Here is a 72,089-nt window from a genome sequence, read left to right as displayed (position 1 = left end):
GGAATCTGAGACTGTCTGGAAAAGGTCCATTGTGTTTGGATCTCCAAATGTTGAAATGAAGCAGGCCACAACTTCCATGCTGGAAAGGATAGGCTCTAGGATCTGCTCTCTAAGATTGGGGCCAGATGATTCCATGCCCCATGAATCTGCTTGCATTTTTTCTGGCAAGTAAGTCAATGCACCATTTCATTGTGCACATCCACTTCCTCAGGCTGTCCCATATAAGTCCTCCTCTGCTGCAGAACTCATGGGTAACCTCACCCTCCGAAGAGCTGGCACAAACATTTTCTCCTCACCTTGTCTGAAGGCCTGTGACTTCCCATGTCTAGATTCTGTCTCTAACCAAACATCCAGGCTCACAAAAGATTGGTATCGAGCTGAAAGTGTCAGATTGACTGATGGGATGATTCCATCATGGCTCTATTGCACAGCTGCCAGTACCTGGCCAGTGAGAATTCTTGACTATCTTAAAGAGAAAAGCTTATGGAGGAGGGGTTGAAGAAATGCATTCTTACACTTTTTGCTGTTTGTAATTAACAAAGATTTCAAGATGAAATGCAAGTAGATGAGGAATGTTAACCTTAAGATTCATATCTCCGCACTGCTGCTGTCCATGGACTCTGTGATGGCCACTTCAATTAATAGCAATGTCCTCTTCCAGTTGCTACCAGTTATGTGCCATTATTTCCTGCATGAGAGGGCAGTGTGTCAGACAGCATCGTGCAAAAAGTTTTAGTGCCATGGCTGATCAGCTGACAGTGCATACAAGACGTGGAATGTGAGGCTTTGTGGAACGATAAGTTTGTGAGGTGCAATTGTACATATGAATGTCAGAATCAGATTTATTATCACTGACTTATGTAACATGAAATTTGTTGTTTTTCAGCAGCAGTTCAGTGCAAAAGACATAAAATTACTATAAATTACAAATATAAATAAATAGTGCAAAAAAAGGAATAACAAGGTAATTCAGAATCCCGATGAACAGAAATTGGTGACAGTTGATTGAATGACATATATTGTGTTGAGCAGTGTGTGATTAGTAATGTAGTCGCTGGAAGATGATATCTGAAGACATATCCACTGTTCTTGACCACAAGGTCTTTGAAGGTTTTATTTCTGCACTGGGTCAATGTCCCAGGGACTTAGCTTCCTGCATCGACTTCCATGGCCGTCTCCTCTCAGTGCCATTTTAACATCTATCTGGAGGGCTACCTCATGCTCTGAAGGGTAAATGGACCTTTTTCCTCATCTCCACCTTATCCACCAAAACCACCAGTGCTACTAGAAAATTTATGCAATTCTTTTCATCTATGGTCAGTAACAAATTCCAAGAATGATTGATACTAGTGGTTCAAGCATCAAAACACTACCACTTTAAGACAACAAACTGGTTTTAATCAGCTCTGGCTAGCTTGAACTATTGGAAGCTAATCTCCGACAAAATTGATAAATTCACATGGTTCATTGGGACATTTATTATGCTGCTGTATAATATAAGTTAATTAAAAGTGTTTGGGGGGTATGAATAGCAGTAATATCCGCAAATCAAAGTTCCAAGGGTGCCAAGTTATCAGAGTTTTAGGGCATCTTAAGGTTAGGCAAATAGCTTCACCTTTTGATACAGAAACAGTAAGATCAAGGAGTGTTTGAGTCAATGCTGCAATGCCCCATTGTTATGTCACATGACAGAATAAATTGGCTTCTACATATAAATAGATTAGAACTTTTAAATCTTTAAAATACAAAACAATTTGCTTATTACATCACAACTAAGTTGATCTAAATTATTCTGTTACAGGGCCTAGCACCTTTAAAAGTTGACTGGAGGAATAGTGAATGTGGTGAAAAGTGGGAATGACAAAATGGTTAGTGCATTTCAAATGATAATGACTGAAGAAAAGAGTGATGAAAAACTGCTGTTAGAAAGGACTACTAATGCAGTGCAGAAAAGTATCCATTACCAAACCACTGTCATCTAGCATGAAAGATATGATACCGTGAAACAATCTGCAATATAAAACTATATAAACAAATCTATAAATATGATAATTATATTTAGAAACTTCTATATACCAATTGATACTAAATCAAGCTATTCTTTAACAGATGATTGGGGTTGATAATTCTATAGATTTTTAATAATATCTACATAAAATGAATGTGGGATGAATAAGACTAAATAATTTAAGTCAATTAAGATTAATATAATCTATTTATAGCTTAAATAAAGTACGAATCAACTGTCAATGGAAAAACTGAGCTAATGGGTAATAGGAGGTATAATAAATGTAAGCTTCCAAAACACTACAACAAAAATATTAAAAAAGCTTTATTTTTCCTCAAGACTATCAGCTCCATGCTGTGGTATGGTATAACTGCACAGAGATTGCCCAACATTTACATGCCCTCCTCATCTGGATCCACCTACTGTTTGCCAGCTCCTGCTCCACCCCTACCCCTTACTTCTTTATACAGACTACCTCCCCTCTACACTCTCAATCTTGATGCAGGGTCTTGTCCCAAAACGTCAACTATACCTTTGCCTCCACAGATGCTGCCTGACCCACTTAGTTCCTCCAGCAGTTTGTTAATTTTGCACAAGAGCAGAGAGGTTATGGTACAACTATATGAAATATTAGTTCTGCCACAGCTGGAGTACTGTGTACAGTTCTGCTTGTCACACTAATGGGAAGGATGTGATCGCATTGGAGAAGGGGCAGAGGAGACTCACCAGGACGTTAGCTGGTATGGAGCCTTTCAGCTATGAGGAAAGACTGGATAGATTAGGTTCATTTTTTTTTGAAGCAGAGACGCACAAGGGGTGACTTGTGGAGATGTACAAAATTATGAAGTATATTGATAGGGTAGAGGAAGAAACTATCCCTCTTAGCAAAGATGGCTACGACTAGGCCATCATGTTAAAGTAGACAGTTTAAAAGGGATTTGAGGAAGAATATTTTCATGATAGGCTGATTGGAACTCACTGTCTGAAGGTCTGGTGCAAGCAGGTACTCTCACAACAATTAAGGAATATTTAGATGAGCACTTGAAACATCATTACCCAGAAAGCCAAGGGCTGGGAAATGGAATTAGAATGGATATGATCAGCAAAGACATGGTGGGTGGAAGGTCTTGTTTCCATGTTGTACTCTCTATCTCTAGCTCCCAGTCCTACCATTAGGGAGTTTACCCCTATAAAAGCCCAGTAGTAAAACTTGATATAATATTTTCCCATTGGCAGAAATAGTGTTCTTCATCAAATTTAGAGTGCCATTGTACAGAAATCATAATGTTTGGCACATGCAAACTCATTCCCACATACCCTGTTCCTGTTAATGCAAAATGATATAATATCCATCTACTAAGATCATGTAAAATACCTCCAATGACATTATCAAATTGATTAATACACACTCCTGAAAAGTTGGATTATTTTTGGAATAAATAATTTTGAATTTACCAGAGTAGAATGCAAATATAGATTTTATATCCATTGGCTAGGTATTGGTAGAGGTGGTACAAAGCAGCATTGGCATCTGATACCCACCTATTCCTTATATTAAAAAAAAGTAAACATTACAGGAACTTGAATTATATCCATATCCCTATTTAAATTAATAAATAGGCTTGTTGATGACAAATGGAAATTTTCACTCATTTGATTCTTTCCAAAGCAGAGGCACCTGCAATGAACATGGTCAGAGTGAAGATAATAAAGCTAGTTGGGCACATAATCACAAAGAATCTTCAGGCAAATACTCTCAACATTCACTTAATTGGAACAACAGATTTGCTATGTCAGAGTCAATGGGGAACCCAAGACAGCTGGGCTACGAGTGTTGATGGCAGCAGGAGGTCTGAGAATCAAGTCTAGCAGGAACAGAACCAGCAGGAATCCAGGGAGAGTGAGGACTAGAGACAGTAAGGAAGCTGTTTATCTTCTTCTGACTGTCGATCATTGTGCTAAGAGAGCTTTAGTGTTGAAACCCCTTTCAGCTCTAATCCATCTGCATGTACAGTCCTCTGGTGTCTGGAACACAACAAATGAACCAGGGAAGCAAGCTGAAAATTATTTTTAAATTTTTACTTTGAGTCTAATGATTTTACAAAAATCAGCCCATTTAAAAGCATAGATCCAAATGTGCTTATAAATTAACAGTGAGGTTAGTGCTGCTCCTCATTTTCAGGAGAGAGGTAGATGAAATGAAGAACCCAAATAGCCAAATGTTGCTATCAGAGGTGCTCCACTCCTATTTTCCCCAGAAGATACAAAATAAACTCTTACAAATTCCTGCAAGGCTATGCTTTTTCCTAGCTCTGTAATGAGCTCCAATGATATCCTGGTCATGGAGAACCTGTGCTCCTCCAACTTTGGATTCTAAGTCATTCCTGAACTGCACTAGTCCACAACTGGTGCCTATGGCTTCAGTTATCAATGCCCCAAGCTTGTGAATTCCTTCCCTAGAGCTCTCCAGCTTTCTTTTCCTCCTTTCAAACACTCTTCAAAACCTCTTTAATTGCCCTGATACCATATGGAGCTCCATACCAAGTCCTGTACATGGCAGTCCTGTGAAGTCCCCAGGGATGTTTTGCCATGTTAGAAGATACATGAACATGAAGTGCTGTTATTGCGATGGAACGGTTAATAGTGTGGCACAAGCATTCAAATTGATGACAGCCAAGGGGAAAAATATGTAATACAGAAGCACTGTAGGTACTAAACAAATAATTGTTTTAATTGGACATACAATCCATCATTCTTAGGGGGAAAAAACCAGCTGTTCAAAAGGCAAAGAAATTAGCTAATTTTCTGGTCCAAGCTAAGTGAAACTCTAACTGCTTACCACTTTCCCATGTTAGTAAGTAGTTTGAGTACTGAGCAACCTTTGGGCAAATGAATAGATCAAGCAGTTATCAACATCTTGGGAGAGTTGGCTCTGACCAGAAATTGAAATGGAAGAGAAATCTGTATTCTGAATACCTTCTCTAGAAGAACACAACCCTGCATTATGCCCCATCCCTCAAAACCTCTGCACCATTAACATCCGGATATGATGGTTCTTGACTGAAAGGATGCAACAACACTCAGTGTCTAGTGGCGCTCAGGTGAATTAAAACAAGAGATGAGTTTTTGAAAATACTTCTAACCTACTGATGTTGGGTCCAGACAGGGATGACACCCAACTTCTCTCTCATTTTGGGGAGTAGTTAAATTCTCTTCTCTCTTCATTACTCATGTCCATTATTGATGCACTGCCAGTTTCTGCTTTCCTGCAGAAACTGCACTGATGTTCCAAAACATTCTCAAGTATCAAATAATATTTACTTTTTGGGAGAGTTATCACAAAGATCTTCTTTCTCTCACCAATTTGCCGCAACACATTCCAAAATGTTTTGCAGGAAAAGAGCACAGATGCTCAAGATTGTGAAGGGATATTTAGGATACAATTATAACAAATTATCACTTAACATGCTGGATTACCGACTACAGAAGTAAACTGCCAGGAACCAGTTGAGGTTGATCAGACAGATGGTGAGAAGGCAAGGGTGATGTTCTGGAGGGATGAAACTACTGACTTCAAGGGTCTTCCTCATCTGATGCTTGCTTGTTGTCTTGTTAGCATGCATTACTACGAGGTACCAATTTTGTTTTTTGCTTCTTTCTAAATGTTGTCCTTTACTGTGGGATTTCAATGGTGCTTTGAAGTTCCACTATTTTGCTCACATTTTCAGGAAATTTCTAAAAGGTAATAATAACGTGGTCAGCCAATGTTTAATTTTAAAATTTTTTTATCTACATCAACAGTGAATGTGTAACACAAGGTTTTTCGCAATGTTTTGATTTTAAAACCAGTATTAAATAATTTATTTTAACCAATTGACACCACCATTAAACTGCCAGAAAGAAGAATTTCATGAACATGAAACATACATTCACTGATACCACACAGCATTGACAGAAGCCAGTCCGTTATTATCTTCCAGAAAGTGCAAAATCATCCTTCCTTTTCTATAGCTCTAACAATTTTTTTTTGGTCTTCAAATGCTCTTTTGAAAGTTACTTTTGAATCTGCTTTAAAACAATGTATTCATGAGCATAACAATCAAGCCGCCCCTTAACCTTCTATTTTCTAAGGAGAATCATTTTCTGTAAATATTGCTTATTAGCAATTTCTCGACTTCCAGTGTTTGGATGCTCGAAGCAAATAAATGTGGCAATTAACAATTTTTTAATGCACTGCAGTTTAGAAAGTACCTAATGAGAATGGAGTTTACAATCAAACCAAGGAGATTAAAATATAATCTCAAGGAATTGAAAGTGCCCTAATTACCTGGATCAGTGTCTATCCAGTTCATGATTTGTACTGGTATTTTAAAAAGAAACATTATTGGGGCATGGCCATCACTTGCAAGGCTAGCATTACATACACTTCCTGCTCTGATTTTTTTTTAAATAATGGAACAGCTTGCTGGGCCACTTCAGAGGCCAGTAAAGAATCAACCATATTTGGACTGAAGTCTCATACAGGTTAGGCAGGTCAAGGGCATAATTTACCTGCTATGTTTTTACAATATTTCAAGAACTTTGGACTTATTTTTATTGATAGTTTTTGTTTTCCCTAGACTTCTTTGAAAACCAAATTCATATTCTCAAACTGCCATTGTAGGAGTTAAAGTCACATTTTCCGCATTATTAGCTCAGGCCTGTGGACTGATTCCAATACAATAATTGCTACACTGCTGTACGTCACTGAATGGGACATTCATGGCCTAATTTGGGAATACTTCGTACACATTGCAAAAAGAATGTTGATATTCTTTTCTCACAGAAATAGTCTCAAAAACAAAATAATCCCTAAATGAATCCGTAGTATTTAATGGTATGACACAGATTGAGTTCATGCTAATAATTTTTTGAAAATAATTGAATAACGTTTTCATATATAACTTCAATAATTTCTGAAAAACTTTAAGATTCTATTCAAATCTAATCCCATTCTAGTTCCCTCTGATGAAAGATTCAGTCACCATTTGGACATGTTACCAAACATTACTGTCAATGCATTTTTTTTTATATATATAACCAATTTCTCTAGAAATTCACTTTAATGTCCATATCAGTCCCTGTTCCCCCATGATATTAGTCCTTATAATTGGTATGCAATCATAAGAATAATTGAGAAGATAGACCTGACAACCATAATGAAGATAACCTTCTTTCGATGTTGAACTCCAATAAAGATTGATGTCTTACAAAATTTCTTCTTTTAAATGGAGCATGTAATCGGCACATGATTAGTAAAGGCTCTTAAAGATTCACTGTTTCCTGTTCACAACAGGCAAAATAATTATAGGAAGCATGTTTTCCAAAGAGTCTCATCAACCCTATCAGACAAAGTCAGAAGCAGAACACAACAAGAGAAAAATGAATTTAATTAATGTTTTCTAATGTCCGGTTAAGAATTTAACTTTATTTCTACAGGTTTGCAAGAGTCACATACCTATGTTAAAGATAAATTATTTGATTGAAAGATTAATTTTATGCATTACTGTTGACTGAATAATTAGAGCTGATACCAAAAAGGTCACTAAAATATTTGTAACATAAAAAACATTTGCTCAAAAATATTTTAGACAGCCTTGCATAAGGAATAAACATAACTACCAGTGACTCATCATCAAATCTCTGTGGTGTTACCATGGAACCGTACATTGGGATAACAATGCAGCTCACATTGATGTTTGTACTGTGCCTGAAGATTGGTTAGTCGTTAGTTGTAAACCATGAATTTTGACGCTGGGGTCATGGAAAGTGGGTGTGAGTGGGGGAAGAGTCTCAACGCCTAGGACCTGCTTGATGCAATTTTCAGATTGTTTGCTAAATGAGCACATAGCTGCCCACCTGAAACAGGAACAAGTCTCCATCAGATGCAAATTGAATTTTGCCCCAATTTAGGCAAAATTGGTATAGCATTCAATTTAAGATGGTTCAGTTAGACTTATCACACTGTTCCCAAGTCAGGAGATTGCTGTAGCTTTCATACCAAACACCAGAAACTGTTGGGATTACATAAAGCCTTTTATGAATTATCCAGACCGACAAGGTCCGACAGCCCCATGCTCTCCCATAAGAATGGACTAAACATCAAGACCTGGTAAATGGGATTAGTATATATACACAAATGTGATGGTCGGCATGGACATGGTGGGCTGAAAAGCCTGCTTCTGTCCTGTAGGACAACGAAGCTTCTAAGATCTCCAATCCGCAACTGATCTTTGGCTGGTTGGCTTTACTTTAGCCTGTGACTGCTCAGATTTTTGATCCTACCCAAGTACCGGCTGCTGATTCAGTTCATTCTAGGCAGACGACTTGAGGCTGGCATGTAGATGAGGCCCAAAGATCACAATATATTCCATTTTCCAGAAAAGCCCAAGGGTGTTACACACTGGTTCCCATAGCTCAGAGGGAGTTAAAATTGACACCTGCTCCCCACCACCACTCTCTGCTTCCACCCTCCGGACCATTGTTTGATTCAATTTATAATCCTTCCCCTAATTCTATTCCTCTTGGTCTTTTCTCCCAATTGGTACCTTGTCAAAGGCTTTCTAAAAATCCATGCTTATCCATCCCAAAATCCAGCATATCCATTTCATTTCTTCCAGCCACTCAAATTGATCATTTCCCTTAACAGGTTTGTTAAGCCAGTACTTTCTTATATTAAAGAGGCTGATTTTAATTATTTTCTCTTCATCCAGATACTTGGGAGATTGCAATTACTTGACTACAGTCAGATCTGATGATTCTGCCAAGACAATTCAGTGTTCACCCAGTACCTGGGAGTACCTCAAAGCTTGCACTTGTAAAGGACTTCAATGCTTGGAAATAAGACATTATGGTTTGTATAACATTGACTGGAAAATCTCCACACTCTCAAAATCTGATATATGTTCCTTTGTTCCTTTACTTTGTTATTCTTCTCATTAACATATAACAATGTTGCTTTCATTATAATTTACAACATGAACCATTATTCCACATGCCTTTTTATTAATTTCTGCATCTTTGCACCATTGCACAGCTCCCACATAGGGACCAGCTAAATTATGAATACTTCTATTAAAGAATTAAAACATAATTTTGGATAACACTGGTTTTATAAGATCAATATGTGATAGCAACTTACCTAAAAATGACCGCATCAGAACATTGGAAATACATGATTTTGACAGCGATGTTGAAAGCTGTTTAATGTTCTGATATGCAGGTGCGAAGACTGCATGTCTAAAATTGGATTTGCCTTTTGTTGCTGCACTAACACATTGCGTGGTGCTATTGCCAAAATAGTTCTCTCAAGAAGACTGAAATTAACTGCAAACAAGTGTGCAAGAGTGTAGGCGTGTTCCACCCAAAAAGATACGTTAAATCATGGTATGTGTGGGTCCTGACAGGAGCACTCTCAACTTATAGCAGCTATTACCCCTTTGCATTGCAACATTCGGAGATGGGATTAGCCTTAAAGATGCATTCCCCATGGCAGCCACACAAAGCAACGTATATTCTGGCTGCCATGAAGGTTAGAGAAGGTGGAGAGGCCAGGCAAAGACCACCAAGGTTAGAAAACAGAGCAATTACAGCACAATTGAGGCCCTTCGGCCCACAAAGCTGTGCTGAACATATACCTACCCTAGAAGTTACTAGGCTTACCCATAGCCCTCTATTTTAGTCAGCTCCATGTACCTATCTAACCGTCTCTTGAAAGACCCTATCGTATCAGCCTCCACCACCGTTTCCAGCAGCCCATTCCATGCACTCACCACTCTGAGTAAAAAAACTTACCCCTGACATCTGGTCTATACCTACTCCCCAGCACCTTAAACCTATGTCCTATTGTGGCCACCAATTCAGCCCTGAGGAAAAGCCTCTGACTATCTACCCTATCAATACCTCTCATCATCTTATACATCTCAATCAGGTCCCCCCTCATCCTCCGTCTCTCCAAGGAGAAAAGGCTGAGTTCCCTCAACCTGCTTTCATAAGACATGCTCCACATTCCGGGAAGCATCCTTGTAAATCTCCTCTGCACCCTCTCTATGGCTCCACATCTTTCCTGTAGTGAGGCGACCAGAACTGAGAACAATACTCCAAGTGGGGTCTGACCAGGGTCCTATATAGCTGCAACAATACCTCACAGCTCCTAAATTCAATTCCCCGATTGAAGGACAATATACCATATGCCTTCTTAACCACAGAGTCAACCTGCGCCGCCACTTTGAGCGTCCTATGGACTCGGACCCCAAGATCCCTCTGCTCCTCCACACTGCCAAGAGTCCTACCATTAATACTATATTCTGCCAACATATTTGACCTACCAAAATGAACCACTTCACAATTATCTGGGTTCAACTGCATCTGCCACTTCTCAGTCCAACTCTGCATCCTATCTATGTCCTTCTGTAACCCCTGATAGCCCTCCAAACTATCCACAACACTCCCAACCTTTGCGTCATCCTCAAACTTACTAACCCACCCCTCCACTTCCTCATCCAGGTCGTTTATAAAAATCACAAATAGTAAGGGTCCCAGTACAGATCCCTGAGGTACACCACTGGTCACCGACCTCCACTCTGAATATAACCCTTCAACAACCACTCTTTGCCTTCTGTGGGCCAGCCAGTTCTGGATCCACACTGCAATGTCCCCTTGGATCCCATGTCTCCTCACCTTCTCCATAAGCCTCGCATGGGGTACCTTATCAAACGCCTTGCTGAAATCCATATACACTACATCTACTGCTCTCCCTTCATCGATGTGCTTAGTCACATCCTCAAAAAATTCAATCAGGCTCGTAAGGCAGAACCTGCCCTTAACAAAGCCATGCTGACTATTCCTAATCATATTATACCTCTCCAAATGTTCATAAATCCTACCTCTCAGGATCTTCTCCATCAGCTTACCAACCACTGAGGTAAGACTCACTGGTCTATAATTTCCTGGGCTATCCCTACTCCCCTTCTTGAATAAGGGAACAATACCCATAACCCTCCAACCTTCCGGAACCTCTCCTGTCTCCATGGACGACACAAAGATCATCGTCAGAGGCTCCGCAATCTCTTCCCTCGCCTCCCACGGCAACCTGGGGTACATCCCATCCGGTCCTGGCGACTTATCTAACTTGATGCTTTCCAAAAGTTTCAGCACCACCTCTTTTCTAATATCTACATGCTTAAGCTTTTCAGGCCGCTGCAAGTCCCCACTACAATCCCCCAGATCTTTTTCCGTGGTGAATACTGACGTAAAGTATTCATTAAGTACCTCCGCTATTTCCTCAGGATCCATACACACATTCCCACTGCTGCACTTGATAGGCCCTATCCTTTCGCATCTCATCCTCTTACTCTTCACATACTTGTAGAACACCTTGGGGTTTTCCTTAATCCTGCCCGCCAAGGCCTTCTCATGTCCCCTTCTGGCTCTCCTAATCTCTTTCTTAAGTTCCTTCCTTTTAGCTTTGTACTCCTCCAGATCTCTAACATTACCTAGCTCTCTGTACCTTTTGTATGCTTTTCTTTTCCTTTTGACTAGATTTATTATAGCCTTCCTACACCACGGTTCCTGTATCCTATCATGACTCCCTTGTCTCATCGGAACATATCTATGCAGAGCTCCACACAAATATCCCCTGAATATTTGCCACATATCTTCCGTACTTTTCCCAGAGAACATATGTTCCCAATTTAATCTTCCAATTTCCTGCCTGAGAGCCTCATAATTCCCTTTACTCCAAGTAAACACCTTTCTAGCCTGTCTGTTCCTAGCCCTCTCTAGTGCTAACGTAAAGGAGATAGAATTATGATCACTATCACCAAAATGTTCACCCACTGAGAGATCTGACACCTGACCAGGTTCATTACCCAATATCAAATCAAGCACAGCCTCTCCTCTTGTAGGTCTATCTACATATTGTGTCAAGAACCCTTCCTGAACACACCTAACAAACTCCACCCCATCTAAACCCCTCACTGTCTGGAGATGCCAATCGATGTTTGGGAAATTAAAATCCCCCATCACAACAAATCTGTTATTCTCACACCTTTCTAGGATCTGCTTCTCAATAACCCTGTCACTATTGGGCAGCCTATAAAAAACACCCAGCACCGTTATCGACCCCTTCCTGTTCCTAACCTCCACCCACAGAGACTCCATAGACAATCCCTCCACAACGTCCACCTTTTCTGCAGCCATGACACTACCTCTGATCAACAGTGCCACTCCCCCACCTCTCTTGCCTCCCTCCCTGTCCTTCCTGAAACATCTAAAACCCAGCATTTGAATCAACCATTCCAGCCCCGGAGCCATCCAAGTCTCCGTAATGGCCACCACATCATAGCTCCAAGTAGCGATCCAAGCTCTAAGCTCATCCGCCTTGTTCACAACACTCCTTGCGTTAAAATAGACACATCTCAAGCCTGTCTGAACACGTCCCTTCTCTATCACCTGCCTATGGTACTTACTCCTAGCCTTCTCTATTAAAGAGCCAAACACCTCTTCCCCAGTCTCTCCAGTACGGATCCCACCCCCCAACGATTCCAGTTTAAACTCTCCCCAGTAGCCTTAGCAAAACCTCCCCGCCAGTATGTTGGTCCCCCTGGGATTCAAGTGCAACCTGTCCTCTTTGAACAGGTCATACCTGCCCCAAAAGAGGCCCCAATGATCCAGAAAACTGAATCCCTGCTCCTTACTCCAATCCCTCAACCACGCATTTAACGTCCTCCTCATTCTGTTCCTATACCCACTGTCGCTTAGCACAGGCAGTAATCCAGAAATTACTACCTTTGAGGTCCTGCTTCTCAACTTCCTTCCTAATTCTCTATAGTCTCTTTTCAGGACCTCATTCCTTTCCCTACCTATGTTGTTGGTACCAATATATACCACGACCTCTGGCTGTTCTCCCTCCCCCTTCAGGATATCTTGGACGCGATCAGAAACATCCCGGACCCTGGCACCTGGGAGGCAAACTACCTTCCGAGTTTCTTTCCTGCGTCCACAGAATCGCTTGTCTGCCCACCTAACTATAGAGTCCCCTATCACTAGTGCCCTCCTCACTCCTTCCCTACCCATCTGAGCCACAGGGCCAGGTTCTGTGCCAGAGATGCTGCCACTGTTGCTTCCCCCAGGTAGGCTGTCTCCCCCAACAGTACTCAAGCAGGAGTACTTATTGTCAAGGGGTACAGCCACAGGGGTACTCTCTAGTACCTGACTCTTCCCCTTCCCCCTCCAAACTGTAACCCAACTGCCTGATTCCGATGTTCCCGGTGTGACCACCTGCCTATAACTCCTCTATATCACCTCATGATTCTTCTCTATCACCTCCAAGAGGGAAACCAAAGCACTGGTTAATGAGATCTATCCCAAGAGGAATGCCAGAAAATAGTATCACTACCTCACTAGGCAAGTCAAGGTGATATAAATGGTGATGTTTATGCTGATACCTACTCAGATACACAGATCAGGCTTATAAATATACAATGGAAAGGTATCCATTGAGGCAAAAACTATCAAGAAGAGGAGAGTGCAGTGCTTCATCAGGCTGAAGGAGAGTCTTCCTATTCATGGGCAGGAGGGACAACCAAGGCAACCATTAAACCCTTTCTTTGGTTAAATACTCCAAAAGCACTTTTTAAAATTTCAAAGTATACTCTTAATTTTTTTTTGAAACAAGTATCTAATACAGAACATTCAAGTCAACTTTTCAAAACAATTCATGTTATGCCCATTGGTGATGTCACTGCTTACAATCTTAAAACAAGTAATTCATGGGTTTTAAACACAGGTTTCAACAAATTTATGTTCAAGTCAGGAAGCCCATAAACTGTAAAAAGCACTTTTTGCTTGGTTAAATACCATCTGCACACTTCGGGAAGTGTGTGAGCAGTTTCCAGTGATTCTTGAACCTGCTTTGTTAAGTACCTCATTCCTAAACAAGTGCCACCTTAAAAATGGCATTAAATATTGGGTCGTTCTTTTTTGTGTGACTGCCAAACAATAGACATTTTCTGTACCTAGGAGCTCCAATTTATGTAGGGAGAATTTCAAACATATGCTGCATGATGACTGATGTCATTAGGTGTGCGTTTAAAGCTGGGAAACATTGGACATAATAATGTGAATCCCAAATCAGAGAAGCTGATCCAATTTCACAATTGGCACAATTTCACCCTGAAAGGATTTCTGACTCCTTTTGTTCTATGTGATCGTGGATCACGTAGCTCCAGAAAAGAAACAAGCTGTGTGATCCAGTTTCTAAGCAACGGACTTTTTGATGCATCAGGATTGGTAAGCATGTAAAAAAAATAATAGATATATTCAGGAGGTCAGACAGCATCAGAAGTGAATGAAATGCATTTAACCTTTCTTTCTGGTCGATGACATTTCAGAGCTGAAAAATGTTAGAGATTTTAAGTACTGAGGCAGGGAAAGCAAGAAGGGAAGGAAAGAACAAAGGCAGGATCAGTGATGGGTGGAAGGCAAGAATGATTAGATGACAAGTAGGATGATGCAAGGCAAATGGAGTTGGTAATAGGACAACAAACAAAAGATGGGTGCAGAGGAGATAAAAATGGAAATAGAATAATTATAAATTCCTATCCCCGTTTATACCTCCTCTACACTTATAATTTGATTATTTACTTATCCATTTACCATCCCCATTTTAAATATGTTGAAAATATATTTGCCACCAATTGGCCTAGGCCAAACATCTTCCAGCATTCTTGACAAGTTCTTTGTTGCATACATACCATGCATATAATAATTTCCCATCAAGACAACTTTTAGTTTTGTGTGTTCTCCATTTGCCTCTATTAATTGGTCTGTTTTCCACCATCCTAAATGTTCTTTATCATATGTTTCAGGTCACCTTCCACTGCCCCCAATTCCTTCTGCAGCTCCATTCTAACAGCCATTCTGAACAGATAAGATATGAACCTTTGCCATGAGAGGTTCAAAACAGAGATATTGGATGCAGGCACCTTGAGCAAATACAAGGAATGGCCTTATTTTGTTGTTTTTTTTTCTATTTATTACAATTGTTTCAATTATCATGACATTTTAAAGACACTCTAATTTTTAAACAAACATTTATGCTCTTTTTAAATGTGAAAACATTTTGATCCTATTCACTCTTATTTTCTTCTATCAGTCATGGAAAACAGATTAGAAGTCATTCCATTAATATCTTTATTCCTCAAAAAACAAAATGATCTCTACAGTTTACCAGCAATGTAAGACCATGTAAACAATCCTTATAAATTGATGACTAAAATCCAAATAAAGCAGCCACGTAATACACGGTGTCCTAGAGCAGAATTTTTATTGTCCGTTACGGCAGAGGTGAGCCCATCAGTGAATAATGGAATCTTGCTAATGATAGAAAATTGCTTAATTACATCAAAAGTTCTGAGAAAAGTTTCTTGAATTTATCTTTTGTAGGTTGTGATGTTGATTAATGTCAGGTTGGTGTTAGTGCAGGCTGTGCTGAGGTAACATTTTGTGCATGGTTTTAAAGTGCTGGTGGAAAATTAGGAAGGTTGAAAATAAGAGCAATGATTATGGAGGTTCCATTTTAACCACCAAAACAATAAAAATAATAAACTGGTGTCAAATATTTTGGTGTTCAAATCTGAATGTTTCATTTTGAAAGAAAAATGATAGGAGCCTGTAATAAAGTAGTGAAACAAAAATCAACAGGAATGTTGGAAGTGACAAGCTTAACTGTTCTATTTAATTATTTTAGTTTTCAAGAAGTTTTCAGTCTGCAATATCAATTGTTTAAATGAGTGAATATATCCATATGCAGATCCATGTGACCAAAATGAATAAATTGCAGGTGACATCATTTCACCTTTGATGCATTTTGCATTTGTTTCATTTAGCTTCTTTTAACATGTATACGAAGCATGGACCTTTTATGTTAAAAATTTCAATCTCATCTTTTTTTGGTTTAGCAAGAACATTGGGAGAGACAGGAAAAGAAAATTTAAAGTTACAAGAAGGATAATGCAGAGCAGAGTCCAATGCACAGGGTCAAATGAAGAACATAGATGATCTTTATTGTGATGGTAAATTTATGTAGTGTGGTGTGATGTGATACAAATGTGGATATTTCCTGGATTTTACTCCTGGTTTGGGGTTTTGGACATGAGGGAAAATATCAAGAGATCAGCTGCAAGAGGTCAGCGGGGGCTGTAGGATTTTATGGTTATTTTATTTGGAAAATCTTGCAGGGTCTATTGACCTCCGCACCTTGAAACCACAAATGTGCTTCAAGCACACAAACCTTGTGCCAGGAATGCAAATTCAAACAGGGATGAGTGTTTCCAGCAGTTTCTGTTTTTATTCCATATAAAAAAAACATTGTTGTCAATGGCAGCAATCAGAGCCAATATATTTCCACACAAATATACCACTCATGCATATGCATACACAGAGACAAATTTCATTTGGCCTCTCCAGCATGAATAGAGCACACAAGTCCAACAACAAGTTTTTTTTCTTTAAAAAGTTTTCACAGGGATTTAACTGACAGAGTATTAACTGCTTTAGCTGGAAACCTATTATAGAAATTCAGACCTTTACTTGAAAAAGATCATTTAATCTCAAATCTTGCTTGTGGCTTCTTTTGATTTTAATTTGCCTGCCTGCTTCTACTGGAAACCAAAGAGTGCTAAATGTTAGAAAATTGCAAGTATAAGGAAACAGCGGATATTAATTTACAATATCAAATCTTGTGGTTTTCTGATTTTCACTCAAATGATTTTGCAGGCACTAGCTTTCTTAAATTATTTGGAGGTGTGAAAATGTCTCTGGGCACAAAAGCTTGCTAGCTTTTATAGTTAATTAATATGTGGAGTAAAACGCTATAACAAAACTTACAAAAACAAAATATTGCAGTTGCTGGAAGTCAGAATTAAAAATGCTGGAAATGATCAGCAAGTCAGATAGCATTTATGGAGAGAGAAACATTTCAGGTGTGGATTGTTCTTCAGATCAGAGACCATTCTGATGCTCTCCATAAATGCTGTTTGACCTACTGAGTATTTCCAGCATTTTTAATTCTGATGAACAGTCTCTGAAACATTAATTCTGTTTCTCTCTCCACAGATGCTGAGTGATCTGTTGAGCATTTCCAGCATTTGTGCATTTATTCCAGAAATTACAACTTTCTCCTTCCCCCCTTTCAATATGCAACGTTACAAACGGAGACCATTACTCTGCCTTTTAGCATGTTTATACAGATTACGTGTCATTATGGGAAATTATATAACTGGAACAAATTAACAGAAAATCAAAAAAAAGTGCAGATATTGGAAATCTGAAATTAAAACAAGCTCTGATGAAGGGTGGGTTGTGAATGTAACATTTTAAACTGAACACAAGATCACACCAACAAGATTTAGTGGAAGTTATCTTCATGGAACTGCAAACCTCACCAGATGGGCACCAACAATCAAATTACACATTTACTGAGTACACCAAGAACAACTTGGACTGGATTCTATTGTAAGGAATAAACAACATCTCCAATACTGAAATCAGCACCTTAATTTATAAGATGGCTGTAGCACGAAATAGATCTATGACCTCGCACACAGTGTTCCTCTTTCTCAGAGACCAGCAGCTATTTGAAGACATTACGGTATCATTCGTACAAAAGTGTTTTTATTTATGGTCTCTGAGCTCTTTCACAATTTAGAATCACAATCCAGTTACATTCTACAGCTAGCCCTTACACATTTGATTTTGCTTTTCCTTTATTCTGAGGGAAATTACCCTCAAAGTCCAGAAGTTGCACTGCAGCTCTGAAGGTGTAGCAGGGCAGGCTTTCTGCTTGAGTATTTATCCTTTGCCTCAGTTTCAAAATGAGGAGTACAGACTCCGGATCCTGCTGGATTACATGCCAGCAACTGGATTATCAAGCCCGCAGATCCGGTAGGATTTATGAACATCTTACCACTGAGAACAGCGAGGTCCATACATGACATTGTGTCTATAATTCATGAAAATTCTGTTACTGTGAGCATGCAGGAGATATCACTGAATGGGATATCAGCACAACACAGAAAACTATTCAGAGACACAAGAAATTCTTCAGATGCTGGAATCTGGAGCAATACACAAAAAAAGTGCTGGAGAAACTCAGCAGGTCAGGCAGCATCCATGGAGGGAAATAAACAGTTGACGTTTCGGGCCGAGACCCTTCATCAGGACTGGAAAGGAAGAGGGCAGAAGCCAGAATAAGGGGGGGGGGGGGAGGGGAGGAGCACACGCAGGACAGGCGAGATCAGGTAATAGGCAAGTCCAGGTGGGAGGGGGAAGGTAGGTGGGTGGGGGAGGGGATGTAATACGCTGAGAGGTGATAGGTAGAAGAGGCAAAGGGCTGAAGAAGAAGGAATCCTGTAGGAGAGGACAGTGGACCATGGAATAAAAGATGGAGGAGGGGAGGAGAGGAGATGGGCAGGTCATCAAGGCAGGGGAAGGGAGCCATAGGAATAAGGGAAGACAAAGGAGTGGGGGTGGGGAAGTGAAAGAAGGGGTGGGGTTACCAGAAGTTAGAGAAATTGATGTTGAGACTAGAGACTCCCAAGGCGAAATATGAGGTGTTATTCCTCCAACCTGCGTCTGGCTTCAACGTGGCAGTAGAGGAGATCATGGATAGACATGTCAGTATGGGAGTGGGATATAGAATTGAAGTGGGTGGCCACCAAGAGGTCCTGGCTGTTGCAGCAGACAGAGTGAAGGTGCTCAATTATTTAACAGGCTTTCTTTCCCATTCTTGCTCCCACTCCCCAACGCACAATTTTTAGTCTATGATTCTTAGTACAAAACATGTTGCCTGGACAGCTAAGTTGTTAAGTAAGCAGAGCACTAATCATTGGGAAGGTGACAGAACAGTTATTATGTTATACTGTAGTAAATGACTTTTTACAATGAATGTACTTGCTAACGTTTCTAAGTAACTTGGTTTGACTAAAGTTTCATGCCTTTGGCATAGTCTCAAATGAACCTAAGACTCATTCACCATACACATCAGACTATCATAATAACATCTTTTGTGCTTGATTAAAGCATCCCACTACAAATTATTTCCAATGCAATTTTGTCCAAAAATCTATCAGTCTCCATCTAGAATATGATGAGTGACTGAGCCTTGAGAGCCCTCTTGAGCAGAGCATTCCAAAGATAATTATTATCTGGATGAGGAAGTTTATTCTCATTTGAGTCCTGAATGGTTAACCTGTTACTTTGTGATGGTGGAAGGCACATACCTCCAGACTTAAGAACAGCTTCTACCCCACTGTGATAATACTATTGAATGGTTCCCTTATACGACGAAATGGACTATGACCTCACGATCTACCTTGTTGTGACCTTGCACCTTATTGCACTGCACTTTCTCTGTAGCTATGACACTTTACTCTGTACTGTTATTGTTTTCACCTGTACTACATCAATGCACTCTGTACTGATTCAATGTAACTGCACTGTGTAATGAATTGACCTGTATGATCGGTTTGTAAGTCAAGCTTTTCACTGTACCTCGGTACAATACCTTGGTTCTAGATACCCCAGACAAGAAAAGTATCATTCCCTCATCTACACTGCGAAGCCCCATAAGAATTCTGTGTATTTCAATGGAAATCACCTGTCATTCATCTAAAGTTGCTTAATTTCTACCCATATGGCAAATCTGCCATTCCAGAAACCCATTGACAAACTTTCATTCCACTCCCCCTGTAAAAAGTATACTCTTTCTTGGGGAAGCAAGACCTGTACTCAGGTACCTGTATTTCAGGAGCAGTCTCACGAGGGCTCTATATAACTGTAGTAATATATTCTTCATCAATAGTACCTTTGCACTTAGTGCAAACATAATGATCATTTCTTCCTTGAATTAGTTAAACAAGAAATGAAGAAATTAAAGCATGATTGTGAAGAACATTAACAAAGAAGAAAAAAAATCACAGAAATGAATAGGAAAGAAAACAGCATCTATTGTACTTGGAAAAGCAATGGAAACAGATTATGCAAAAGATAGTTCAAAAGATCATACGGTGAACCTTCTGGCTAACATCAAGCTCTTATTCCTCAGCCAAAATAGACGAGGCATTGAATTTTAGTAGTCAGGTTGAACTCTCTCATGGAGTTGAAGTGTAATTGCCAAGGCATTTTAATGACATCCATACATTGATCACAGGAAATCAACTGCCAAATAAAGCAATAACTTGCATTCCTTCATTACTCCTCACACAATGGTTCAATTTGTGTAACAATGTTAAAAGTCAAAAAAGGTATAATGTTCTAAAAAGGAAGTAGAAGGTGAGCGAGGAGTGAAGAATGGAAGCACAGATAAAGGGAGAAGATTTAAAGAATCTCATAAAAGCATCGGGATAAAAAGGGAGAAATTGGGGGGGGGAGGAGTTTGGAATGTTTAACTGCTAATCCTGATTCTATACGAGTTGCAAAGATACCATAATGGCAGTGGCCACTGGACAGCTATATCCATGTCAAGAAAACCCCGAGCAGCATAGATTCAGGCTGCTTCACTCAAGATAGCCCAGCTTCCTAGAGGTTCCTCCACAGAATATACAAGGGACCAGGCACCTACTGTGGAAAGAGAAACTTAACATTTCAGCTTCAGTATCATTTGAATGGTTTTGATGAAGGGTCCTGGATCCAAAATGCTAAGTTTCTCTTTCCAGAGGCTGCCTGACCTGTCGAGTCACTTTCTACTATAGAAATGAGTGAATGAAATTATGCTTATGAATTTTACACTTTAAACTGAACATCTCAATTTAGTGGAAGTTACCTTCTTCAGCTGGTTAGCTTTTAAAAACAAATTTATACCACATACAAAAAGCTCTTCACGACCTTTAAATTGAAAGTTGTCACTTTTGTTTTGCAGGAATTTGCAACTGCCCATTTCAGCAAAGCAAATCCCATGAACGGCAACTAAGTGAATCCAAGATTTATCATTTTTTTTGTGGTGTTGGGTAAGAGAAGATTGCAAACAATGACAGAAGTAGTCCCTTCTTTTTCAGCAGTTTTATATGATCTTTTGCATCATGGTTAGACAGATGGGACCTTGCCTTATTTGGAAGGCACCTGACTGTTCAAATATCTCAAATGGTAGACAATCCAAGAAAGGTAGAACAGCCAACATGAGACAATTAAAATGAACACTTAAAAAGTGAAGGGATATCACAAAACCTTTGCCCATGAGCAAACTTAGAGCATAGATTGTTTCAACGACCACAAAATCTTGCTGGCATTGTAACAATGCATAATTATGTAAAGACGGAATAGCAGTGTCCCTATTTTGAGCATGGCAGCCCTATGTATTCCCAATCCACATAGAATTGCATAAGATTTGGCAAGCAGTTCATTGGCCAGCCACCGAAATAATATAATTGTATTCCTTGTAATTCTATGTTAGTTGAAGCTCAGTAGTGTTTTGTAAAGACTTTACATCAAGATTTCTTTATATTCATTTCATCTGCTGGGACCAGTAGCAGTTTAATCCATAATATTGCCACTATTTTCTATTTTTAAATCAAATGAACAATCTTTCTTTCAAAGTTATTTTACAGAAACACAAGTAGTACATTTGTTTTCAATCCATAATTATTTTAGCTGTTATGCTCTCAGATTCACACATAAAATCTAATCCAGTAAAGCAATTCAGAAGAAACATCAATCTTCTTTCAATGCTTTTCATTTACTGTATGAAAGAACAATAATCAAACTACAATATTTGTTTTGAGAGCAAAGGAAGCCTCAAGCTCAGGCACAACAATATTTGGAGGTGCAAAACTTTTGAGCTATTGAATCTAATGAATTTTAACACAATGCTGCTGTATACTGCTTCTAGCTGCTGCATTGCCATCTAAGATTAGAAAGAAACCGATTACATTGTTTGAGCTAAAAGCACAACCTTCAACACAAACACTTTCACCAAATGACTCATTTTGCCTTGTGCAGCACATTTTGTTACATGCTTCTGTCAAAACAGCAGCAGCAATAGGAGAATGTAAAACTGCAGGCTACTGGCCGAGCTGAGAAAATACACGAAAAAGGTAACTCTCAGATTCATTAAATAAGTGCATTATCAACATTTTAATAGTGCAGGGTTTACACTGTTTTAATTTACCATGTACAAAGTCAAAAACAATCACCGCACAAATAAAAGTCATATTTGATCATATTTAATAATGAATGGCATTTGTCTTTGTGTTTTTTTTAAATAAACGTTATTTCAAGGTGAATTGCAGGTTAAGTTTCCTATTAAAACAATGGTCTCAGACGGAGGCTATTTTTTGCTTTCAAATCAGAAACATCATTGCAACAGAATAATGGCTTTTCACAACACTGAAAGATTTTACCAGGTCGTGTCAGCTAATAACCAATGCAGATGAAATGAATATAAAGAAATCTTGATGTAAAGTCTTTACAAAACACTACTGAGCTTCAACTAACATAGAATTAAAACATTTCCTGAGATTATGCAACATGATCTATTTATCTCATCGCTTTAAAACTGGTTGGGTGTGCAACCCCTTTATAAGCTGTCAACAGCACCACCTCCTGGCTTACTTAACCTGACACTCTAGGCTCTTGTTTGATAGAAAAAAAACTGCATTGTGTAGTGCTACATTTTTTTGTACACAGTACGATTTTATTTCAAAATTACAATTATAGTCAAAAGAAAATAAGCTGCAAGTTCTACAAGCTGCATGATTTTTCTTTCGGTTCCATCTGATGATGCATGGACAATCCTTGAAATGTACAGTGATGTCCAACGTGTCTCTGATTTTGGATCATGTTTGCTCAGCATGTTGTTAGCACAGGCCACTTATGTAGAACCAAGATTTAATAGTGCCTCTGAGGCCCGCATCTGTAATACTTAAAGCCGATCTGCCTGAGCAGGTTTCAGGCTGCACAGTAAGACACTGGAAACCCACGTTAGGTTGTCCTCCTGCCACCTCCTGACCACTTGGGATCATGAACTCTCTCTCTCTCTCTCTCACACACTGAGCTCAGAACCCTTACCAACATGTCCCACCAACTCATCAGCCGCCTGCTCCCACACCCGCACCACCAATCAACAGCCCACACCCTCCTTGGCCTTTTGAAACAGCAACCCACTCCCAACTCCAACCACCCACTGGTCACCAAATTCCCACCTGCTCCAAACACAGATAGCCAATCCCAGTGCCAATCAGCTGCCTGATCCCTACCTAGAACACCAATTTGCAGTCTGCCCACATCTTAATCCCCCTATTGACCTCCCAAATTTGCTCCTGTCCCGGGCCCTGAACTTTTTCTGGCAGCCAAGTTAGACTTTCCCCACCCCCAATAACTTCACCAGGTCCTACTCCCACCATCAACAGAGGGTCAAACCTTCTGCCACCCTCAGGGTCTCTGTTCACTGTGACACCACTCCCCAACTTCTCACTACACCCACTCTCCTTATGACCAAGATCCAGACATACCCTGATATTTTCACACTAATATACTTAATACTGAATTTAACAATTTCAGATAAACATATTTTCCCTTTCAATATATATGGCTATACCTTTTGTTTCAATTTGTTCATTCTTCAGTATTCAACTATTAGTTTATAAAGTAACTGCTATCTTGCCAACTTTGCTCTGAACCCTCACTTACAGTTACTAAGCTCTGTCTGTCCCTCCTTCCTTCTGCAAACTCAGAACATGCTCATCTTCTCACGTTTCCTGTTTTTTTTCTTGACCTGAAACATCAACTGATTTCCTCCAACTGATGCTGCCTGATCCGTTGAATGCTTCCAGTTTTGTTTTTAAATTTCCAGCATCTGCAATTTTTTGCTTGTTATCTAGATTTTATTTATACTTCCACAAGGGGGAAATCAAGCAAATCAAAGACCTTTATAAAATACAAACCTTTTTCAGTAATGCACAATGCCTTGGGCCTCACGTACCATTAAGGTTGCAGCAGCAATTCCTTGAACAATCATTTATTGGCTCACTATCCACAGCACCATTACAAATCTAAACGGGCACCTTCAATTTCTGGGCACATTTTTCAATGTAGATCTAGATTCAATGCAAGCACAAAATGCTTCCACTGTCTGCAGTACGCAATCAGCTCAATAATGAATTCAATTCCTTACGTGGGACCCAAGGACGCAGTAGGATTTAAACTAATTTTTTAAAATGGGCTGTGGGACAATGTAAGCAATTTTATTGAGAAGTGGTAATCATAATAAGGAATAATAGACGTATGATGGTTGATTTGCATAAGTACAGCCCATCATGAGTAGAGCGATTTACCCACCTCACATCAAACACTGACCTACTGAGTTGATCAGGGTGTTAAGCTTGCTTGCTTGAATCAATCCACTCTGGAAAAACTCAAGCTTTCCTCCTGTGCCTAAAATCTCTAAATTCTGTTCAACTCTGTCTGTTTTTACGGGTGACCAGATGGGTTTATGCCAGGTGTTCTGATTTCCTCCCAAAGATGTTCCAGTAAGTATGACAACCAATCTGTTGGAGTATCTCAGCGGGTTGAGCAGCATCTGTGGGAGGAAAGGAATTGTCGACGCTTCAGGTTGAAACCCTGCATCACGACAATTCCTCTCCTCCCACAGATGCCGCAAAACCTGCCAAGTTATTCCAGCAGACTGTCTGTTGCTCCAGATTCAGGCATCTGCAGTCTCTTGTGCCTCCAATGTGTTGGTAGGTTAATTAGCTGCTGTTTGTTGTCCCTTAGTAAGTGACTAAATAAACAAATATGGTATTAATGGGTATATATGAAAAAGTAAGTTGTGGGGGCAAAGAGAAATGAGAAGAGGGGGAATAGGATTGATAGGAGTGTTGTGCTGGGAGTCAGCAAAGACCCAATGGATCAGTGGCCTCCTTCTGTGCCTTAATAAACAAGTTAAATCAAAATAAACAAACTGTTTGTATTACATGTACAATCATCGATGTTATATATTAATCTGTATTAATTTGGAAACTAATAAAAAGATTGAAAAAGAAAATAAACAAACTGTGTGTGTGGATGTGCGAAGGGAACTGTCTTCCTTTGCAAACCAACATTGTGATTTCTTGCTAGTTTTATCAATTATAATAGTATTAAACCTTATTTATTAGAATACTATATTTTGCAACTAAAGTAAAAAAAAACACCTAGAAATACTCATCAGGTCAGACCAAATCTGTGGGAAAAGAAACAGAGTTAACATTTCAAGTTCTGACAAAGGATCTCTGACCTGAAATGTTAACTGTTTCTCTTTCACAGGTGCAGCCCGACCTGAGTGGTTCCAGCAATTTCTTCTTATATTTTAGAGTTCTGTCGTCTGCAGTTCTTTTGATTTTTTTTTACATACTGCAACTACTTTATTCTTATCTTACAATATTAATAATTTTTGCACCTTTGCCATCTTCTTCAACCCTTTGTCACTTCCAGCTATCACTTCCCAGCTTCTTACATCATTCCTACCCTTCCCCTCCCCCACCTGCTGATCATCCCCCCTCACCTGGATCCACCTATCACCTACCTGCTCTTGCTCCACCCCTTTCCCCCACCTTTTTGTACGGGCTATTTCCCCTCCCCCCCCCCAAGTCCTGATGAAGGGTCTCCACCTGAAACGTCGACTGTCTATTGCCCTCCATATATGCTGCCTGCCCACTGAGTTCCTCCAGTGTTTTCTGTTGCTCCGGATTTCCAGCATCTGCAGTCTCTTGTGTCTCCACATCAATAAATGATGTGAGCTTCACACATTTACAGATTTCTTTTGCCTCCCTGTTTTTAATAAGTCAAATCATTGTTGGGATAGAAGTGATCAGAATGTGCTTATATCATTGATCACTGCTTGCCTCAGTTTGCAAAATGGTCTCACAAGAAACACTGCCACGTGATAATATTCTGTTACAATTGACTCATAAAAGTAGGACCAGAATATCTGCTCCCCCCCACCAGCTATGCCTACTCTATCATTCAATAAGTTCATGGCTGACCTTTTACCTCAGCACCACAATCCTGCACCAATTGCATATCCCTTGATTCCTTTAATATCTAAAAAGCTATCCATCTCTGCCTTCAATGTGAAAAACACTGATGCTGGAGGAACTCTGTCGGCCAGGCAGCATCCGCGGAGAAAAGCAGGCGGTCAACGTTTCAGGTCAGGACCCTTCTTCAGGACTGAAGATAGGAAAAGGGGAAGCCCAATATATAGGAGGGAAAAAGCAGAGCAGTGATAGGTGGACAAAAGAGGGGAGCTGGGGTGGGCACAGGGTGGTTATAGGTAGATACAGGTAAGAGATAGTGATAGGCAGGTGTGGGGGAGGTGGGGAGAGCAGATCCACCAGGGGAAGGGTGAAAGGTAAGGAGAGAAAGGTAAAAAAGGGTAGAAAAGAGAGAGAGAGGCTAGGAAAGGGAAGAAAAGAAGAAGCATGGTGAGGGGGGGGGGATGGGGGTGGGGATTACTTAAAGTGGGAGAATTCAATGTTTATGCCGTTAGGCTGCAAGGTTCCAAGATGGAAAATGAGGTGCTGTTCCTCCAGTTTGCACTTGGAATTCTCCTTGCAGTGGAGGAGGCTGAGGATTGACATATCTGTGATAGTGTGGGAGGGGGAGTTGAAGTGACTGGCAACGGGGAGATACAGATCATGATTACGGACGGAGCACAGGTGTTCTGCGAAACAGTCACCTAGTCTTCGTTTGGTCTCACCAATGTAGAGGAGGCCACCCTTGGAGCATCAAACACAGTAGATAATATTAAGGGATGTTCAGGTGAATCTCTGTCTCACCTGAAAGGACTGTTTAGGGCCCTGGATGGAGGTGGTGTAGGGGCAGGTGTTGCACCTATGGCAGGGGCAGTGGAAAGCTCCCAGGGTGGGAGCGGGATGGGTGGGGGAGGGAGGAGTGAACCAGGGAGTCACAGAGAGAGCGGTCCCTGCGAAAGGCAGAAAGGGGTGGGGAGGGAAGATATGCTTGGTAGTGGGGTCCCGTTGGAGATGGCAGAGAATGATATGTTGGATACATAGGCTGGTGGGATGAAATGTGAGGACAAGGGAGAACCTATCCTTTTTGAGTCTGGGAGGGGTGGGGGTGAGATCAGAGTTGCGGGAAATGGCAAAGATATGGGTGCAAGCTCTCTTGACCATAGTCGTGGGGAAGCCATGGTTAGAAAAGAAGTTGGACAGCTCAGATGTCCTGGAGTGGAATGCTCATCATGGGAGCAGATATGGTGGAGACAGAAAAATTGAGGAAAAGGGATCGTATCCTTGCAAGAGAGGGTGGGAGGAACTGTAAACAAGGTAGCTTTAGGCATCAGTGGGTTTGTAGAAGACGTCGGTGCATAAGGAATCTCCTGAGATGGAGATGGAAAGATCGAGGAAGGAGAGAGAGGTGTCAGAGATAGCCCTTGTCCTCACGTTTCATCCCACCAGCCTACGTATCCAATACATCATTCTCTGCCACTTCCACCATTTCCAGCGGGATCTCACTACCAAGTATATCTTCCCCTCCCCACCCCTTTCTGCCTTTCGCAGGGACTGCTCTCTCCACGACTCCCTAGTTCACTCCTCCCCCCTCCCCCCACCCATCCCACTCTGGAAACTTTCCACTGCCCCTGCCATAGATGCAACACCTGCCCTTACACCACCATTATCACCAGCCAGGGACCCAAACGGTCCTTTCAGGTGAGACAGATATACCTGCACCTCCCTTAATATCATCTACTGCATTCGGTGCTCCAAGTGTGGCCTCCTCCACATTGGTGAAACCAAATGCAGACTAGGTGACCATTTCGCAGAACACCTGCGCTCTGTCCGCAACCACAATCTGCATCTCCCTGTTGCCAGTCACTTCAACTCCCCCTCCCACACTATCACAGATATGTCAGTCCTCGGCCTCCTCTACTACCAGGAGAATTCGAAGTGCAAACTGGAGGAACAGCACCTCATTTTCTGTCTTGGAACCTTGCAGCCTAACGACATGAACATTGAATTCTCCCACTTTAAGTAACCCCCACACCCTTCCCAACCCCACCCCCCCCCCCCCCAACCATGCCTCTTCTTTTCTTTCCTAGCCTCTCTCTCTTTTTTCTATCTTTTTTTGTCTTTTCTCTCCTTACCTTTGACCCATGCCCCGGTAGATCTGCTCTCCCCTCCTCCCCCACACCTGCCTATCACTATCTCTTACTTGTATCTACCTATCACCACCCTGAGCCCACCCTGCCTCCCCTCTTTTGTCCACCTATCACTGCTCTGCTTTTCCCTCCTATATATTGGGCTTCCCCTTTTCCTATCTTCAGTCCTAAAGAAGGGCCCTGACCCGAAACGTTGACCGCCTGCTTTTCTCTATGGATGCTGCTGAGTTCCTCCAGCATCATGGTGTTTTTCAGCTAGATTCCAGCATCTGCAGTCCTTTGCTTCTCTGCCTTCAATGTATTCAACAACTGAGCATCCACAGCCCTCTTGGAGAATTGCAAAAGATTCACTACACTTCGCACAAAGAATGTTCTTCTCATCCCTCTCTTGATTGTCTGGCCCTTTTTTTCCCAACCAGAGCAAACATTATCCTTGTATATATTCTGTCAAGCTTGTCATAAGCTGTTACTGCTATTGTCTTTACCTGTACTACATCAATGCACTCTGTACTATCCTGATGTAACTGCACTGTGTAACGAATTGACCTGTACGATTGGTACGCAAGACAAGTTTTTCACTGTACCTCAGTACAAGTGACAATAATCAACCAATACCAATAATGTTATACCTTTCAATCTACGGGTTTTTAAAGTATAGGTCTACAGGGGACGCAATGTCACTGTCTCTCCACTCTGCTCTGGAGCACCTAGACAACAGCAAAACATACGTCAGGCTGCTGTTTATTGATTACAGCTTGGTGTTCAATGCCATCATCCCCTCAGTATTAATCAGCAAGCTTCAAAACTTGGGCCTCTGTACCTCGCTCTGCAATTGGATCCTTGACTTCCTTATCCAGAGACCACAGTCAGTGTGGATTGGTAATAACATCTCCTCGCTGATGATCAACATGGATGTACCTCAAGGATATATGCTTAGCCCATTGCTATCTTCTCTACACTCATGACTGTATGGCTAAACACAGCTCAAATGCCATCTATAAATTTGCAGATGACACCACTGTTCCTGGTAAAATCTCAGATGGTGACAATGGAGGCGTACAGGAGTGAAATGGTTTGGCTGGTTGAGTGGTGTTGCAACAATAACCTCACACACGATGTCAGCAAGGCCAAGTAATTGATTGTGGACTTCAGGAAGTGGAAGTCGGGAGAACACACACCAGTCTTCATTGAGGGGTCAGCAGTGGAAAGGGTGAGCAGCTTCAAGTTCCTGGGCGTCAACATCTCAGAGGATCTATCTTGGGCCCAACACATTGATGCAATCATGAAGGCACACCAGCGGTTCTACTTCATCAGGAGTTGGAGATTTGGTACGTCACAAGACTCTTGCAAATTTCTACAGATGTGTAGTGGAGAGCATTCTGACTGGTTGCATCACCACCTGGTATGTAGGATCCAATGCACAGGACTGAAAGAGGCTGCAGAGGGTTATAGACTTAGCCAGCTCCATCACAGGCACAACCCTCCCTACCATCGCAGACATCTTCAAGAGGCAGTGCCTAAAGAAGGCAGCATCCATCACGAAGGATACTCACCATCTGGAACATGCCCCCTTCTCATTACTACCATCGGGGAGAAGGTACAGGAGCCTGAAGACCCACACCCAATGATTTTGGAACAGCTCCTTCCCCTCCGCCATCGGATTTCTGAATGGTCCATGAACACTACCTCATTATTCCTTTTTTTTTGCACTATTTATTTTGTAATTTTTGTCTTTGCACTGTACTGCTGCCACAAAACAACAAATTTCAAGTCATACAAGTCATGATAATAAACCTGATTCTGAATCAGATCACCTATCATCCCTCTAAACTCAACAGAGCATAGGCTTAGCCTGCTTAATCTCCCCTCATAAGATAAACCTCCCCTCTCAGGAATCAACCTGATGAACCTGCACTGCACTCCTCCCTTCACAAGTGTATCCTTCCTTCAGTTGGAAGACCAGACCTCTGCACAATATTCCAGATGCAGGCTCACCTTATGGTGAAAGCATCCCCTGTACTCAAATGCTCTTGTGAAAAGACCAACATATCACTTGCCTACTGAACCTGCATAACATTTCAATGATTCCTCTCCAAAGACAACCAGGTCCTCTGATCACCAACATCTTGCAAATTCTCACCATTTTCCCACCCAAGTGGGTGCATGATATTCCATCTACCTCGTCCTTTTCCATAGACTCAATCCACCTCTATTGCTCAGAAGTATCTCTGAATTCTCCTCACAGCCCACACAGCCACCTGGTTTTGTATCATCAGCAAGACTGGATATATTGCCTTAATCACCTCATCCAACTCATTGATATAGGTTGTGAACTGTTGGGGCTGCAGCAGTCCACTGGTCACAGCCTCCAACCTAAAAAATGAACCATTCTTAGTCTTTTTTTCTCTGTTCATTAATCAATCCTCATTTCACACCAGTTTATTATCCCCTATCCCACTGTTAAAGGCTATTCAACAGTTCCCTTATATGATAAAATGGAGTCGACCTCACAATCTACCTCGCTATGACCTTAACACCTTATTGTCTACCAGGACTGCACTTTCTCTGTAGCTGTTACACTTTATTCTGTTATTGTTTTACCATGTACTACCTCAATGCACTGTGTAATGAATTCATCTGTATGAATAATATACGAGACAAGTTTTTCACTGTACCTTGGTACGTGACAATAATAAACCAATTCCAATTCTGTATCCCCTAATTTTGTTTAATAAAATATTGTGTGGCACTCTCCAATTCCAATGCATCATGTCACCTGATTTCCTCGTACCTATGCTTTTGGTTTCAAATGTGGTTTCACTTTCATAAATCCACATTGACCCTGCCCAATTCTATTGTTATTTTCTAACATAGACCCATTATGTAACATTGCAAGCAAGAGAAAAAAAATCTATTGTACAAGAGAATGAACCTATATGACTACATATGGCTAGCATGAATTCTGTGGGACTAGAAAATAAATTCACACAAGGCTGTAGTATATTGTGACATTTGGAATATTCTTGACCAAGATTAGTAAAAGAATACCAGTAAATCTGAAAAGAAAAAACACTTGAAGTACAAGATGGTTCATGAGAAGTGTTTTATCCAACTGATGACTGTTCCTTTATGGCACTTTAGATTCACCTTCATGAGACCTGACTGTCTTAGGAACATGACTCAATGTCTAACATAAACAGCATCTTTACTTTCTTTTTCAATCTTTTTATTAGTTTTCAAATTAATACAGATTAATATATAACATCAATATTTGTACATGTAATACAAAGAGATCAGAAGAACAATCATGGCACGGATAATCATAAAAAACGATAAAGTATATTAAAAAAATCCGTAGATCCAACGATCTCTTAGTGAATGAATGTAATATTAAAGAAAGGAAAGAAAAAGATTTATTATAAAATATAAAAGAAAGAAAAAATCCATAAAACAATAAGAAAATTTATAAACAATATATCAAACCAAACTAAGCTAAAGAAAAAAAAATTCAAAAAAAAACAAACAGAAAAAAACTGGACTAAAATTTCTCAGTAGAAACAGAGCAATATTATGTTGTCAACTCCATTGCTCTAAGTTGAAAGGTTATTACAAGGGGATCTATATCATGTGAAAATATTGAATAAAAGGATTCCAAACTTCCTCAAATTTAAGCGAAGGATCAACAGTACCAGTCTTAATTTTTTCCAAGTTTAAACATGATATAGTTTGAGAGAACCACTGAAAAGTAGTAGGGGGTATTGGATCCTTCCATTTAAGCAAAATGGATAGTTTGGAACAGCATCTTTAATGGAGAAATATAGGAAGGAATTTTACAAAAGGATAATCAGATAAAAGTTGACACCAACCAAAAGATCTCAGCACTCACCCCCTCCTACACTGCCCACCATATTTTTCTGTCATCCAGTTCTTGAACAGAAATTTCCTCCATCTAAATATCAGGAAGATTGAAGATTTAAGTCCCTATCTTCTGTCCCCACCAGAAAACTCTATTCACCACTTGCTGACTTCATCCCTCTCCTTTACGACTGAATCACACTGAACCAGACCATTCACAACACCGTTATCCTATCTGATCCTAGAATGAGCTTCTGTCTTGATATCATGACTAGTACCAATATTGCCCATTTCCACTTATAACCTAGCTTCAATCCCACCTACCACCTCTCCCTGACCGTTTTCCATGCAACCACCCCTACAAGTATTCCTGAAGCTGAAATTCTCAACCTCTTGTTTCTAGATTTGTCCATTCCAATCACATCCTGGTTGCTCCCACACCTTGTACCCTAACTCCCAGCAGCTATCAGCTCTACTAATGGCACAATTGCTTGCTAAGAGAGTAGGTTCTCCCTGCAACCGTGTGTGTTTCCTCCAAGTGTTATGGTTTCCTGCCACATCCCAAAGACATGCAGGTTGGTAGGTTAGTTGTCATTGTAAATTACTACTAGTGTGTAGGCGAGTAGTAGAATTACAGCAGAGTTGATGAGGATATGGTGAGAATAAAAACATAGGATTAATGTAGGATTAGTGTAAATGGGTGGTGATGGTTTGCACTGACTCAATGGGCTCTCTGACTCCTGTGCCCCTCACTCTTACCAAGTCCCTTTCATTCAACACCACTATGCTTTTAAAATGCATATTCTTGTTTTCAAATCCCTCCACGGCCTCACCCTCTGCAATCTCCTGCAGTCATTCATCTGATTGCCCCATAACCTCGGTTTTGGCCTCCTGTGCGTCCTTGGCCCCTGCCAGACCCGTATTTTCATTCCTATTTAGGTATATACCCAAACTCTTTCGAAAGTTGAGACCGAATTTGCCTCAACCAGTAAAGCAAGCAGTAGATTCAGAAATGTAACAGTTTGCTGTGCAAAAGTTTCTCCTCATCTCCTCTCTGCTTGTCGCACCAATTCACGTGCATGACATCAATCAACGAACACTTGTTTGATGGGCTTCATATCAAGAGAAAATATGGGAAAGGTTTTCAAAGCAAGCACACACTGAACGAAAATTCTCTTGATTTGTACTGGCACTTGGGGACAATATATTGAATGGAAGCGTATAAAAGTGAAAACATAAAGTGATTTCATTATTCTTGCACTTAAACATAATGAAATATAATAACCCGATCTTACCTGGGTGGTTCGGCAAACTCTTCCAGACTTAAACACTATTGTTGTATCAATCAGCATCATCACTTAAAACTTTTGCACTCACAATTAAACCAAGTCCCTGTCTACTTCATGCGTATACATACCCGTGCACCCACATCGAGTTCCAGGCGGGATTCGAGGGCATTCTTCGTAACGTCGGTGGTGGGCGGGGTTATTTTTTATCTCAGGATGGTCTCGTTACGGCAGGTAAAAGTGAAAGTAAAAAATTTACTACTTCCTCGCCTAATAAAGTCCTTTGGAAATTGCGCGTGGAAAACAAAAGATCTGTGTAATCGCAAGTCTAACTCATGGACTCGGACAGACACCGGGACTCCCGGATCGGACGCTGGTTGACAACTGGGATCCAAAGCAAAATCTGATTAATAGCTGGGCTCCGGGAACGGACTGTGATTGACACCTGCGCTGTGGAATTGGCCCTGGCCACTTGGGCCTTTGAGGTGGTTTCTCATTCCCAAGAACCAGTGTAGGCCAAGATCATTGCCACTTCGTGGCTTGAAGTTTTCCAAATTCACCTGCCGTGGTCGATTCAGGCTAACATAGTAAGTAGGTGACAATTTCATGACTGTCCAAACCAAAAGGTTTCCCCAGAAGTAGTTTTGTATTTTTTTTTCTCTTTCTTTGATATCTTTGTTGAAAGTTTAAAAAAAATGTGCAGCATTACAACTTCGACGTGTATTTACTTGATTGGGTCTCGTGTATCCTCGGGCCCAGATATTAATCTGAGTGTGTTTCTTTATTTGCTTTTAAAACTGTTCTATTTACTGTTTTTTTTAAAAGAAAGGTTAGATTTGTATTCTCTGCCACCAACGTTGTCCTTTTCTCATATCTGGGCCTGTTGTAATCTAATCGATAGAGCTTTGCGTCATCAAGTTCTATTATCATTGAATCACGGGGCTTCAGAGATGATCGGCAAACGAGTATGACCTTGGAATTTTCTCATGCGGCTGTTGATAATGGAAAACGGTTCAGGGTACTATCGCCAACGCCTGTTTGTGTTTCTAATCCTGAACAACACTTGTCTGCAGCTTCCATATTTCATGGATCAAACTGTTTATACATATTTTACATACCATTCACTCTTCATTTTCTCTTGGACCAATACAGCAATTCCCAAATATCTTTTGCTTTTTTTAAAAGAAAGGTTAGATTTGTTTTGTATTTTCTGCCACCAGCGTTGTCCTTACTATGCCTCCTGTTCTGCTTATCACTTGTATTTACAGATGATTTTTTTTCTCTCTCTCCTTTTGTCTTGTTCTCTCTCGTTATTTCTTTTTCATTTGCCTCTAATTCACCCACTTTTCTCTTCCTTTGTTTGTTGTGCTTCTCTCTTTTCATTAATTGGTCAGGAAGACAAGGTCCAAGATATCACAATAACATTGCTGTTTGATTAATGCCCATCAATTACCTATCTTAATCATATATTATGAGCCTTCAAACTAAGCAGGGTTGCCGTGTATATAGAACATTACAGCACTGTACAGGCCCTTCAGCCCACAATGTTGTGCGGACATTTTATCCTGCTCTATCTAACCCTTCCCTCCCACGTAGCCCCCTATTTCTCTATCATTCATGTGTCTATCTAAGAGTCTCTTAAATGTCCCTAATGTGTCTGCCCCCACAACTTCTGCAGGCGCTGTGTTCCATGCACCCACCACTCTCTGTAAAAGAAAAACTTACCCCTGACATCCCCTTTATATCTTCCTCCAATCACCTTAAAATTATGTCCCCTCATGTTAGCCATTGTCGCCCTGGGAAAAAGGTCTCTGACTGTCCACTTGATCTGTGCCTCTTATCATCTTGTACACCTCTATCAAGTCACCTTTCATCCTCCTCTCCAAAGAGAAAAGCCATAGCTCACTCAGCCTACCCTCATAAGACATGTTCTCCAATCCAGGCAACATCCTGGTAAATCTCCTCTGCACCCTCTCTAAAGCTTCCACATCCTTCCTATAATGAGGCAACCAGAATTGAACACAATACTCCAAGTGTGGTCTAACCAGAATTCTATAACATCACCTCGCAGCTCTTGAACTCAATACCCCAACTAATGAAGGCCAACGCTCCATACGCCTTCTTAACAGCCCTATCAACTTACACGGCAACCTTGAGGGATCTACGGACGTGGACCCCAAGATCCCTCTGCTCCTCCACACCGCAAAGAGTCCTGCCATTAACCTTGCATTCTGCCTTCAAATTCGATCTCCCGAAGTGTATCACTTCGCACTTATCCGGGTTGAACTCCATCTGCCACTTCTCAGCCCAGGTCTGCATTCTATCAATATCCTGTTGTTGTCTACAGCAACCTTCTACACTATCCACAACACCAACAACCTTTGTATCATCAGCAAACTTACTAACCCACCCTTCCACATCCTCATCCAAGTCACTTATAAAAATCACAAAGAGCAGGGATCCCAGAACAGATCCCTGCAGAACACTACTGGTCACCAACCAACAGGCAGAATACGTTCCATCTACCACCACCTTCTGTCTTCCACGGGCAAGCCAATTCTGGATCCACACAGCCAAGTTTCCCTGGATCGCATGCCTCCTGACTTTCTGAATAAGGCTTCCACGAGGAATTTTATCAAACGTCTTACTAAAATCCATGTACACAATATCCACTACTCTACCTTCATCAATGTGCTTTGTCACATCCTCAAAGAATTCAATCAGGCTTGTGAGGCACAACCTGCCCCTCACAAAGCCATGCTGACTGTCCCTAATCAGCCTATACTTCTCCAAATGCCCATATGCACATCTATAAACAAGTAAGAAACTAGTAAATTTTTAAAATAATAAGTTTCTGCAAGTCTCCAAAAAGAGAGTAACTAAATTAAATTTTGTCCCTTTGGGGAAGTGAGGAAATGTCAGGGACTTTGAACAAACATGAAACTGAAAGCATCACAATAATAGTAAAAATTCAAAGGCCAAAGAAAGGGAGGAACCAAAAACTGTTACTAGGGATTGAAGGCTGGTAAGTCCAAGGATCATTAGAGGCGGTGGTTCATTGGTTGTGATTTTCATTGGATTGAAAGCAGAAATTATAAGCCAATGAGCCTGATATCTTTGGGTAAATGCTAGAAACATTGTTAAGTCGTGGCAGGAGAATTTGAAAATCATAAGACAATCAAACAGTCATTGTTGTTCATGTTTGACAATTATTTTGAAGATTTCTTTATGATATAACTGACTGGATGGATAAGGATACAGGTGATCCCCGTGTTACAGGGGATTGAGTTGGCAGAAAACAGGCCGTTTCACGATTTTCCATAATGTAAAGCCATGTCATCTGTGCATGTGCCCAGAAATTGCGAGTTGAGAAAAAATTAATTTTGTGTTGATTTATTCTTTTCTCACATAAATTCTGTGAGAGTGAAGTTCATTCCGTATCTCAAACTTCTGGGTTGTGATTTCTGAATTCTTCAAAGGAGGAATTCCCATTACCCAAATGGCTGTAAAGCGAGGTTCAATTATATAGTGTATGTGGATTTCCAAAAGGCATTCAATAATGTGTAATAGCCATCTATTTAGTAGAAAACGATGGCATGTCATGGTAATATATTGACATAGAGGATAAGCTACCTCATGAAAAACAGAGGGTCTGAATAAATGAATCTTCTATAGATTAGCAAGTGGGATGCCACAGGAATCAGTGCTGGGGTTAATAAGATATTCCATTTCCCCAACAAAGTCACACTATGTTCTTATGAATTTCCTTTCCAAATGCTAATTGACACTGTACCTTGAAATTCTTTCCAATAGTTTTACCCCCACAAATTTTATGTTGACTAGCCTTTTCACTCTCCTTTTGTAAACAACTGTACCACACCAGAAAGCTTTCAGTTTCCAGCACCAAAGAGGAATGAACACTGATGATCATAGCCTCTAATTTCTTGCTTTGATTCTCCCAAAGCCTGGTAATTTGTCTACTCTTAAAGATGCTAGATTTCTTAATTAGTCTCTGTGTATCTTTTCCGTTATTTCACGTTCTTCCTCCTTAATGTCTGCATCATGCACCTCCTTTGTAAAGACCAAGACAAATCATTCATTTAGAACCATTCCTGTGTCTTCACCTCCATACTCTGGTTAGCTTTTAAGGTTCTAATAGGCTGCCAATTTCCCTTTGTGTAAAAATTAATGAATTTAGGGTTTTGCTGGATTTTAACTGCCAGTATTTTTTTCATTAATCTGTCATGCTTTTCTAATTTCATTGTTAATCTCTCCCCACACTTTATATACTGCTCTACCTTCTGCAATGTTGAACTCTTGGTTCTTGTTACAGCCTTTCTATAAACTCTCCATTTTTTTTTTTGCCTTATCCTGTTCCTCAATGTCCATGGGGCTCTACAGGATTCCCCCATTTCCATAATGGGGAACAATATCCTGGAGCCCTACTAACTTTTTCTTGAACACTGTTCTCTGATGTAAATTTACCTACAAGTAGTGGTGTGCAGTTTGCTTTTTCTGAATCCTATCTTAGTCCAGTAAATGTGGCCTTCAGTAAGGAGTTAGGATTCTAAATTAGGCTATCTTTAATATTATATGACCTCCTCTTGCACTCCTGTTCTTATTGGTACTACTACTTTGTTTGAACCTGTAAATTTAGTTGGTTTTGCCTGTGTACCGAAGTTGGTTTGGAGTCTTTTTTAGCTCTACCCATTTAAAATATTTGCACTTGATTTGGAGAAATAAATTGAGTGTTAACCACGCAATATTAATTTAAAATAAGGTAACTATAGATGAATGTACAGTTTGCTTGCTGGCTTGTAGCTCTTGCCAAAGTAATGGTATTGATTGAGCTTGCTTTACAACTGAACCAGAATGACAGATAGGATTTTCAAATCCATTTCAAAATAATCACCTTCCATTTTTTAAAAAAACTTTTTTTCTTTTGAATTGAAGCTTTTCTTCAAGCATAAAGTAACAGCATTTAATACTTTTGACTGAATGACTTAAATATTACTTTAAATAAACTATTAAATACATTTTCATAACATTTTCATTTTATTTTCCTAAATAGAGAAAAGGCACTGAATTTTTGCTCCTATTTAGAAATACTTCAGAAAAGCAAGACAGAATGTCAAATACGGAAATAGTGTTAAGTGATAATTTACCCAGCACCAAGGATTCACCGGATCGAGGCCAGGCTGCTTCTAATACCTCAAATATTGAAGATGGAACAAATAAAGTGAGACAGAGCTCCTTCAAAACCAGTAAAAAAGCATCAGAAGAAACCAGCAATGCAGAAGTTAAGGTGTCTGATGAAAATCCAAAAGAACAGTCTGGATTGTTGCGAAACATTTACCGATTAAGTAAAAGAAAATTAAGTTTCTCACCTCCAAAAAGTTCAGACAAGGATAAAACAAAGGCTGTGTTGAACGAAAACACAGCAAATAACTCAGAAATGGGGATCAGAGAAGAAGAAGCACGCGTGGAAGACGATAAGATGGTTGAGAACACAAAGTCCCCGTTGTCAGGTAAAAAACGTAGACATTAATTAGGGGTCAAAAACACTGAAGTGTCATATGTTCCTTGCAAAGAAACAGAGCTGCACTACAGGTGTCTAATCTCTCAAATTAGGCATTCTTATTGTCATTCATTTCATCGATAAACTGAACTCTTGTGTTAGCCATAATATTTGAAGTGATTGAAAGAAATTTTGCTCTGGAGCCATTGGGATCAGGTGCTCTCCCCACACCATCCTCCCTGACCCCTTTAGCAGACACCAACCAATTTCCAACTCCATGGATCAATCCTGTGGCTTTTCTTTACAGTACCTCAAACTGCAGGTTGGTTCCAAAAATAAGCACTTTAAGGAAAAGTGACAGATATTTTGGGAATAAATTCCTCTCGCTGGTATTCATATACTTTGACTGCCTATTTCAATTTTCTATTGGCTTCAATGTAGGAATTATTTGCAAATAATGTTAGTAGCCCAGTGTTGCACATAAATTATTATTATGTACAAAATTATTCCATCAATAAGTGCAGGTGGTCAAGTGTAGGAATATCATGAAACTTGTTCCCCTTCCCAAGGCCCATGGACTCGTCATTTGGTTTTACACCCCAGCTACAATTTTGCTTGCAGTTGACGAATTAGTGAGAGGTGAAAGATTTAAAAGGGACTTGAGGGGCAACTTTTCGTGCAAAGGGTGGTACATATATGGAATGAGCTGCCAGAGAATGTGGTTGAGGCAGGTACAATAAAGACATCTAAAAGACATTTGGATAAGTACATAGATAGGAGGGATTTAGAATGATATGGACCAAATGCGGGCAAATAGGACTAGCTTGGTGGGCACCATGGTCAGCGTGGATGAGTTAGACTGAACGGCCTGTTTCCATGCTGTATTATTTTATGACTCTAATTCACTAAGGATTGTACCTGAATCTTGTTAATGTGTGGGATTAATCTCTCATGACACATTTACACACCATGACTTTGGAGAATTTCCTAAATTCATCCATAAAGGATGGACTTATCCTGGCTTTGAAACGATTCAGTTGTATGTTCATTTCAACCCATTTGCATTTGGAGGTTTCTATTTATGAAAGAGTTTATAATTCAGTATAATTATTGGCCCAAATTATGTAGCAGTATTGACAACAAAACTATTGGTGCTCACCATCATTACTCTGCGAAACTGATATTGCTTTTTACCATGGAAGTTTCAAAGTAGATTCAGCATATGTCTACATACTGCACTGCAGACCTCTCCAACTGAGCAAGAATTGGAAGGAAGAGAAGAATTCAGGAAAACTACAGTCATTAGGGCAGTTGTACTGAACAAATTGTTGGAGCTCTAGGCTGGCTGTCTCTGGGTCCTGATTGGTCCTAAAAGAAATGGCTTGTGCAATAGTTGATCCATTGGGATTTTCCTTAAATCTGGGAGGTTGTTTGGAAGGTTCCATCAGGTTGGAAAATAGAAAATGTATCTCCTTTATGTAGAAAGGGGAGAGAGACAAAAACTTCAAAACTGCAGGCCATTTGACACAAGGAAAATTTTACAAGCTATCATTAAAGTTATTATAGCAAGGCCCTTCTTTAAAAAAAAATCAAGTTAATCTGGCAGAGTCAACCCAGTGAACAATTTATTGGAGTTTTGTGCTACGGATGAAGAGAAAACATACTTGGGTTTCCGTAAGTCATTTTATAAATTGCCACATCAAAGATTATTGCAGAGTATTCAAGCACAAAGTGTAAGAAGCAAAATATTGGTGTGGATAGAAGATTGACTGGCTAACAAGAAACAAGGGAATTGGCATAAATGGGTCTTTTTTTGGTTGACAAGTATGGTCTGCTAGAGAGATCAGTGTTGTAGTTTCAATGTTTTATTATTTATATAAATGACTTGGCTTTGAGATGCATAGGGATCTGGATGTCAAGGTATATGATTTGCAAAAAACCTAGTAAGCCTGTACATCAAGTAATTAGGAAAGCTCACAGAATGGCATTATTTATTTCTGGGAAATTGAATAGAGAAGTAAGGAGGTAGGCACTGTGCAAAATATTAGTCTCGTTATTTAAGGAAGGATGTTAATGCAGTTCAGAGAACTAATACCTGGTTGTCTTTTGAAGAAAAGATAGAAAGTTATGCTTGCAGCCACAGAAGTTTATAAGAATGAGAGGGGACTGGATTGAAACAACAAGATCCTGAGGATTGTTGATGGGCCGGATGTGGAGAGGCTGTTTCTTCTTGTGGGGGAATCTCAGCCATGATCTTACTAAAAGGCAGATTGGGCTTGAGGGACAAATGGCCTATTCTTCCTTCTAATTCATATGTTTATATGAATCATAAGAAGTCACTTGAACTGACAAGAATTTAAGCTTGTCACAGACTATCCCCAGCAGACAGTACCCTGAAAGTCTTTATAAAGTCTGGAAGCTTCTCCAGTTGGGCCAAGCTATAATTATTGCAGAGCAATCCATCTGTCACTAAAATAATAATTTTATGTATTGTAGTCCTTTCACATGAATATTTGAAAACGTAAGAGACTAGAAATTCTTTTGCTTTTAAACTTGTATCATTTTATGTCAAAATATTCTGAAATCCAATGGAATGATAAAAATAGTTATTTTAATAATGTATAGAGTATAATGCTTTCAAACCACTTACTGTAACTCATTCTATTTAATTATTTTGCAGTAATGGAAATACACCAGTTAATAATAAGAAATTTGTTAGTGGAGGCAAATGAAAATATAAATAAAATGGAAAAAGAGTTGCTGAATGAGAGAAAGCCTGCAAAAGATGAAGAGTACCACCAACAATATATGGTAAAAGTTCGAGATCTCAACCTGCTCTGTGATGCACTTGCTGAACAAATGATGTCCATAATTGCCAATTCCCTCACTGTTGTCAAAGAAAATAGTAACTATTTGTGTTTGGCAGTGAAAGTTATTGAATTAGAAGAAGCAGCAGACAAAGAGTGGCAAGAACAAATGAATCATTCTGATGTTGAGAGTTTCAGAAGACCCCGAAAGTGGCAAGAATTGTGGAGAGAAACAGTAACCAAAAGTGTAAAAGACAGGATAGCTAATGTGCCCTTATTTACAAAGGAGCAGAAGGCTCACTGGATGGCACAGCACTTATCAGACCTTCAACAAATTATTGTTGAGGACCTGAAAACTGTCAAGAGCTTTATACAAAAATGTTATCCAGAAAGTTACAATATTTTTAACGTGTATTTGAAATGCTATCACCAAACTGTAGCTTCTCACTTGGAATGCATCCAACAGAAACAGCTTGAATCAAGTGATCTTTATTCGCTACTCAACTGGATTATTCACACCTACAAAAGGTACATTACTTTCTCATTCAGTTTGCTTGATGTTGTTGAGAGATTGTTATGAGGAACTTCCAATCAATAGGGAAGGGACATCGCTCACTCCTGACCTTGAAAAAGAGCCCATTGATCGGGAAGGAAAATCCACACCAAGATCTGACGATCACAGTCATATGTTACTTTTAAAACACAATAGAAGTTGCCAAATAAATATTGCCACATACATATGATTAAATTGTAAACTGAAATATCATAAATAAAACACTTAAAGTGTGAAGGTTTTTATTATGACAACCCATGTATTTTTAAATATTCATGCAAGGAAATTGCAATGCACATACATTGTTAGTTTATTGGACTTGATAATTAGTAAAGCAGTAGTTATGGCTCAGTGTGCCATTAAAATCTCACCCTAAAATCTCACTTTGATTAATAGTTTGTAATAAGCTTAAATTCCTATCATTCCAATGACTTTCATGTGATGGCTGCAAACAGTGCAACCCACACAGACTCATTGGATCACTCAGAGGATCTTAAGGAATTATATGTTAAGCTACACATATGCCAAATCCCAAAGATACCACCTATTGCCCTGAGTATTGTGGGGGAATAAAGGTAGATTAATAGTTATTATTACTGCACATTCCAAGCCCTAGTAATCTGTGCGACATTGCTTTCTCCTTTCCTAATGTTTCTAATTCAAAAGAATCCATATCTTCCTTCAAACTAGACACATTGAATGACTGTCATATACCATCAGAAAGGAAAATGCACAATTTTAAGTTAACTTTTTAAATACTATGTAGAATGCTATATAAAGTTTTGAAGATAAGGTTAATGCAGAAGGTGAAATAAAAATGCATTTTCTTAAATCCATCATAATTTTAAATGTTTCTAAGGGAATTACAATCTTCAAAATATACTTGACGTTAAAACATTTGCAGAAGTAGTAATTATGGCTTAGTATACCATTAAAAATAAAAACACTAATATCTCATAGCAAGTGACATTTTCAGGAGCTTTACAGTGAGAGTAGTTCAAACATCAATGAATATTTGTCATTCCACTGATTGCTAGGGATTGTGCTGGTAGAAGGCTGCCCATCGGTACACCTTGTGAAAGAGCAGGGAATTGGAGCAACTTCTGGATTTCAGTATTTAATAATGCAGTTGCTAACTCCAGAAATCCCACAGTGTAATGACAGTGAAAGAAAAGAAGAAAGAAGAGGCTTGCATTTTATAAAGCACCTTTCAGGGCCACAGGTCATTTATCATTATGTTTCACGACAAACAAACTATTTTGAGGTATTATTGTTGTGGGGAACCCAACAACCAACTTGCACACACAAGCTCCAACAAATAATAACTTAACATTTTCTGAGCAATATGTATTGGTCGAGATGAAAAACACTGATGCTGGAGGAACTCAGCAGGCCAGGCAGCATCCATAGAGAAAAGCAGGTGGTCAATGTTTCAGGTCAAGACCCTTCTTCAGGACTGAAGATAGGAAAAGGGGAAGCCCAATATATAGGAGGGAAAAGCAGAGCAGTGATAGGTGGACAAAAGAGGGGAGGCTGGGTGGGCAGGTGGTGATGGGTAGATGCAGGTAGGAGATAGTGGTAGGCAGGTGCAGGGTAGGAGGGGAGAGCAGATACACCAGAGGATGGGTCAAAGGTAAGGACAAAAAAAGGGGTAGAAAAAAGAGAGGCTAGGAAAGGGAAGAAGAAGAGGTTGGGTTGGGGTGGGTGTGTGTGGGGGGGGGGCTGGTGTTGTGGGGATTACTTAAAGTGGGAGAATTCAATGTTCATGTCGTTAGGCTGCAAGGTTCCAAGACTGAAAATGAGGTGCTCTTCCTCCAGTTGGCGCTTGGAATTCTCCTGGCAGTGGAGGAGGCTGAGGACTGACATATCTGTGATAGTATGGGAGGGGGAGAGCTATCTAGTCTCACCAATGTAGAGGAGGCCACACTTGAAGCACCGAATGCAGTGGATGATATTAAGGGAGGTGCAGGTGAATCTCTGTCTCACCTGAAAGGACTGTTCTGGTCCCTGGATGGAGGTGGTGTCGGGGCAGTGGAAAATTCCTGGGGGGAGCAGGATGGGTGGGAGGGAGGAGTGAACTGGGCAGTCGCGGAGAGAGCAGTCCCTGCGAAAGGCAGAATGGTGTGGGGAGGGGAAATTGTGCTTGGTGGTGGTGTCCCATTGGAGGTGGTGGAGAATGATGTGTTGGATACGTTTGGCAGGTAGGATGAAATGTGGGGGAAAGGGGGACCCTATCCCTGTTGGTACGATGATGCTGCAGGAACTCAGCAGGCCAGGTAGCATCCATGGTTGAGGACACTGCATAATTCCTGAGATGTCCTTAATATTGTGGTGGGATAATTTACCACTACTAGAGTGAGCATATGGGGCATTAGTTTAATGGCTCATCCAATAGATAGTATCTTTGACAGTGCTGTACTGAAGTACCAGCCTTGAACTTTTGTGCTCAAAGCTACAGAGGGCAACATAATCCAATAATATTCTGGCTTCAAGTACAGAGCTCTGTTGACAACACTGTGTCAGCCAATGAGTTGGAAGTGTGTTGAGGCATTTGACTATGCTCTCAGCAAATGATCAATCACACAGCAAAGTGAAATAATTCAAAGCAATGGAATTCCTGAAATAATTCACACCATGTTTTCCCCAATAAAACTGACTAATTTTACCAAGAAAATGAGGTCAGTGAAGGATGGTTACCTATGTATTTTATCCTTAATATAATCTTAGTCACTTACAATATTGTTGTCAGTAATCTTGCTGGAATAGCTGGAATCATCCTCCTTTTGGCTGGAAATACAGCCTGCTGTGGTTCAGATTATTTATTATAATTATAACAAAACTGAAACTGTTAGTTTACAAAATCAAAATACTACAGATGCTGGAAACCTAAAATAAAAACTCAGAATTGTGGAAATATTCAGGTCAGATAATGAGAAGAAACTGAACAGATTCTGTAATTATACCAGGTTAATTGTGAAAATTAAGTGCCTAAAGTATCTCACTTTGTTTGCAGTGATAATATTATGAACCATCCTGATCTTTCACCAAAAGTGAACATAGAGGGACTCGGTCCATTGTTAGATGAACAGATTATAAAGAATATCATGGCCAAATACGTTGAAGCTTTGAAGGTATGAATAAAATGATAAATAACTTCTTTCAACTATCTTATTGGACAACAGACTATAATTTAAAAAAAGTCAAAATGTATAGAAAGAAAACTTCAGTACATTTTCAGAGGAGATCCTCTCATGTTTGGTGTAACAATTTCTGTTTCTTGGTCACAATCTTTTTCACAGCAAGATTATTTGTTCTCAGACCTGATTCTTCACTGACAAGTCGTAACACAATTTCCTTTCAGATAGCTGTTCTGGAACTGGAGGAGAGTTTGCTGAATCAATCAATAAATGGGACAAGAATAGTTTGGTCTTACTGTGATTGGATTTGGGCAATACCAAGAATAAATCCTTTAAAGCACAAAGGGATGAGGAATCTTGTGCTGTTTTGAAGAGGCATATCTGCCAACCAATGCAGTCCCACTCTGACTCCATTAGGCTCTCTGAAGAGTTTGCCTCATGGCGGGGTTATGAAATTAGCATGGCACATGATTAGATTCTCTAGCACCTTAATGGAGAAAATAACATATGTTACAATAGTGAGTAAAAATAAACTCAACATGTTCCAAAGTTCTTTCAACCAATTGAGTATGTTAATAAGTTGTATTTTTTGGCACCAGAATATCAGTCAAGTGACCAAAATGAATATAATAAAGAGGAATGAATGCTTTTAATATTTTAACAGATATTGGGTGTTTTAAGTGTTCTGAACATATCATACGGCATCACAGTAACAGAAAAAAACTTTTTCTGCCACTGGAGAAAAGAGGAGAAAGAGATGTGACCATAAAGTCAGAGCTAGGCTGTTCTGGAGAGAAGTTAAGAGAAATTAACAAACAAGTCAGGAGGTACTGGCTTAATTCATAATTTCAAATCAAAGATCAACAGATTTTTGTTATCCAAAACAAATAGCGACAAGTGTGACAGATGGAGTTCTAGTATAGATGAATTATAACGTTATCAGAATTTGCAGAGCAGAGGCTACCAGCAATTCACATTTGCCAACCGCTTTACCCTTTGTTCTTGGATTTATTTTAATCTAATGTATGTCCTTTACATTGCAGACTTTTAAGTTTTCTTTCTCAGGGTAAAAACTTCCTCTTCTGTAAATTTTAATTAGCTTCTGTTACTTACTCTGATCCTGGGATATTCCAGTGATGAGCATACGATATGCAAATGTGAAGATAGCAGGAGATATGAATAAGGGCTCTGACAATGCACTAATACATCATCCACCTCAGCAATCTAGTTCAAAAAGATCATCAAATAAATGGAAAATATCATCTGGTGTTGCTGACTATCCACTCAAAGTTTAGCATAAAATAAATCCAAGGTTTTTAAGATGGCTTCTGTCCTTTTTGAATTGCAGTTTACAGTTCCACTGTGGATGAGGAACATACTGAAGGAAGATAAAGCAAAATGGTCTGAACCTGAAGCACATGAACCAGAAATAATGATGGGTTGTTATCATTCTCATGTTGCCTCTGATATAAGCGAGGTAAATGTCTCAATATTCTGACTATTTCTGTACACTGGAACACAAATAGGTCCATCTGGCCTGTTCAGCTATTCACTGACCTGTTTACCTGTTTCCATCTTTATCTATCTTAATTCTTTGCAAGCAAAAAAAAATAGGTCTCCAATTTAAAACCAAACATTAAGTGAACTTGTAATTATTACTATTCGTGAGAGGGAGATGCAGGGTTAGACTGAAATTGTTTTCCTCAAAGCAAAAATAAATTGAGAGAAGATTTGAACGAAGTACACCAAATGCTGACTATTTTAAATATGGCGAACGGAGAAAGTGTTCTTATTGTAATGGAAGGTTCAAGGATCAGGGGACATAAATTCAATATGGTGCAGGAAAGATACATGTGAGGAAAAGCTGTTCTGTGCACATTGTGTTAGTAATATGAAATTCTTTGCCTATAAGGGGGAAACAGTCAAACAAGGCTTTCAAAAGAGAATTACAGTATATAAACACTCAAGTAATAATAATTTGCAGGCTGCACGAAGGGCTGAGAGAATGACACTGACAGATTTTTGTCTAAGGAGTTAGCATGGAATTAATAGGCCAGATGTCTCCTGCACTGTAATAGATCCATGATTCTTTGTTTGACACTTGCATAAGTGTTTCCTAACTTTACACCTCAATGCCCTGGCACTAAATTCTGAGGTTATCTCTCCTTATCTTTTAGCCCCTGCCAAAGGAGAAAGTTCCTCCCTATTCAACCATCCTAAAAGCCCAATAAAATCACTCTAACCTTCTACATTCTAAAGAGTATGTGGCAGCTTAAGTGATCCTGCCTCATGATCTAACCCCTGTTAATATTCTGTTGAATCTGAGTTATATTGATCTCCAGGATATCTTTTCTGAGATGTTGAACCCAAAACTACACAAGAGTTCTCCCAGATGTGGTCTGTCAATTCTTTTAATAGTTGTAGCAAAGCTTGCTCTTTAATATGATCTAGCTGTCAATTATAAAAGCTAACATTCCATTTGCTTTATGTTTTGCCCTTAATTTTATATTTCAATAATTTGTGTAAATGGAGCCTTAATCTTTCTAGACCTTTACAGTTCCTAACTTTTCAATATTTAAATAATACTTAGATCTATGCTTTTTCTTTTGTTATGGGTGATCTCGTATTGACTTATTAATCACATCTACCTGCCATTTACTTATGAACTGATCAATTTGTCTTTACAATTTATGTTCCCACCCTCAGCACTTACACACCATCAATCTTTGTAGCACTGGCAAACCTGAATATCCTCTTACCCACGTCATTAAGTTAGTGAATGGCTGAAGCCCCAAAATAACTTTGTGGGACATCATTAGTCACTTCATTCCAATGAGTTTAATAACTTTCCTCATTCCTCATGCTTTAATTTTATCTCATAGTGTGTTACATGTAACCTAGTCAGATACTTTTACTGAAATGTCTTCACAGGGTATGGATCTTGCTGGTAACTCCAGCATTTATTGCCCATCTTGATTTGCCGCTGAACTGAGGAGTCAGTTAAGAGTCAGTCAAATTGGGGGTCCATGTAGAACATATTCTTAGATATTTCCTTGACAACTTTAGTTATTTCCTCAAAATATTTAAATATGTATGTTAGATAATTCCTATATTTAAAAAAAATCTATACTGACTCTCTTCAATCAGCTTTCTTAAGTTCCCACAACAGATTAACCTAGAGTTATATAATTCCCTGGTTTTCCTCTCTTGCTGTTCTTAAGTAATAGAATTATGCTTTTAATTTTCTGATCTAAAGGTCAATTTCTGAAGCAGAAATGCTCTGAAGATTATGGCTAAAGTATCTACAGTTCCTTCATCACCATTTAAATGAAAACTATCAGGAACTTTTCAGCCTTTCATGTTATTATTTTCCAACATCATTGTCTTGCTTATGTTAATAAACTCAAACCCTAGATTATTTTTTTAAATTTCCATAGAAGACTGTTAATTTATTCCTCTCCACCACTCTGAACTCTAACACCTGTAATTATTCAAAAAGACTTGGTTTCATTTTTCAGATTTCAATGTTAAAATATTTTAAACCAACAACAGAATGAGGCAGTTCAGAATTTTCTTCTGGATTATCATTCAAGGTGTGACTAATTCCTTCAAAACATTTCCCTCACCTTCTTCCTTAAATAATTATCATTCCTGTATAAATGAGGGTAGGAACAACTGGAGGGTATCCCGGCGGTGAATAGCATATTGACAGTCCATTTTCCCTGTTGTTACTGAAGGTTAGAAATTAGTCTGCAACATTTCAGTTTCTGTGGAACTTCAATAAGGACTTCTACTGTTGATTCATTGTGAAGAGGATGCATAGGCAAGACGATGCAGGACATCAGATGGGGGACAACGTGGGGACGGCCTGTTCTCTTCCACACTTTCACAAAATTCTTGCATAGTATAGAAGTTTCATCAGCCTTCAAAAGCCAAAGGAATATTGAGAAATTTTGTAAATCTCGGTCTCCCCAAGCTATGCTAACATTGCACAGTATCTTAACCGCAAATACTAATCACGGTCACTCTATCTGCAAGTATCCCTTACACAATTCTCTGCCAATTCTGTCTTGTATGTCCGTTGACCTACTTTTCATTTACCTTAACATCTAAGACCACAGTGTTGCATGGAGAAGCAAAGGGACCACATCCCAATCCACAGTCCAGAGCCGTGGTTTCTTCCTGTTAACCAATGGAAAAACTGGAGCCTTGACTATCACCCTTAACTCCATATTTTTACATGATCTCTGATTAGAGTTTAAAATGATAGAGATGGCATCCATGGCAACTTGGCAAATTGGATCTGAACTTTGCTTAGTAATAGGTGGCAAAGGGTGATGCTTCAGGTTGTTTTTGTTGTTGGAAGCCTGTGACCAGTAGTGCACTGCAGAGACCCTTGCTGTTTGTTATATTCATTAATGATCTGGATGTGAATGTAGGAGGTACTATTGGTAAGATGACACAAAAACTGGTGGTATTGTGATAGTGAGAAGGGTAGTCTTCAGCTACAGAACAATATTGATGATTTGGTAAGATAGAGCAATAACAAGTGGAATTTATTCCTGAAAAATGTGAGATAATGCATTTTGGGAGAACTAATAAGGCTAAAATATACACAGTAAATGCAGGACCCCAGGAAGTTCTGAGGAACACAAACCTGCTGTACATTTCCAAAGGTCTCTGAAGGTAGCAGCACAGATAGATAAGGTGGTTAAGAAGACGTACAGAATACTTCTGTATGACTTAACCACTTGTCTTCATTAGCTGGGGCAAAGAAAATAAGAAAACTATATAAGTTAGATCATAGCTGGAGTACTGTGTGCATTTCTGGTCATCACATTATAGGAAGGATGTGATTGCATTGGAGAGGGTTATACTTTGGATAGAGGCACATCAACTGTGAGGAAAGAAAGACTAGATAGGCTTTGAGCAGAGAAGGCTCTGGCAAGGCCAGACTGAGATGCACAAAATTCTGAGGGGCATATTGAAGGTAGATAGTGAGAAACTTTTTTTTTTCTTTAGCAGAGCTGTCTATAACTAGAGAGCAAATGTTTAAGGAGTAGGAGATTTATAGGGGATTTGGGGAAAGAATTTATTTCACCTGGAATATGGTTGAAATCTGGAATACACTCCTGAAGGAGTGTGGAGGCCGATATTTTCATGACATGGGATGACTTGGGACGTGATGACTTTTGAGGGCCATAGGCTGAGAGCTGGAAGATGGGATTAGTGTAGATAGGTAGTAGATGGCTGGCATGGACATGGTGGGCTGAAGGCCCTGTTTCTTGGTCACATGTAACTATGACTCTGTGAACAGGAACATGAAAAGGTGGGGAGTGCCAAAAGAGGTGCAGTGGCACTGCCATATTCATCATATTCATGGATTGCCCACCAATGGAAATGGCTTAAATTTAAATGCAAGTATAACCAAAATATTGCGGAAGCTTGAATTCTGAGCTAAGTGTAATGAATGCTGAATGCAGTCAGCAGGTCAAGTAGCAACTGTGGAGAGGGTACCAATTAACGTTTCTGTCTGAAGACCTTTCATTAGAACTAATTGCTGGACTGCCCATGTTTTCCTCCTCCTCTGCTTTACTGCTGTCATGAACCAGCAACAAAAGAAACACACTGAGCATGTTTCAGTGTTAAAAACTATTTTATTAATCACTACTATTGATAATACGTAAAATAAAAGTAAAAATGTTAGTATGTTAGAATTCAAGAATGTTAAACCTCGAACGTTAACCCCAAAACTAAACTCTTCGTGTGTGTGTGTGACAAAGTCCAAAACTCCCAGTTCCTGAATGGTTCTTAAAGTTCAGTTCCGCAAGCCATAAGGTGAAATATGAGCAAGGGCTTCTTCAACAACCACCGTTGTCTGAAGATAAGATGTAGATGTAGAAAAACATAGAGAGAGTACATACGAAATCCAAATGTTCCACGATGGAACCCAAACGACTCTTCAGTGTTTACTCGGTAGTGACTTCCTCACCCCGAAAAGCATCCGAACCGTGGTCGTCCACATACAAATACCTGTTTCCTTCTACAGGTCAGCAACAAAGTGAACTCCACCGGATTACTTCCAGCTTCCATACATGGATTTCAGTGGCAAACACAGTTATTGTTTCTCATCCATCAATAGAGAAAACAAGCAGGCTGGTGTCTCTCTCCCTTCTCTCTCTCTCTTCTTCTTCTTCTGACTTCTTCAACAACGTCATTACGTCCTTTATCTTCTATTGACGTAAGCACGCCCCACACACACATACACACACACTCTCTATCTTAAAGGGACTTTCACTGAGTCCGTAACACCTCCCACCTAAAAAAAAAAATTTTCCCAAGAAAATTTTAACCACGCATAGTTAGTAATTTTAATAATTATCATGCTACACAACTACAGACTATCAGATTAGTACAGATACATGTTTCCCATTTAACATCGAGAAAGACAATCAGCAATCACATTATCTTTGCCTTTAATGTGAGTTATCATGAGATCAAACTCTTGCAAAATTAAACTCCAGTTTAACAGCCTTCTGTTTTTGTTTTTGACTCGGCTCAGAAACACCAATGGGTTATGATCTGTATACACAGTCAATGGTTTCTGAGCGGTGCAAACATATACACTGAAATGTTGCAAGGCTAAAACAAGCGACAGTAATTCTCTCTCTATGGTGGAATAGTTCTTTTGATGCTCATTAAATTTCTTTGAAAAGTAAGCTACAGGATGGTCAATATCATCAAGGTCACCCTTCTGCAACAACACAGCTCCTGCAGCTTCATCACTGGCATCTACTGCTAATGAAAATGGCTTTTCAAAGTCAGGTGTTTTGAGCACAGGATGGTAGCATAAAATGGCTTTCAGCTTCTCAAATGCTTCTTGACAAGAATCTGTCCAAACAAACTTTACTCCCTTCTTCTGAAGATTAGTTAGGGGAAGAGCAATATCAGCAAAGTTTTTACAAAATTTTCGATAATATCCAACCATTCCCAAAAATCTTCTAACAGTCCTCGTACCTGTGGGAATAGGGAACTCAGATATTGCTTGAACTTTTGCCTGAACAGGAGCTTGCTTGCCTTGACCTACAACATAACCAAGATACGTCACAGTGGCATGGCCAAATTCACTTTTAGCCAAGTTAACTGTAAGGTTAGCCTTGGAAAGTCTTTCAAACAACCTTTCTAACGCAGAGATGTGATCTTCCCAAGTATCATTCCCAGTCACTAAGTCGTCAATGTAGGCATCTGTATGTTTTAACCCATGAATCACTGAATTAATCATTCTTTGAAATGTTGCCGGAGCATTTTTCATTCCAAATGGCAAAACATTGTATTCATACAATCCAGAAGGGGTTACAAAGGCTGAAATCTCCCTTCCTCTATCTGTTAATGGAACACACCAGTACCCTTTTAACAGGTCAATCTTTGTAAGAAATTTTGCCTTTCCCACTCTGTCTATGCAATCATCCACCCTAGGAATAGGGTAAGCATCTGACTTTGTTACAGCATTCACTTTCCTGTAATCTGTGCAAAATCTAACAGTTCCATCAGGTTTAGGTACAATAACACAGGGCGAACTCCAATTTGAAGTAGAATGTCTAATAATATCATTTTCCAACATGTATTTTATTTCCTGATCAACAAGTTTACTTTTTTCCACATTCATTCGATATGGGTGTTGTTTGATTGGTTTTGCATCCCCAACATCAACATCATGGGTAATTATCGATGTTCTGTTTGGAACATCTGGGAACAGATTTTTAAATTTTAAAATTAATTCTCTCATCTGTTGTTTTTGTGAAACTTGTAAATGGTCCAACTTCGTTTCAAGGTTCTCCATGATATTTTGGTTTTTTAGTTTCGATGGAACAATATTTGGTCTAAATTGGCCTTCCTCAACATCAACATCAGGCATTCTAGAAACAACCTTTTCACCATCCACCAAGGCCACAACTGAATCCCTCTCATAATAAGGTTTTAGCATGTTTACATGACAGAGTTGTGTTTTCTTGCGTCTATCTGGTGTTTTGATTATATATATTAAATCAGTCACTCGAGATTCAATAACATAGGGTCCAGAAAAATGAGCTTGCAAGGGATTATTTTGGCTAAGGAAAAATACCAACACCTTTTGCCCCACTGCGAATGTCCTAGGCCGAGCACGTCTATCAAAAGATGTCTTCATTCTTATCTGGCTTGTTTTCAGATTCTCTCTCGCTAGCTGGCAGACTCTCTCCAACCGAGTTTTAAATTTTTGGACATAGTCCAACAGACTTAAGTGAACTTCCTCATTAACCCATTGCTCTCTCAACAACTCCAAAGGTCCTCTCACCCTATGTCCAAACACGAGCTCAAACGGACTAAATCCGATTGACTCCTGGATCGATTCTCTAACGGCAAACAAAAGTAAATGGATACCTTCGTCCCAATCCTTGGTGTTTTCAAAGCAATAAGTCTTCAGCATATTTTTGAGAGTAGAATGAAATCTCTCCAGAGCTCCTTGAGATTCTGGGTGATATGCAGATGATACAATCTGCTTTGCTCCCAGCTCATAGACTATTTGTTGAAAAATTTTTGACATAAAATTACTACCTTGATCAGATTGGATTTCTTTTGGCAAACCAAACAAGGTAAAAAATTTTACAAGAGCCTTTGACACCGTCTTGGCCTTAATATTTCTAAGGGGTATTGCCTCTGGAAATCTAGAAGTGGCACACATGATGGTTAACAAATACTGATTTCCAGTCTTAGACTTTGGAAAGGGGCCAACACAGTCCACAATCACCTTCGAAAAGGGTTCACCAAAAGCAGGAATTGGTTTCAAAGGAGCCACAGGGGGTTTTTGATTTGGTTTACCTACCATCTGACATGTGTGGCAGGTTCGACAAAACATCACCACATCTTTTCTCAAACCAGGCCAATAGAATTGTTTCAAGATCTTCCCCACAGTTTTATTCACACCAAAATGACCACCCAAAGGCATACTATGGGCCAGGTTTAAAATCTCATCCCTATAAACTTTTGGAACAACAACCTGATGAATAACTTCCCATTCCTCATTAACAGGAACATGAGGAGGTCTCCATTTCCTCATTAACACTCCATTTTTGACATAGTATCCAGTTGGCACCTTTTCAATCTCCTCACATGAGAGTGCTTTTTCTTTCAATTCTGTCAACTCAGGGTCCTTTGTCTGTTCCACCATAAAATCCTTCCTCGACAAAGACAAATCTTTAAATTCAGGCTCACTATAAGGATGTTGATCCTCCAGTGAAGACAGAAAAGTCTCAGATAAGGCATCATAATTTTCTTCCTGTTTAGGACTGTCACAAGGAACCACATCAGACTGCACCGGACTGTCTGTCTTGGCTAATTCTCTAGCTCTAGCTCGAGTCACCGCACATGATGGGTAAACATCTGAATCATCCTCAGACTCATCAATCCTTGGTTTGGTTGTTAACCGTACCACAGGATCACTTTCTCCATCTGCAAGGTCATTTCCCAATAACAAAGAAACTCCTTCCACTGGCAAACTAGGTCTTATCCCTATCTCGACTGGTCCTTCTACGAACTTTGACTTTAAAATCACCCTGTGAAAAGGGACAGACATGGTCTCACCTGTAACGCCTCGTACTAGATTTACTTCACCAGTGTCACTTTCTTCACCAAAATTTAAAACACTGTCCAGCAAGAGAGATTGACTAGCCCCAGTATCTCTAAGAATTTTCACTGGCACCTGGGGTGACTCATCATTCAGTGAAACAAAACCCTCTGATACATACGAACGGAATTCTTTTCTCACCTCCTCCAACTTTTCCGCTTTTCCCTCTTGCAAGGACTGATCTTTAACAGCATCTCCTAAACCTTTTTGATTTTTAATTGCCTGAAAGCAAACATTGGGCCCAGCTTCCTTCTTTTTCTTCAAAAGGGCACAATTAGATATCACGTGGCCAGGTTTCCTACAGTAATAACAAGTACGCTCAACAGGTTTCTCCAGCCCTGGCTTCTTTTCATCTTTTCCTTTTTGATTACCTCCCAATTTAATCTCTGGTTTACCTGGATTGTCTTTGTAACTCTTTTGAAAGGTTTTAGGTTGTCCCCATTTGGATTTATGGGTTAAAGCATAATCATCTGCCAACCTAGCAGTTTCTTGTAAAGTTTCCACTGCCTTTTCATTTAAATATGTTGTTAATTCAGCTGGAACACATCTTTTAAAGTCTTCCACCAGTATCAATTCTGTCAATTTATCATAATCCCCATCTACATTTTTAGCCAGGCACCATCGTTCAAAACATATTCTCTTTCCATTGGCAAATTCCATATAAGTCTGATCTGCAGATTTCCTCAAGTCTCTGAATTTTTGTCTATAAGCCTCAGGGACCAATTCATAGGCCTTCAATATAGCTTGTTTTACCTTGGTATAATCAGCTGCATCCTCAACAGACAAAGCAGAATAAGCTTTTTGAGCTTTACCTTTAATCACACTCTGTACCATAAGAGCCCATCCTTTCCTTGGCCAGTTTGAACTCACAGCAACCTTTTCAAAATGTTGGAAATACTGATCAACCTGATCTTCTTCAAACGGAGGGACTAATCGAACCTCCCTGCTGGCTGAAAAATCATCATCAGAATCAGATTCCGAACTCCTACGCTTCATTTGTAACTCATGCTGCCTCTTTTTCTCCTCGTTATCCAGCTCCATCTGCTTCATTGCTAGATCAGCCTCTATCTTCATCTGAGTTAGCTTTTGTTCAGCCTCTATCTTTAACTGGGTTTGCTCTCGTTCAGCCTCTAATCTCTTTTGCTCTCGTTCAGCTTCTAATTTATTTTGCTCTCGTTCAGCCTCTATCTTTAACTGGGTTTGTTCTCGTTCAGCTTCTATCTTTGCCAGCTGCACCTGTGCCTCAGAAATTGCTATTTCACTGCCAGGAAACTGTTTTAACACTTCCTTCTCAAACACCTTCTTTTCCACATAATGGCCAGCTATCAGTCTCTGAATATCTGTCTTTCTCATAGACTGCTTTACTTCTGTAAGGTTTAGCCTTGTAGCAATCTTTATCAGATCATCCTTTTTCGCCACCTCCAATCCCTTTTGGGTTGGTGACTCCAAAAATGCCTTAATATCCATTGCTGCTGGTTTCCACACACACAAGCCAATTAAAAAGAATTTATCAGACCTCCCTCAAAAATCTTTGGATTGAATCTCGAACAAATCTCGTCAATCTGGGGTACAATCCCAGACGACACTCGTTAACCTTGGGAACTATCCCGGACGAGCCCCCAATTTTGTCATGAACCAGCAACAAAAGAAACACACTGAGCATGTTTCAGTGTTAAAAACTATTTTATTAATCACTACTATTGATAATACGTAAAATAAAAGTAAAAATGTTAGTATGTTAGAATTCAAGAATGTTAAACCTCGAACGTTAACCCCAAAACTAAACTCTTCGTGTGTGTGTGTGACAAAGTCCAAAACTCCCAGTTCCTGAATGGTTCTTAAAGTTCAGTTCCGCAAGCCATAAGGTGAAATATGAGCAAGGGCTTCTTCAACAACCACCGTTGTCTGAAGATAAGATGTAGATGTAGAAAAACATAGAGAGAGTACATACGAAATCCAAATGTTCCACGATGGAACCCAAACGACTCTTCAGTGTTTACTCGGTAGTGACTTCCTCACCCCGAAAAGCATCCGAACCGTGGTCGTCCACATACAAATACCTGTTTCCTTCTACAGGTCAGCAACAAAGTGAACTCCACCGGATTACTTCCAGCTTCCATACATGGATTTCAGTGGCAAACACAGTTATTGTTTCTCATCCATCAATAGAGAAAACAAGCAGGCTGGTGTCTCTCTCCCTTCTCTCTCTCTCTTCTTCTTCTTCTGACTTCTTCAACAACGTCATTACGTCCTTTATCTTCTATTGACGTAAGCACGCCCCACACACACATACACACACACTCTCTATCTTAAAGGGACTTTCACTGAGTCCGTAACACTGCTGTAATTATTTCCACGTCCTTAGGACTACCTTTTATTCCCTACTTGTCCCATTACCAAGGGAATGAGCGTCATGGTTATATTACTGGACTAGTAGTACATCATAGAACATAAAACAGTACAGCACAGGAACAGGCCCTTCGACCCATGATGTTGTGCCAAACCAATTACATTAGTAGTAAAATGCCCAACTAAACTAATCCCTTCTGCCTACACATTGTCCATATCCTACCATTTCCCTCACATTCATGTGCCTATCTAAGAGCTGCTTGAATGTCCCTACTGTATTTGCCTCCACCACCACCCCAGGCAGTGCATTCCAGGTACCCACGACTCTCTGTGTGTAAAACAAAAAACTTGCCCTGCACATTGCCTTTGAACTTACCTCCTATCATCTTAAATGCATGCCCTCTGGTATTAGACATTTCAATCCTGGGGAAAAGATACTGGCTGTCTACTCTATCTATGTCTCTCATAATCTTATAAACCTCTATCAGATCTCCCTTCAGCTTCCACCGCTCCAGAGAGAACAACCTAAGTTTGTTCAACCTATCCTCATAGTAGATGCCCTCTAATCCAGGCAGCATCTTGATAAACCTCTTCTGCACCCTCTCCAAAGCCTCAACATCCTTCCTAAAATGGTGTGACCAGAACTAAATGCAATACTCCCGATGTGGCCTAACTAAAGTTTTATAAAGCTGCAGCATTACTTCCTGACTCTTGAACTCAGTGCCTCAACTAAGTGATATCAATGAATTAGTCTCCACAGCCCTCCAAGGTAGAGAATTCAAAAGATTAAAAACCCTCTGAGTAAGGAAATTTCTCCTCATTTCAGTTCTGCCCCTTATTTTGAGACTGAGGGGAAGATTAGGTAAGGACATAAGATTTTCTTCACTGAAGGACATGAGTAAACTAGAAAGGGCCTAAACCAATAAGCTAAAGACATGTTGGGCATAGAATATAAAAATGGGGACATTATATTGCAACTTTACAAAACAGTGGTTAGACTGCTCTTGGTGTATTGTGTGCAGTTCTGGTCATCTATAGGAAGGATGTGATTGCACTGGAGAACATACAGAGGAGATTCACCAGGATGTTGCTTGGATTGGAGGACTCCAGTTATGGGCAGAGATTGGATAGACTGGGTTTGTTTTCATTGGAATCGAAGGAGGCTGATGAGTGACCTGATAGAAGTATATAAGGTTATGAGAGGCAATAGATAGGGCAGATAGTAAAGTCTTTTTTCCATGGTAGGGGTATCAAAATAATAGGGTATGGTTTTAAGGAGAGAGGTAGGAGGTAAGATTTAACGGGTATCTTAGGCATAATTTTTTTTACACACACACAGTGGTTAATATTTGGAATATGCTGCCAGATGCAATTACTACACTTCAGAGGCATTAGGTTTACATTAAATTGGCAAAGCATATAAGAATACAGTCATCATGTGGGCAAATGGGATTAGTGTGGATAGGCAAAATGCACAGCAAGGTTATGGTGGACCACAGGGTCTTTTTTTTTGCTGTACTACTCTATGATTCTGCGAGTTCAAATCCCACCACAACAGAGAGGGAATTAAAATTGGTAAATTGAATAACTTAAAATAAATATAGTTCATGACGGCCATGAACTATTAGACTGTTGTAAAGTCCCTTCTAGTTTACTCACGTCCTTCAGTGAAGAAAATCTTCGGCCCTTATCTAATCTTCCTCTCAGTATCAAAATAAGGGGCAGAACTGAAATGAGGAGAAATTTCCTCTGTCAGAGGGTTTTTTATCTTTTAAATTCTCTACCTTGGAGGGCTGTGGAGACTCATTCATTGATATCACTTACAGCTGAGACCTTAGATTTTCAAAAGTAGAGGAACAAAGGGATACAAGGTTAGGAAAAGGAAATGGTGTTGAGGTATAAGATCAGACAAGATTTTTTTTGAATGGCAGAGCAGCCTTGAGCAACTGAGCGGTCAACTCCTGACCTGTTTCTTCTTACATGTTAAAAATGACTTGAGAATTACAACAATGTGGTTTGCTCTGTGAAACGGCCACACAAGCCATTCAGTTTTTTCAAACTGCTACATTAAACACATTATAAAAACAATCTGATCACCTGACACTGATCCAAACACTAGGTTTGGATATGACAAAAGTACCTCCAGTCCAGTTGATCTTAAAGTCTTCTTCACTAACATTTGGCTCTATTGTACTACCTGAAGAAACAGGAGACAGGGCAGCAGGAGTTAAGGAAGCCACCACCAGCGAATTTTCCTCTAAGTTGCATACTACCCTGGCTTGGAAATACATCACCATTCCTTCATTGCAACCAGATCTAAATCCCTACCCAGCAGCATCATTATATGGCAGTGATTTGAGGAACAGCCAACTTCTACCTATTCAAGAGTAATTAAGATATTTATTTATTAGTCACATGTACATTGAAACACAGTGAAATGCGTCTTTTTGCATTACTGAGAATGTGCTGGGGGGCAGCCCGCAAGTGTTGCCACTCTTCCGGCGCCAATATAGCATGCCCACAGCTCCTAACCTGTACATCTTTGGAATGTGGGAGGAAACCCACGCAGACCCGGGAGAGAACGTACAAACTCCTTACAGACAGTGGCAGAATTGAACCCGGGTTACTGGCACTGTAATAGCGTTACACTAACTGCTACAAAAGGACAGTCAACAAACACATCCTGTAAATTGGGAAAGACAAACATTTGTCTGTTTTTTTTTAATCTCTCCTGTCCTTGTTCTACACTTACTTGAAGCTATTTATTTCTAACTCCATTCAGTTCTGATGAAAGATCATTAACATGAAATATTAATTATGGTTCTTTCTTCAGAGATGCTAGATGAGCTGTTCAGTGTTTCCTAACATTTTGAAAATTAAATGCATCTCCTCTGTTTTAAACCCTTTTCTCTCAGCCTGTGGGAAGGAAGGGAAATATTAAAACAGTGTCAGTATGAATGTATTCATTCTTGGATAAAATGGCACCATGCTGCCATTTAGGAGCAGGGTAAAAGTAACATAGAGGCGACATCCCAACCCCCCCCCCCCCCCCCACTGCGTTACTGCTATTCAAGTAATGGAAATTAGCCCTTGCACTACCCAAAAATTTGAGGCACAGAATAAAATCTGCACTCGTGGAACTTACGTGAAAAAATGTAAATAAACACAATTTTTATTTCAACTTGCATTTCTTGATGCATGTGCAGATGATGTTGCTTTGAATTACTGAAAATCAAGATACGGACAATTTTCCAGGAATGCAACCACCCCTATAACATGGAGGTCTCCTGTAATTGAGTGAAAGAAGTTTAATTTAAAACATACAGCTCTATATCTTCCAAGAAGAACTTAACATGTTATTAGTGATTATTCTCTTTTTGCTATTGCTCTATGATTCACATTACCCATGGGACATGAAATAGATTCCTTCACATTAACCATATCCTGCAGTAAATTACATCTGTGTAATGCCTGACAATGACTGGAATTAACTTCCAGTATAATAATCAAAAACATTAAGTCTGATGTTCTAAAAATCCAAAACATGTACTGTTTATATTTTTTGATCAGCTCCATTAAGAAAATTAAATATAGTTCTGCAAATAATAACACCTCAGTTATTTAACTTTTCAGATGATTGTTGCACATCTAAACGAATCTGGCAAGATTAGCAAAGATCTGAAGGAGAAAGTTTTATGTTACTACCTGGAAGAATTATCAAATTTTATACACTGGTAATTTTTATCATTGCTTTAATTATGTCAATGCTAGACTTCTTTACAGTCATTTCTCTACAGCCTCTGTTACACAGGTGATTTTGTAGCAGTGGAACTACAATAAGTTACTGCAAATCAGAATGATTAGAGCCGGCTTCTTCTGAAACAGTGTGCCAGTTAACCCAGGGATCTAGTTTTTGTGCCTATTTTATAGTGAAGGATAGAAAGATAAAAGATGTAATTCAGCATGGGAATAGAGAATCAGGGGTTTAATGTTATAGCCTTAACTCTAATCCATGCTTCATTTGATAGTGCTTCCCTGGTAGAAATAGAGAAAATCTAAATTATCCTATTAAAAAGTTTTAAATCTGGAATATGTACTTCCATTCTTACTATTTTTATGTAACTCCTCTTACTCTCTTTTGGAGAGTGCCTTATCTTCATAAAATAATATGATCATGTGCGACTGCCTTGACATAGAACTTACAGCACAGAAACATGACATTGAGTGTAGGTGTTTATGCTTCGAACAAGTCTCCTTATCTAACCCTAGTTGCAAATCCTTCTCTTCCTTTTATCAGCAACTTCACCATTAAGGCATCAGTGAAAGTTGCCTCAGGTTCCATGTTCTAATCATAAAGTTGCAGAGACATACAACAGGGAAACGGACCCTTCAGCCCACTAAGTCCGTGCTGACCATAAACCACCCATTTACACTAATTGTAAATTAATCCCCTTTTTTATGCTCTTCCCATTTTCTCATCAACTACCCCTAGATTCTACCACTAGGGGCAATTTACAGTGGCCAATTAACCTACCAACTGCATGATTTTTGGGATGTGGGAGGGAACCAAAGCACCTGGAGGAAACTCGCATGGTCACAAGGAGATCACACAAAATTCACACAGCATTTGATGTCGGGATTGAACCCTGGTGTCAGGCATTGTGAGGCAGTGGCTCTATTAGCTGCACCACTGTGCCACTCTCCATGTAAAGAGAGTTCTTCCAAATTTCTAGTGGATTTATTAATTAGTGTTATATTTATGGTCCTTTGTATTTAACCTTTCTACAAGTAGTAATATCTCCCTTATATTTATAATTTTAAGGGATTAAATCACTATCATGGTTTCCAAAAAAAAGTCTTTTTTGACAGATATAAACTCCCACCATCAGCTTTGTAAGTTGTTTTTCCTTCAACAGGTTTCCTATATTTTTATACCATGTGCAGAACTATATACAGGTGCCTAGGTGTAGTCAACCAAAGGTTCCAAAAAGATTTCACCTTACTTTCCTATTTTCCAGTTCTGCTCCCCTAAAATTGAATGCCAGTGTTTTGTTTGCATTTTTATTGTTTTGTTATCATATCACAATTGAATTTAACCAACATTTGAGCATAGTAAAATAATAAAAGGCTATACGGGAACATTATCATTCAAGATTTGAATAAAGCTTTTCTTTAATAATTAGTGAACGCTTTTGGCCAAGAAAAAATATTTTCAGTTTTCTTTATAGTTCTATCCAGGAACTAACATGTCTGTCTATCAAAATATCACAAGTACTCTGTTGACTAATTTAAATATTGAAATATTATCAATATAAGGATTATGTTTATCCATTAGACTTTTGTTGCAGTAAGAGTTAATGCACTAGTCAGATTTTGTTTCTATGATTTGAATCTAGCTACCAACAAGACTTGAAAGACAGAAAACAGAGTGTTCCAAACCCACTACCACTCCTGATTGTAAGCATCAACAGCTACATTGATCTTGGGTAAGTTTTATTAATGATTAGAAATAAATAACATGAACTCTAAAATACTATAATTTCTATGGTGGTTGCAGATTGAACATCACCTTCTCGAGCAAATCGGGATGGCCAATAAATGCTGGCATCCTCACCTTACAAATAATTTCTTAAAAAATTACCAATGAAGTACTTTGGAAATGTGATCACAAACAACAGTCTGAATCCCATTTTGCCACTTTATTCTAATGTCTCTCATTTTCCTTTTATTTTCACAATCTATTCCATCTATTCCTAAGTGTCAATGTGGTGATTTACCTTCTCTCATTAATTCTGAATGCATGTTCCTCAGGTTTTGTGTATGAGGATAGCAAGATCTTAAAAAACAAGAGACAAATAATCAGGTGATTTGGTTACCATGCCATTGAATGAGGAATAATATTAGCTTGAGTGCTGGTAGAACTTCCATGCTCTTCCTCAAAGCCTGCCATAAAATATTTTGTGTCTGACAGAATGAACAGACAGGGTGCCACAGTGCAATACTCTAATAATTCTGCAGTGAATTGTCAGCCTAGATTATGTGCTGAAATCTCTGGAGTAAAGCTCTCAAATACCAATATAGAAGTATCCCAAAATTCAGCTCATCAAGCCTATTCTTGCAAAGAAACCTATGGCAGCTTTTTTTTTATTGATTCAAAAATTCTGCTACAATTACCATACCTGAAAGCACTTCCAGCTATTTCTCAAAACAAGAAAAAACTTTACCTACTAATAGTTTCCACGTAGATTTACCTAATGCATTCCATCCATTTGGAACATTTAAAAGATTCTTCCCTTGCTGCACTTTCAGATAAGAGTATAAATTTCCTAGTTTCTCAAACATTTGGTTAATTTCTATAGTTTTTCTGTGGACTATATCTAGCAGCTTGGACGTTTCCAGGATATTTGTGTTTGCCACTTTCCTGTAAAAGACTCAACAGGCCATTGGCCCATCCAGATTGCATTGGTCTTTTTCTTCTACATAGGCACCTGTCCAAATCTCATTTGTTTACTTTGTTCCCATAGATTTTATATCCCCTTTCCTTTAACAACTTGTTTTATGCTGATGTGGCCATTTGTACCACACCCCAACCCCCACTAATTCTGGTAGCAGCGTTTACAATCCGTTTTTAAAATAAAATTCCTGCACTTTGTCTTGTAACTGGTAAAGGGCAAATTTAAGTATTATTTATACTTTGTGCAAAAAAATTCTCAATAGATGGAAATGACTATCAAATCCATATCCTGTAACTCATCCCTTCATAATTTTAAATACCTCCATCAAATCACCACCTGACTGCAAAATAAAACAAACTACAGTGGATGATGAAAACACTGGCAAAAAAGGCAAAGGAATATTTTGCCCACTGCAGTCACAAAGTATAGTTCCAGCATGATATGGACACAAGATGGCACTCCAAAACCTAGCTTGACAACTAAAGCTCCATAGCTAACAACTACACTTTCACTTATGGTTATTATTTGATGCACAGAGTATTATTACTTATATCTTCCTTCCTATCCAACACAGCAAATTCATAAAGACTCTTAAAGAAGACAATGCTGCACATGTCAACAAAGTAGAAAAGATATTAAAGAAAGCCGTACAGGAGCTCAACAAAATTCTTTCTGATGATCTTCTGTTTAAAGTGTTGGTATGTTGGCAATAGTTTTCTCAAATACTTTAAGTATCAAGGATGGTGCTATACTGGAATTTTTATTTTCTAGCATTGTTTTAAGAAGCTCATGACAAATAAGTGGTTGTCCAGCAGTGAAGATTTTGATCAGCTAATAAACATGGCTGAAAAGCATTGCGAAGAGTTCAGGAAAATGAAACAGGCCAATTGCAAGGTATATTGCTTATTGCTCTAAAGTAAAAAAGGTTAAGTTATTAAGTATCTTAAAGAGGGTGCACATTATATATAACCAAAAGTTATATATTTATTTAAATAAAAGGTGCTGATTTCTGATCTCCACTATCGGTTTGTTAGAGAGTACATTACACCAATCATGAAAAGGCACGTCAGCTACAAATCATCTACAAAGCGTGTTACAGCAGCAAATAAGATAAGAGAAGAATTAGGAGCAATAAATAAGATGTATGAAGAATTTGTAAGTAATATACCATTTTATGTTTCCTCCTGTTTTTTTTTCTTGCAAGTAATTGGTACAGCCCAGTGCTAATTTTCTCTGTGAGCCAAAGCAAACACCACTGCTCCATCATCTGCTGAATTGCGTAAATATTCAGCTAGCTCCATTTGGAATTAATTATGTAACCTATATCTAGTTAATGTATCAACTGTTCCTTTTAATCTTCAGCATTATTTGAGATTTGAATGATTTTACAGTTTCAATAAATCCTTTAATATAAAATTTTTGATATAAAATTTAGCTACATCTTGGTGAAAAAGACAGATTTATGAATATTTGTTTTGGGAATCACTCTGAAAATATTAATTAGCTTCCAGAAAATCTCCACAAATATGTAGACTTCCAAGGGCATTTATCTGAAATTTCAAAAGACAATGTCAGCAGCTAAGAAAAAAGCACATATTGTTATGGATTGTTTTTCTTTATTAGTATGTAAAAATGGAATTAAGTTGCTAAGAAGTGGAAAAAGCATAAAAATACACAGTCTGGTGATAGCTTAACAGAAATCCTATTACCTCAAAGATCTCTGCTAGGTCCAGAAGCTCCAGTTTGAAAACTCTTGATATATATTTTGATTATTGTTCTTGATTAATTACAAGTCCAGTTTGCTTCATAATGAAGAATGATTCGAGACACAGAGATAGAAGTTATTCAAGAGGCATCTCAAAATGGCTCTCACCAGCAGGCCCAGTTGATTTGTGCATGAAGAATGGAGCAAACCGTTAGTATGTTATCGAGGGTTACTATATTATAGTGATTACCTTAGTGACTAACTGCCAGAAAAATGGATTATTGATAAAGAGAGACATGAATTTAACTCCTACTGTGGCAGCTTGGGAATTGAAGTTCATGTATTGAAATGTAAAACTACTAATGGTAACCATGAAATGAATGGGTCATCATAGAAACCAATATACATCAGTAATGACATTCATTAAAGGAAATCTGCCATTTGTACCTGATCAGGCTTATGTTTGATTCCAGATTCACCAATGTCGATAGGGTGGTTAAGAAGGCGTATGGAGTGTTGGTCTTCATTAGTCGGGGTATTGAGTTCAAGAGCCGCGAGGTGATGTTGCAGCTCTATTAGAACACTGGTCAGACCACACTTGGAGTATTGTGTTCAGTTCTGGTTGCCTCATTATAGAAAGGTTGTTGCAGCTTTAGAGAGGGTGCAGAGGAGATTTACCAGGATGCTGCCTGGATTGGAGAGCATGTCTTATGAGGATAGGTTGAGCGAGCTAGGACTTTTCTCTTTGGAGAGAAGGAGGATGAAAGGTGACTTGATAGAGGTGTACAAGATAAGAGGCATAGATCAGAGACTTTCTCCCAGTGTGACAATGGCTAACACAAGGGGACATAATTCTAAGGTAAATGGAGGAAGGTATAAGGGGGATGTCAGTGTTTTACACAGAAAGTGGTGGGTGTGTGGAACACACTGCATGAAGAGGTTGTGGGGGCAGATACATTAGGGACATTTAAGAGACTCTTAGATAGAAACACGAATGATAGAAAAGTAGGGGGCTATGTGGGAGGGAAGGGTTAGATAGATCTTAGAGCAGGATAAAATATCAGCACAACATTGTGGGCCGAAGGGCCTGTACTGTGCTGTAGTGTTCTATGTTCTATTAATGTGACTGATTCTTTACTGGCTTTTCAGTTCAACAGTACATGGGGATGGGCAATAAATGCTAGCTGGCATTGCCAGTCATATCTACATCCTGTGAACAAATAAATTTAAAAAAATTTTTATTACATGCATGCTTGAAAATGTTAATATTTAACAAATCTGTTTAAGGTAAATTTATATGGATATATTTATTCAATCTATCTTCTCATTTTATGAAACTGAAAATAGTGCTTTTTTTAATTAACGGGAACTGAGAAGTGTGACCATGATATCAGAATAAAATAGCATGTTTTGAAAACGGTTGCATAGTTTTATAAAGCGGCTGTAATCAACCTGCAATCACTGGTAAAAGTTAGTTCTAAAATATAGTTCATTTCAAAGTGTATAAATAACTGCATTAATTGTAATTATTTAAATATTAATATCAACAGTATTGTAGTTGAATAACAGAGGAAAATGAAAACTTGTCTTAAAATGTGTCAGTATAAGTAATTTATTTTAATTAGTAAATCTTTCAACTATATCTTTTATTTCCCAGGGTAGCTCTGCTTCATGGCTTTTTCCAGTAACTCAACATTTGTCTGATTTTATTGGTACAAATGAAAATGAACTTGAATCAAAACTCAACGCATTATTTGAGGACTATCCAGATATCGGGTAAATTGCATACACGTGTTTTTATCTCAAGATTAAGAGCTTTTCATGCTGTGATTATTGGGCTAGAAATTGCACTGCACCTGAATAGGCACAATAAGTCAGTGCTGGTTTAGGGAGGGGAGGAGGACCATGCCAATTTAGTGCAGCAAGCTTCAGCGGTGATATTCTAATGTGCCTAAAGCCCAAGGCACAATGACCTTGCCTGCCACTGTAGACCATTACAAGGAAATCACAGAGAGCCAAGCAGTGGTGATGGAATGAGAGGATTGGGGAAGGGGAAGGTGGAGGGTCAGGCCCATGAAGGGATGGCAGGATATGGAGGGTCACATTTGGGGAGACAAAGGTCTGTGCTTGGAGGGGAAAGTGAGTGGAGGCAGAGGATTGGGCTGGATGAGAAGATTAGTAGAGGGGGATGGAATGATGGTAAGTGGTAATAATCACTAAGCAAAATTTTTAAAGAAGAACATACCTGTTGGAACAAGTGCCTTATTCCTCAAAGAAGTGGATCTGACCAGATTGGACCCCTTTAAGGAACTTGGAAGCAGACTGCTCACTCTCCAGTTAAAGCCTACATCAGTGCGTGAGATCTGCACGGTTTCCAAGCCTCGTGTATGCAGGATAATTTGGTGCAGTTACCTGTGGTCTGATCTCACTGCATATGCTTAGCTGCTTTAGGCTTTTAGTGATCAGGCTTTTGATAGAATGCCATCAAATAACATAGAAAACATTGCAATTTCAAAAACACAGAGATCTGAGAATTGGAAATGTTTAATGGAGAATTTGGACTTGCAATTAATTTGCCTTTGTTTAAATTCATTATTTATCAGTAAAAGTGCAATAATTGATCCAAAATTAAATGCAAAGAGATAATATTTCAACTCTGCATTTCACACAGTGCTTTGTAGATTCTCTGCTTACTAGCAGAAGCCATTATTCAATGTTAACTTATTATGGCGAAGTTTTCAGCTTCTCTTAGTTATGCAAACTACCTTTACACGTGTTGGTGTGTTTTGGCTGAAGCTCTGAGCCCGAGCCCTGTAATTCTAATTTATTTTTCATTTCTCGGCTTTCCTTTTGACCTTCCCTCCTCTTAAGCAGTCTTAATTGCACTTATCTACGGCAACTTTCTGCTGTCCTCCTTAAGTAAAAGCTCCACCCAATTCCCACCTCAACTATTTACTACACTGTTACTCGTTATCTCCTATCACCATAGCAGTCTTGAATCCCCTTAAATAGCTACAATTTATACCTCATTAAATGTATTTATAATTTGAAAGAAATCTTAAAATGAATATGCACATATTCTCATTATTGTTGATACTTTTTATCTTACAGCGAAGAACATATTTCAGCCCTTCTTTATTTCCGTGGGATTTCAAGAGGAGAAAAGAAAAACAAGTTAATGAAATATTTCAACCAACTGGAGAAAAATTTGAAAGATCCAATGAAAACTACCCACCCATTTCTTTTTGCTGAAATAATCACTGGACCAGTGACCTGCCTGCCATCATTTTAATACATTTTATAATCCACAAATGGAATATTTATGTAGATATCATAGTATAAGAAGAATATCTTCATTGTTTGATGGCTATGCAAATTACAGTTATCAGTTACTTCTTACATAAACCCAGATTGCATAAATGTGATTTAATGTTTGTATTGAGATTGTCTATAAATCCTGATAACAGCATGCTATTATTGGAATTAAGTATTGGAAACAATGAAATTCACTTAATATTGAATAATGGCTTCTGTTAGTAAGCGGAGCAGCCTTGTGAAATGTAGATTCTTTGCAGTGTCTGCAGATAAAAGTAAACTTATACCCAAGCACAGCCTATGCTCTGTTCATACACAGGGTCCCTAGGGGGTCCTGAAACATCTCATGCCAAATTCAGTTGTTCCAGGTCTTTATTTGAGGTGGAATAACTACAAGTCTCCGATTTGAATTAACTAGATAAAACACAGGAAATACTTAGCAGGTCAAGCAGCATTGGTGGAGAGAGGAAAAACAAAGTCGCGTCAAAACCGGCTTCTGTAATTTCTGCCACCTTCAATGAGATGTCACCATCAGACACATCTTCATCTCTCCTCCCCTTTCAGCATTCTTAAGGGACTGTTCCTCCTCAACCCTCTGACTTGTTTTTCCATCTCTACCACTACCCTTCTCACAGCACCTTCTCTCAGAAGATGTAACACCAGCCCTTTTTATCTCTTCTCTAGACTTCTTATAGGGCAAGCACAGATGCACAGCTTAAACTTAGTGTTTTGTACTTGGTGTTCATGATGTGACCCCCTCTGCAAAGGAGAAGCCAAACATGCTTCTTTTCTAAATTTTCCCAATTCTAAAGGAAGGTTGTTGACCTGAAACATTAGCCCTATCTCTCTACACAAATGCTGCCAAGCCTGCTGAATATCTCCAGCATTTTCTGTTTTTATTTGAGATATCCAGCAGCTGGAGATTTCTGCTTTCAAGTTGGATTTTATATTAATATAGATTTCTCTCCTGTGTGTTCAAAAGAAATGAACTCCCTTCCCCTTTCAAAAGAATCATGGACCTGCCTTATCTGATATTGTGGATCATCAAGCCGTTTAGATCAGCTGGGAATGTGGTAAAATGCAGTTGACTGATTGACCATAGGTAATTCATCTTGAGAATAACTTTGCATTTATGACTGGGACCACTGTTCAAACTTCAAAGTTCCACCATCCAGCAGGAGCAGTTGGTGAATGGAACACCACTACCTGCAGTCTCCTCTCCAAGTTGCACACTATCCTGAATTAGAAATACATCAATGGTTCAGCTCACTACCACCTTCACAAGGGCAATTAGGGAAGCCAATAAATGCTGATCTAGCCAGCAATACCAGTGATTAAAGAAAAATAACAAGCTGTGGGAATGAACAGGTAGATGTGTTTCTCCTTCAAGCTGCTGTCTCCTTTGACCTTCTGGTGGTGGTGCAGAGATGCAAGTCCAGATAGCTAGACTGACAATCCAGAAACCTGACTTCCATTGCTTGCCAGCTGTGGAATTTAAAATCAGTTAATGATTTGGAAAAACAACAACTTATGTAAATAATGAGGACCACAAAAACTAGAGTACTATAAAAACATACTGCACTTCAGGGGAAGAAATCTCCCATCCTGGTCTGGCATTATGTATGGCTTCTGTCCCATCCCATGTAGTTGCCCTGAATGCTTTCTGAATTGGCCTAGCAAGTCGTTAAGTTGTAGTGACTCCACAGGAAAATAAGTAAATAGATAGGTGTTATCTGCCTCACATTCACATCCCAGTTATTCAGAAATTTCAAATAGTTCAGAATTAACAGCTTTATGCAGGAGAGTTCCCGACTTTGCATATTTTTTTAAAAAAACTTCCTTCACTGCTGCATCCCTGGATACTAACTGCCATCAGTTTTAGACAGGAATCAGTCCAACATTACCTGAGACACTGGTCAGGATCAATACATCAGTGGCAAAACAGAGATAAAGTGAGCAATCGCACTGTTGGGGCAGCAGAAATGTTTGTTCATTGCATATGACTATTTTCTTAGATGTTTAGACACGTGAATGATAGAAAAATAGGGGGCTATGTGGGAGGGAAGGATTAGGTAGATCTTAGAGCAGAATAAAACGTCGGCACAACATTTTTGGGCCAAAGGCCCTGTATTGTGCTGTCGTGTTCTATGTTTGTAATTGTTATGAATAAACTGTATATTCAATGTAGCTGATTTGTTTAATTATAAATAAATACTGTAGCTCTGCCAACTGATAGACTGAATTCTCTATTCTACTGAAAGTACGGAGAGTTAATGTGATAAGCACTTTCTTTCCAGTTCTGGGAACATGATATATTGCTAAAAAATGTAGGCAGTTGGACAGTTGTTAGAGGGGATTTCCAAACAACTTACAGGAAAGACGAGGGAAAATAATCCAGTTAAGCAACATGGAATGCTTGGCTTCACCCTTCAAGTTCCCAACCACTCAATTATTCACAGGCAAAATGACGATTGATTCACTGTAAAAATTCTAATCGACTCCTGGGTGATGCAAGCGGACAGACCAGAACAACAACTTCAATTTTTGTCCATCTCAATACTTTCACTGTGCCCCTCACCATTCCGGCCATAACCTCTGATGTCCCCACCCCCCGCCATATCCAAACCCTGCCAAATATCAGAAGCAGGACCTAACCCGGCAATTTTCCTCTTGAAAGCCTGGTTGAACAGCTCCCTCCCATAGTGGTCTGATCAAATCTCAAATCTGGCTCTAAGCTCAGGCTACTGGCAGCAGCAATCCCTGCTCTCCTGTGCATTTCTGAGGCATAGACTACCTACGGCAGGCACCACAAATCATTGGCAAGGTATCTCCGATCCTTCAGATCCAAAAGGAGAAAAAATACAACAATGTCAGTGTCCTCCCCCAAGCCAATATACCCATCACTGAGGCTCTAATCACACTCTGCTGGCTCCAATGGGCAGGTTGCATTATTTGCACGCTGAACACCAGATGCTTGAAACAGGTATTTTACATCTAGTCCACTATAATATAAGGACAAAAAAAAATGCTCAAGGATGTTTTCAAAGCAGCTTTGAAAAAGATTCATTATCCACACTGACCTCGGAATCCCTGACCTTTGATCAATCAAAACAGGAGCGTCTTCTTTTGCCAGAGGCACATAGAGTCCAGTGTAAGTCGTGCAGCACCTCCTATACGATCCATCTGCTGCCCTGTCAAGCACATCCTGCCCCATTTTAGGCAGCGTTTGCAAAATCCCACAGAGGCTTT

The 72,089-nt window shown here is 39.4% G+C and overlaps 1 protein-coding gene across 3 annotated transcripts; it reads left to right on the top strand.

The window, feature by feature from the left end:
- The first annotated feature begins 33,566 nt into the window (after nt 1-33,566).
- Nucleotides 33,567-71,042, top strand: LOC127576236 (exocyst complex component 3-like). 3 transcript variants are annotated; one of them, XM_052026688.1, is made up of 12 exons: nt 33,567-33,927; nt 38,444-38,868; nt 41,539-42,193; nt 45,232-45,349; nt 46,704-46,832; nt 60,999-61,099; nt 62,762-62,851; nt 64,395-64,518; nt 64,592-64,714; nt 64,820-64,975; nt 67,183-67,301; nt 68,637-71,042. In XM_052026688.1, the coding sequence occupies exons 2-12, from the start codon at nt 38,469-38,471 to the stop codon at nt 68,815-68,817; spliced, it is 2,196 nt and encodes a 731-aa protein (XP_051882648.1). In that variant the 5' UTR covers nt 33,567-33,927; nt 38,444-38,468; the 3' UTR covers nt 68,818-71,042. The 3 variants fall into 3 exon arrangements, with proteins under 3 accessions (XP_051882648.1, XP_051882657.1, XP_051882638.1); XM_052026678.1 differs by having other exon boundaries at nt 33,568-33,927; nt 38,412-38,868; XM_052026697.1 differs by lacking the exon at nt 64,592-64,714 and having other exon boundaries at nt 38,412-38,868.
- The last annotated feature ends 1,047 nt before the right edge of the window (nt 71,043-72,089 follow it).

This window comes from Pristis pectinata, chromosome 1 (genome assembly GCF_009764475.1).
Source record: "Pristis pectinata isolate sPriPec2 chromosome 1, sPriPec2.1.pri, whole genome shotgun sequence".
In the NCBI taxonomy this organism is placed as follows: Eukaryota; Metazoa; Chordata; class Chondrichthyes; order Rhinopristiformes; family Pristidae; genus Pristis; species Pristis pectinata.
Note: the sequence above shows the minus strand (reverse complement) of the source record. Positions and strands in the feature narration are given on the sequence as shown.

Excerpts from the sequence above, each read along its gene's own strand:
- LOC127576236 (XM_052026688.1), top strand. The coding sequence starts at position 38,469 with ATGTCAAATACGGAAATAGTGTTAAGTGATAATTTACCCAGCACCAAG. Across the intron at positions 38,869-41,538 it reads CACAAAGTCCCCGTTGTCAG|TAATGGAAATACACCAGTTA; the intron begins GTAAAAAACGTA and ends ATTATTTTGCAG. Across the intron at positions 61,100-62,761 it reads TTATCAAATTTTATACACTG|CTACCAACAAGACTTGAAAG; the intron begins GTAATTTTTATC and ends ATTTGAATCTAG.